At 45.3% G+C, this 71,440-nt stretch overlaps 2 protein-coding genes across 2 annotated transcripts; both read left to right on the forward strand.

The window, feature by feature from the left end:
* Window positions 1-14,257: 14,257 nt before the first annotated feature.
* On the forward strand, window positions 14,258-60,685 carry SMARCAL1 (SWI/SNF related, matrix associated, actin dependent regulator of chromatin, subfamily a like 1). Its single transcript, XM_006082497.3, is given in 19 exon segments — window positions 14,258-14,445; window positions 15,550-15,584; window positions 15,972-16,843; window positions 17,591-17,641; window positions 20,748-20,793; window positions 20,795-20,955; window positions 21,877-21,927; window positions 26,428-26,614; window positions 29,947-30,097; window positions 31,635-31,793; window positions 34,740-34,805; window positions 41,141-41,281; window positions 44,465-44,683; window positions 51,266-51,336; window positions 55,356-55,458; window positions 56,461-56,643; window positions 57,746-57,846; window positions 58,904-59,000; window positions 60,361-60,685. Coding segments are annotated over 17 exon segments (2,862 nt in total). The 5' UTR covers window positions 14,258-14,445; window positions 15,550-15,584; window positions 15,972-16,029; the 3' UTR covers window positions 60,622-60,685.
* A 5,054-nt stretch (window positions 60,686-65,739) lies between these two features.
* On the forward strand, window positions 65,740-68,342 carry RPL37A (ribosomal protein L37a). The gene is made up of 4 exons (XM_006082498.3): window positions 65,740-65,838; window positions 66,213-66,341; window positions 66,872-66,954; window positions 68,219-68,342. Exons 1-4 carry the CDS (start codon window positions 65,836-65,838, stop codon window positions 68,280-68,282), a joined length of 279 nt encoding a protein of 92 aa, XP_006082560.1. The 5' UTR covers window positions 65,740-65,835; the 3' UTR covers window positions 68,283-68,342.
* Window positions 68,343-71,440: the final 3,098 nt, after the last annotated feature.

Genomic DNA, 71,440 nt, shown 5'->3' on the forward strand with positions numbered 1-71,440 from the left:
CACGGAGCCAGAAAGAGCAGTTTTGGTGTCTGGTGGAGTTTAGTTCTCTTGAGGCCCAAGGATACTCTGTAGGTTTCTCTGGAGTCCACTGTGGCTATTGATAACAGCCCTGTGTTTAGGTCAGCCAGAGTAGATTTCCATTCCTTACAACTCAAAGGGCATTGATGAAAGCAGTCAAGAAAGATACATAGCAAATACCTGATATTTCCAGATGGTCATTCTTACTTCATCCTTAAGACTTATCATAGTTTCTAATTTTTCTACAAGAAACCCATATAATGGGTTTCATGTTTTTAAGCTAACTAGATTAAATCATTTATTCATTCACTTAACAAACAGTTGTTGAGAGCATCCTGTGTGCATGTGCCAGGCACTGTTTTAGATGTCAAGGATGTAATAAACCCACAAAAATCCTTGCCCTCGTAGATATAAAAATAAAGACGATAGATAAAATATATCGTATGCTAAATACTGATAAGGGTTATAGAAAAAATAAAGCAGAAGGAGATGAAATTGTCAAGCAAGGTGAAGAATTTTAATTTTAAATACAGTTATCAGGAAAGGTTTCAATGAGAAGGTAAGTTTGAACCAAGACTTGAAGGAGGTGAGGGAGCAAGTGATTTGAATGTCTGGGGAAAGGGTGATTCAGGCAGAGAAACCCACAAATGCAAAGTACCTGAGGCAGGAGTGTGCCGGGCATGTTCCAGAAAAATCAGGGTGGCCAGTGTATCTGCAACAGAATGAAAGAGAGGGCGAAGAGTAGGAAATGGGGTCAAAGATGTAATTGGGAGAGGAAGGCAGACCATCTGGGCCTTGTAGGTCATTGTGAGGAGTCTGAATTTTTTAGATTATTAATCTATCAGGGTGTAACAAATTATCTCAAGACATAGCGGCTTAAAACAACAGCAAACATTATTACCTCACAGTTTCACTGGTTTAGGCTTGAGATTGCAATCAAGATGTCAGCCAGGGTTGTACCATCTAAGGGCCTGAGTGGAGCTGGAGGATTCACTTCCAAGATGGGCCACTCAGCTGACAGGAAGGTGGGGCTGGCTGGTGGCAGGAAGCCCCAGCTGCTCACCAGATGGGCCTCTCCAAAAGGCTGCTTTAATGTCCTCATGACATAGGGACTAGTCCCCTTGGCTAGGACTAGCCCTCCTTTCTGACCCAAGACAAAAGAAGGTGAAAACTTCAATGTCTTCTATGACTGGGCCTTAGAAGTCAGATTTCACACACAATATTTTGCAATATTTTATTGCTTACACAGCCCTATTCAATATGGGAGGGGACTAAACAAGAATCTGAATGTTGCCTGCCGGTGTGGCTCAGTGGTTGATCATTGACCTGTGAACCAGGAGGTCAGGGTTCAATTTCCGGTCAGGGTACACACCCTGGTTGTAGACCCAATCAGGGGCATGCAGGAGGCAGCTGATCAATGATTCTCATCATTGATGTTTCTATCTCTCTCCCTCTCCCTTCCTCTCTGAAATTAATAAAAATATACTTTTTAAAAAAGAATATAAATGTCAATAAGCAAGCATCATTGGGGGCCCTTTTGGAAGCTGGCTAATACAGTTATTGTATCTATAATAATAACCGGTTAGGGCTCAGTGGATAGAGCGTCGGCCTGTGGACTCAAGGGTCCCAGGTTCGATTCCAGTCAAGGGCATGTACCTTGGTTGCAGGCACATCCCCAGTGGGGAGTGTGCAGGAGGCAGCTAATCGATGTTTATCTCTCATCGATGTTTCTGACTCTCTATCCCTCTCCCTTCCTCTCTGTAAAAAATCAATATATATATATTTTTTTTTTTTTTAAAGCATAATATGCTAATTAGACCAGACAGCCAAATGAACTTCTGGACGTCCTTCCAGACGACCTTCTGGACAAAGCCAGGGCTGTGAGGGCCCAGGCAAGCCACTGCAGCTGCAAGGGCCGAGCCCCTTGCACGAATTTCATGCATCAGGCCTCTAGTTTAAATATAATTTCCAGTGTATGCAAAGATAGACAATTTACCAAGTTCAGCTGCATTCCCCTTGGTATGATTTATCTAAATATAACCACATTGAGGAACCAAATAATTCTCCAATTCTCACTTCCAAGGGACCTCCTCTGTGATAGCCAATCTTTAATCTTAAATCCTCTCCTGACATGTTATTTGTCTCCAGAATGAAAACATCTTACTAAGATTCTTTAGTTTAAATAACCCAACTTTAGCTGGTTTGAACACAAAGAAATGGAAATTTGGGGACGGATGCTGCAGTGTCTTACAGAAACCATCAAAGAACTGAATGGCCAAACCCCACGCAGGGCAGGAACAGGGTGCTTCTGGAGACCCCGGCACCCACAGTGCATGGCTCTTCCTGGGAGCGCTTTCATGTGACTCAGCTCACAGCCCAGGCTCCCATGCCAAGCTCAAGTGCCAAGCCCCTGTGAAAGATCATCTGATGGGCTTGAATGTGTCAGGTGTGCCCCCCCTACACACACACACACACCGAGAACAATCCACTGGGACAGAGGGTATGTGATGCACACTCCACAGCTGACGGCTCACCTTAAGTATTGTATGGAGGAAGTGTCCAAAGAATAGTGAGTCTTTGTGAGCTGAGCAGCCACCCCGGGAAGTGTTTCCTGTAAAGCTCATAGACATATTGTACTCAGATGGTCACTGTTGAGGTTTACTTTCTTGCACTATTGTATGCATGTTTGTCTGTATTTTTACATAAAATGATTTTTGTTATATACCAAGCAAAATGCACAAAAATTCTTTCATATCATCCCACGTCCAGTTCAAAAGTTCTTGATTTGTATCAGGGCTGGATTTTTTGTTTTATTTTGGTTTGGTTTGGTTTTACATTTAAATTTCTTGGTTGTCATTTAATTTTTTATACATTTAATTTAATTTGGTTCACATTTTTCACTTAATTTAGTTTGATTCACATTTTAAATTTTAGTCTAGCCCAGGATCACCCCCTATGGGACATTTTGGAAAGGTGGGGAGTGTTTTGGGTTGTCCCAATGATGGGTAGAAATCCCATACCTGACCAGCAGAGGCAGGGACCTGGGCAATTTTGTCCTTTGCAATCTGGGTGACAATTCTGTGCATGCCTTCCCCTGTGCTCCACAACTTTAAAATGTCCCACTAGACATTAGGGGCCTGGAAGCATACTTATAAGTTGAGCTTTAGAATATAATTTGGTTTTATATGTAAACAGGAGGACTTTTTTAAATGGTTCTTAATATACACGAAGTATACACTAAGAATGGCATGGCTATGTAAATTACGGAAGACTATACTTTATTTTACTCAATGCTTTACCAGGAGTTGCTCACTATTGCGGAAAATCATATCACTAACAGAAATGGTGCTAATGGTAACCGAGTCTCCAATATCCCTGCATTAGTCTTCATTCATAGCTGTCACATGGGTGGTGATTATACTTTTGGGAACTAGCATCTATTTCATTATGTTTTCCAGGGTAGGCCTCGCTGAGCTGTTTCCGGTTGAAACACACCCCTCAGTTCCACTTTGAACTCTAAGTGCCTCTCAGCCCCTCTTCTTACCATGCCCAAGGCAGACACGGAAATCTCCAGCTGCTTTTTTCCTTAGGATGACAACTGACATCCAGGTTTGGAGTGGGGACGGGCAAGCGTTGGACCTGGATTTCTTGAGCTCCCTGATATTTGTGAGGGAGAGGATGAGGGATGCCCCTGTGGGTCACAACAGAAAGATAACCAGTGGCAGTTTATGGGGAGGAAGCATTCTATTGTCTCACTCCTGCCACTGCTGCCACCGTCATCACCATCCACCTTATAACAAAGCTGCTAATTTCCTGGCTTTGGATTTAACTTACATTTCCCTAGTGCCTCCCCTATGCCAGCCACTGTGCCAGACGTCTCACTGTGAGGTAGGCAGTATTGTCCCTGTTTCATAGGCAAGAAAACAGAGACTCCGTTTCTACAGCATGGAAACAATCCCGAGAAGTCCTCCCAGAACCTTCACCCTGCTTCCAGGCAGGGGCGGAGGGTCCGTTCCAAGTTCAGACAAACCCAGGTCTCCTCTCTTCCCGTTCTCTTTGTCCCTTTTCTGTGCCTGTGCGGGCTCGGAGGAGGGGGCTGGGAGGAGTTCTGGCCAGATGGCAGGGTAATAAATAAATCTGATTTAATAATGTGTTGCTCTCCTCTTAATTAAAAGGCTTTTCCCTAAACGACTTGCTGATCACACAAGCAGCACACACTGGCTGGGCATGGATTGGGGGACGGGGGAAAGCTGGACTGAGATGAGGAGTTAGATGAAGAGGCCCCAAATGGGCAGAAGCAGCCCACCCTACACACGCAGGCAGCTCCAGGGGCTCTGACTTCAGGTCTGAAGTGTGTTCAATCTGATGACAGAACCTTGGGGTGCCGGTTCTTCTCAGGGTCCTGTGTTCATCTAGAACAGTGGTTCTCAACCTTCCTAATGCCGCGACCCTTTAATACAGTTCCTCATGTTGTGGTGACCCCCAACCATCAAATTATTTTCGTTGCTACTTCATAATTGTAATTTTGCTACTGTTATGAATCATAATGTAAATATCTGATATGCAGGATGTATTTTCATTGTTACAAATTGAACATAATTAAAGCACAGTGATTAATTACAAAAACAATCTGTAATTATATATGTGTTTTCCGATGGTCTTAGCGACCCCTGTGAAAGGGTCGTTCGACCCCCAAAGGGGTCGCCACCCACAGGTTGAGAACCGCTGGTCTAGAAGCTGACTTAACCATAGGCTTTTGAATTTCTGGGATCAAGATATAAGCTCCATTTTATCTAATATGTGGCTTGGAACTCAGTTCCCACCCCCACCCAGCCCCATCTGGCCTTGGGAGTGGTTAGATGGCCTCTGGACCATTTTGCACATGTAAATGTTACTTATACACTTGATGTATAGGGGTGGTAGCAGGAGGGGGTTGGGACGCCCATTGTTCAAGCATTGTCAAGATCTGCAATTGCAATCAAATGATGCTCTTCAATAAACTCTCTATTTCTTCTGTGCAATTCAGTCCCTGTGACTAAAATCTGCTTTACAGCAATTATCATACAGAGGCATCTTTTCAAAGCCTCAGATGTAATTAGAACGTGTTATTGATAAAGTGTTATCTTAAGATTTAGACTTGGAGTTTGTTCATGAGGGACTGTTGTTGTTTTTTTAATGTTGATACCTCCCCCCCCTTTAATTACAGTTGAGAGTTAGATTGAGATGCCAAATTCAATCAAAATCCACATAACACCCCCACCTAGGGACTCCCGGCCCTCCCTTTCTCACTCAGACTTGTCAAAAGGACCCCAAAGATCATGTTATTTGGGAAAACAACCTGTCAATCTATAACTCTCTCTCTTAAACATTATTTCATTTAATTAACCACATTTTCTTCAGCATTTGTGATTCTGTCAGATCGAATCATCCTTGCAACCACCATCTCCCCTATTATTTCTGGATGTCAAATTCCCACCGATCCTTCAAAGGCCAGTTCAGATGCCTTAGCCTTCAGGTCACTTAGCCTTCTGTGTTCTGTGCTCCCCGTGTACCCACTGTCACACCAGCCAGCAAGCAGCTCACCAATGCCCACAGCAATTTCTGCTTTTTGTGTTACATTTCTGACTCATGTCTGCTTTCCTCCCCTAGATGTGAAGCTCCTTAAGACAAACATTTTCTTTTTAGTGTTTGTATTCCACCCATGGACAACACCACCTTGCACAGAAATAGTAAAGACTTGAGTTGCAGATGCTTCTTATTTTGTTTCATTCATCCGCTATTATTTATCAGGACCACCATGTTCATTATATTTTAAACTAAAGGCCCAGTGCATGACATTCGTGCACTCGGGGGAGAGGGGGTTCTTCAGCCCAGCCTGCACCCTCTTGCAGTCTGGGAGCCCTTGGAGAATGTCTGACTGCTGGCTTAGGCCCTCTGCAGGGAGTGGGCCTAAGCCAGCAGTCGGACATCCTTAGCACTGCTGTGGAGGCAGGAGAGGCTCCTGCCACCGCTGCTGCACTCACCAGCCATGAGCCCAGCTTCTGGCTGAGTGGCGCTCCCTCTGTGGGAGCGCACTGACCACCATGGGGCAGCTCCTGTGTTGAGCATATGCCCCCTGGTGGTCAGTGCACATCATAGCGACCGGTTGTTCCACCGTTCAGTTGATTTGCATATTAGCCTTTTATTATATAGGATATTAACAATGGAGTAATAACATATCTATCGATAATTTACTATGTTCCATGTGATGGGCTCAGTGCTCTACTTTATCTCATTTAATCCTAATGGAAGTCTCTGGGCTAGGTACAATTATTTCCATCTTAAAGATGAGGAAACCAAATTATGAAGAAATTAACTTACTTCAAGGCAAATTCAAACAGCAGAATGCAGAACTGCAGGTACAGCATGTTACCATTTATTTTAAAAGGACGAAGGGGTAGATATGCTTTTACTTAAATGTGTATCCAGGAAAATACTCAAAAAACGCATTGGTATTGTTTGCCTGTTGGAAAGGGAATGTGGTGGCTAAGTGACAGGGATGGTGGCAGGGGCATATTCAAGTGTTTGGAAACACCAAAGTTCATACAATTTGGGCGGGGGGGGGGGGAGGAGCGTTTAAAGAAAAAAATAATACAGAATTAGGCACAGAACCTTAGAAGAGGCCTATGCAAATAAGGGTCCCTGAAATCGAAGCGTATTTCACTTCATGTTAAGTCTGCTTTCGGCTGGAAGAAAACATTTCACTGTTGTGCTCTCGCATGTATATGGAGTTTGAATCATGGGGATGAATTGCCTATTCAAAAAATACACAGTTTTAAAAATTATTATATGTAAGTGCTACCTCTCCAACTGACGGCATAAGACAGAACATTAAACTTTTTCAAAAAGCAAATAACTTTTTGTTTCAACAGAGAAGGATATGCCTGCAGCAAGGGGTGGGGGAGTGGGGGGAGGCTCTGAGAAGGAATTCCGGAATCATCTGCTCACTAGAAGCTGGGCAGCGGAAGGTCAGATGTACTTCCAGCATGTGGAAGTCTCCAAGGCTTGAGTATGCAATACTTGACTACGCATCACTTGCTGTACACGCAGGGATAAGAAGAGAGTCCCTGCTCTTTCAGAAGCTTAACAAGAGAAAAATAAAATAAAAACTCAAAAGACTATTGAGCTGATTGCTAAGAGGGAGCTGACTTCCAGGAAACAAGTGCTGGAGGACCAAAGCGGCGAGTGGACTGGATGCTAATGCTCTTTCCCAAATGGATCTGATGGCCCGTGGTTTTCTGTTATTGCGTCCAGGAGCGGGAGGCCCCTTACTGTAAACTACCTAGAAAGCATCCATTCTCTTAACCACTCAATTAGGATAATTTACCCTCGTGATGAATGGGACTGTTCCTCCTCTCCGAGTTCCTCAGAGCGTGCCTCCCTCTAATGCAGATGTAAATAGGTCTGTTGGAAGCAGGCGGTCAGCCCTGGCCCTCGGCACACTCACGCCTGAACTGTCAGCCTGCAGCACGGGAATTGATCACAGGCCCCTCAGGTCAACAGAAACATAAAACACCTCGCAGCTCCCTCCATAGCTCTTTCTCCTGTGGACAGAACCAATCTGAACTTGCAGAGAATTTGGAGTGGACACTAAGGAGAATTGTCTGACAGTAAGAAATGTGAAATACTGGCCTCGGGGAAGGAAGGAGTGGCCTTCCCCTCTCCCCCAGGTCCACAGGAACCCCACACTTTGGATGGTTGTTTAGATACTGTCTCAGTTACTGTGGAGACAGGATACAGCCCTCAAGGCCTCTTAAAACTTCCGCTGCTCTTGAAATTCCTTAACAATTGAAGGACCTTTTGTTTGTTTCTATTGAAGGGGAGGCCACATAAGTAAAAAAACGAACAAATGAGTGGGGAAAGGCTAGGGAAGGGAACTATAAAGTGTTTCACTTGTACTCTTTTTTAAAAAATAGATTTTTATTGATTTTTTACAGAGAGGAAGGGAGAGGGATAGAGAGTTAGAAACACGACGAGAGAAATACCTATCTGTTGCCTCCTGCATGCCCCTATAGGGGATCACTGCCGCAACCAAGGTACATGCCCTTGATCAAACCTGGGACCCCTTAGTCCACGGGCTGATGCTCTATCCACTGAGCCAGGCCGGTTAGGGACACTTATACTCTTTCAGAGCTGCAAACCAGGAGCAATTCAACACATACAACACACTACTAAAAATAGTTTTAGTTCCATGATGTGGGCAGACTCCATATGGGTAACGTCTCTGGGTTCTTATTTACTGTTGCAACCCCTGTGCCTTTGCACAGTATGTGGCCCATAGTACATCCTTGAATTGTTGTTAAATGAATATATGCATGATTGGATGAATAAAGTGGAATTTGACATATTGGAGGAGCAGAGAGAAAAGAAGGAATAATAAAAAGGTAATAAAATTTAAAAGAAAGGCATAAAAAGAGACAAAGCATAAATATAGAGAACCAAGAGGTAAAGAGGGTTCCAGACAGAGGGACCGGTAGTGGTGACACCGGCTGGCTTTCGTGGACTATTATTTGCCCCCTAGTGGCCTTCAGGGATACTGCACCAGGCCAATGACAAGCCAAAGTTAAATTATACTGTATCTCATCTGTAGACACAAAAATGGGGTGTCACACTGGGCAATTTCCCATGGGCTGGATAAAACTATGTCAAGAGTAGAATACTGAGCAAAGTCTGGTGGCTGTCCCCTTGCTATGGGACCTACGGAGCAGCACAGGAATGAGGAGTAGGAAGTAGGGCATCTGAGATGGAGTTTGGGCTCATGTTACCTAGTATATCCTTAAACAAGCTACTTAGCTCCTCTTTGACTCCATTTTTCATAAATAATCATGAAAGAACATAATTGTTCCAATTCATACTCCTGTAAAGAAGCTGCCTAGTATACAGGGGGAAAAATAGCAGTTCATAAGAAAGATCAGTTTATTATCCCAACTTTCTAAGCCAGCGGTTCTCAACCTGTGGGTCGCGACCCCTTTGGGAGTTGAACAACCCTTTCACAGGGGTCGCCTAAGACCATCAGAAAACACATATATAATTATATTGTTTTTGTGATGAATCACTATGCTTTAATTATGTTCAATTTGTAACAATGAAAATACATCCTGCATATCAGATATTTACATTACGATTCATAACAGTAGCAAAATTACAGTTATGAAGTAGCAACAAAAATAATTTGATGGTTGGGGGTCACCACAACATGAGGAACTGTATTAAAGGGTCGCGGCATTAGGAAGGTTGAGAACCACTGTTCTAAGCGAACTTCATGTCCACTGCAGTGGGGCTCTGTGTGTGTGTGTGTGTGTGTGTGTGTGTGTGTGTGTGTGTGTGCTGGACTCAGACATTCAGGCTCCCTGAGAAGGAGGCACAGTGCTGGCATCTCCCCTCCAAGCAGCTTTCCAAAGCAGCCATCTAGCCAGGCCACCATCCATCTCTTCATCAGGCTCCTGCCATGGCTTCCCAGAGGCCTTGCTGTCGGGCCGCTTGCCTTCGTGCAGAGCAGGCTCCGCTCAGCAGCAAGAGCAATCTTCCTAAGACACACATGGGACCACAGCATTCCAGCGTGAATCCACTCAGGGATTCTCCACTGCTCTCAGAATGAAATCCAAACTTCTTTTGCCGCCCTGAAATTATCGGTCCTGCTTGCCTCTCCGCTCTCATCTAGTGTCGCCCTCCTCCTCTCACACCATCCTGCAGCCACACTGGCCTTCTATCAGTTTCTGAAGCACATCCAGCTCTTCCTTGCCCGGGTCCAGGGTGCTATCCCTGCCTCTGGTTCAGAACCCTCCTCCCTCTGACATTTGCATGGCTGCCTCTTCTCCACGTTCAGGTCTCAGCTTCAATGCTTGCCTTTAAGGAGGCCATTCCTGACCACTCTGAAACAGTTCCCACTTGAGTCTCTCCTTGGGACCCTCTTTTAGGTCTTTTAAGCATTTATCATTTAGTTAGTTTGTTTGTTTGGTCTGCCTCCCCAACTAGACTGTAAGCTTTATGGAGAAAGGGTAACATCTCTGGATTCTTATTTACTGTTGCAACCCCAATGCCTTTGCACAGTATGTGGCCCATAGTACATCCTTGAATTGTTGTTAAGTGAATATATGCAAGAATGGATGAATAAAGTGGAATTTGACATATTGGAGGAGCATAAAAAGTGAAAATTTAGAAGTCTAAGAAAACAGGAGCAAGGTGTCAAGGACGATGCTTTTGGCAAAGAATGTACAAGCCTTCTTAGCAGAAAATGTGCCAGATTTGAGAGGCTTGTGAAATAATCACAGCCACCAAGACCAAACAGTTTGAGAAATTAAGATGCTTGGAGAAACCTTACACCAAATTATGGGATGCACCGTAGATATAATATTGGAGTTTCTGTCTTTAAAATACATTAGAGTTTGGGGGTGGGGAGGAGGGCTGGGGGAGGCAGATGAGAGGAGGGAGAAAAACTGAACTATCAGACGCAAAGCTATTAAGGCCATCAGAACAGAACAACCACCCAGGAAGGTGAATTTCTTGGCTTATAAACCTCCTCATTGCTCCTCTGTGCTTTGGATATGCAAATGCCTCTGCCGACTGATCTTGCAGAGGAGGGAACAGCCTCCGTATCCACCCAAAGTCTTGCATCTGCTCCAGGATCTTATCACAGAGCTCAAGGTGTAATTAACCTGAGTGATGACATGCCCTTGAGGAGGCTGTCAAACCTTCCTCCCCAAAGGCTGTCAAGCCCTCTCCCCGGGGGATCAGAAATGGGAAGAGGGAAGCCTCGAGTCTACATCACTGGCATGTGAGCTCCTGGGAGAAGGACTTAAATCTGTTGTCAGTGCCCAGATAAACCATCAGGCAAGGGCAAGCCCGCAACAACTATTTGTATGTTTAATTAGTGTCTAGAAAGAGCCGACATTGAGACTAAGGTTCCCTGTTTCAGCCTGGCCTCTGCCTGGTCTGTGACATGGGGCACTGGGTTTTTATAACACAAAATTTTTTTTATTTGGTAAATGAAGGCATTTATAACCATTATCACTTTCCTAAAGAAAAGCCAGTTAAACATTAAAAACAATGAGATGAATTCTCCAAGTCATTTTATATAATTACGTATAATGATATAATTATAATTTATGTAAATTTCATCGATCATTTTATATACGGACTAGCAGCTAATCTGTCCTCTATTGCCTCACCTAGGAAACCAGATAGGCTCTAAAGCGTCTTTTAGCTTTAAAATTCAAAGTAGCAGTATGTCTGTGATTCATGTATCTTTCAATGTATATTTGCTGCTCAATTAAGTCCTGTGCCACTGGTACTAGGAGTGAACCATTTTTATGATTGTCAGATAAAATATAGAACATCCAGTTAAATTTGAATTTCAGAGACACAACAAATACTTTTTTAGGATAAGCATGTGCCATGCAGTATTTGGGAAATTTGCTGAATCTGACAATTTTTGCTATTTGTCTTCTGCTCTCCAAATACTGTAACCTTTTGGAGGGACAGGAACTGGATCTCTGTCATCTCTGGAATGCCTTACAATTGTGTCTGCCAGATTTTTGGATTCACAAACATTATTGGATTTTTTGGAGGGAAAACCAACTTTTTGTTTGGGTAAATGAGGCATTTATAAACAGCACTTTACTAAAGTAAAGCCAGTGAAATGTTAAAAACGATGAGATGAATTTTCAAGTCATTTTACATAATTAAATATAACAATGTAGTTATAAATTTTATAAACCATTAAAAAAAATTTAACTTTACAAAATACTCAACACATTGTCCTTTTGCTTGTGTGTTGCCAAGGCAAGCAGGTGACCTTCACCTTTGAACAAGCCTGGCACCGCCCAGCTGACTGTATTTGGGGGCTTCAGGTATGTGGTGTTTATTTGACGGCCTTGCCCAAGTTTTTTACTTTTTTGCTTTAGCTGCCAGGAAGCTCCGAGTTAAATTGGAGCTCAACTGCTCCAACTATTCTCCCCTCTCCCTGCATTCCTTAGCTCCTATACTTTCCTCCAGGCCTTTAAATCATTTAATGAATGAATTTTCACTGTGACTTGCCTCAAGAACTTTGGAAGTATAGGCATTTTTTAAGAAGACTTGAATATGTTAAAACCTCAGTAAAGGATGCTATTGACAAAGCAGAGATGAATATTGAGTGGTATCTGATTAGTTTACTCTCTGTAGATGATTCTTTTTACTGAATTCTTATTTTAATTTCCCATTCTTCGAATGTTAGAACTAGAAAGGTATGTACATCTTCTGAGAAGTCCAATTTCAGACTTGGGGTCCAATTGGGATTTGGGAGATAAGATCCATGAATCTATAGGACCCAACGTTCGCTCATCCATATGCCGTCTTAGCATATATCAAAGGGCAGTATATCATTTTATTTTTTTTATTTTTTTAAATATATATTTTATTGATTTTTTTACAGAGAGGAAGGGAGAGGTATAGACAGTTAGAAACATCGATGAGAGAGAAACATTGATCAGCTGCCTCCTGCACACCCCCTACTGGGGATGTGCCCGCAACCAAGGTACATGCCCTTGACCAGAATCAAACCTGGGACCCTTCAGTCCTCAGGCTGACGCTCTATCTATTGAGCCAAACCAGTTAGGGCGAAAGGGCAGTATATCATTTTATAGATGCGATGAGGGAGTACAACCGAGTGAAGTGACTGTCGCATGAATCGGTGGCAGGCATGGGTGAAGTGCACAGCCCCAGCTTTCTTAGCAAATTAACTGACTCTGTGGGAGACAGGAAGGGCAGGAAAAGGTGTTCATCCATTTCTACTCACATTATATAGTAGGAAGTGAGTGCCTGCCAGGTGTAGGGAAATGAAAAGACCTAAGATTTACCTCAGATAATAGCGACATCCCTCTCCCATCTGTTCTGAGATTTCACAGTTCACTAAGCACTTCTCCCACATTATCTTGCTTTGATCCTCACCAGAAGGAGATTTAGCAAGATGGTAATGTTTTCTATTTTACTTTACCGATGAGAAAATGGAATAACAGTCACTGTGTTTATGTGGCCAATAAAAGGGGCAGAACTGAGATTTGAACGTTTCTAACAGTAAATGTCACTCAAGTCTGGCAAGACAGGCCAATGGCTTTGTCATTTAAAAACCTGATTTACTGTTTCAAAATTCACACAAGGTGTATATGATCATTACAAGACAATTCAAAGACTTCAGAAAAATGTAAATTAAAACGTAAAAGAGTGTATTTCATCCTACTTCAGGTCCTGAAGAGTTTGGTGAGTTTTTAAATTTCCTTTTTCTATGAGTTTACATGTATTTATAGACACAAAAAAATTTTTTTATGGCTCAAACTACATACATTGCTGTGCTTTGCTTTGTCTTAAAAAATATGTCTTGGCTGTTTTCCAAAATTCTGAAGTAGAGATCTACTTCTTTAAGATGAGCCATATTTGAAAACAGAATAGCACCATTAATGTGTATACTGATGATAGAATACTGTATTTACTACCAATGTGTAAAGGGGAGTTGATTGTGTAAGGGGAAGGGTGCTGGTGCTGAGAAATGGAGTAAACTGACGCTGATAGCGTCAGCTGATTAATTTTCCCTCAAAAGCGGGGGCTTCAGAATCAGAATCACAAAAAGCCTAACAAGACCCTGAAAAAGTTATCGAATAACTGCCGCAGTTTTCCCATCTGTAAAATGGGAATACACATAATATAATGTTACATAAGGGTAGGATGAGGATTAAATAATTCACATTAAATGTTCAGCACAATGCTTCATGATGACGACAGTGATGACGATGATGATAATGATGGTGATGCTAATTCTCCAGCGGAGATGGAATAGTGATTGGGGCTTAAGTTATAAGGTTATCAGTGCCAGGAAGAATGCCCCAGGGGATACTTTTTATTAGGAGCTTCCGAACAGTTCCGACTGGGATGCCCTCTGGAGACCACTCTGACAACCCTCAGGAGACCGTTCTCACAGCGAGACTCCAGATTTGTAAACCTCGACGTCCCAGGTTTTCATGATCTGGTGCTTGACTTAACCTTTGGGGGAAACCGAGGACTACAGTTCCCAGGGTGCACCACTTCAGCCCCGCCTCGTCCACGAGCTGGCGTCTCGCCAAATCCCCGGCCCAAACTACAAATCCCAGAAGACCCTGCAGCACGGCTCCGGTCTCCGGGTTCGCCACGCCCACTTTTGAAGCGTAAGTGTGCCCGTGTTGCCCGCTGGGAAATGTGCCAAACACCCTTCCCTTTTCAGGCCCAGGCGCGGCGATCTGGCGCGCGAACGGGCAGCGCTCGGATGCCGGCTCCTAACCGCCCGCTCGGAAGCGCAGTCTGGCTCGGGAGGACTCGAGGCGCGCCCCGGCTCGGTCCGCCGGGAAGGTGGCCGTGCTCCAGGCCTTGCCGGACTAGGAGGTAGACGGGGAGGCGGACGAGACCAAGTGCCAGCCTGGAGCGGGGAGGGGGCTGCGGGGAAGGGTGAGTCCAAGCGGAGATGGAAGGGGTGGAATAGGGCGTGGCTCTTCACTAACGGGCCGGCGTGAAGCGCGCCCCTAAAATTAGTATTTTAGCTGTCCCATCAGGGAGCGGAGGAGGGGCGTCCATATAGTGCGATGGCTTATGATTTGGGGCTGATGAGTGGAGCTTCACCCCATGGCCTGGCCGTCCCCGGGCCGCGGAGGCAGTGGGCACCCCGGGCCGCGGGCGCCGAGAGCGCAGGTGCAGGCGGGCCCGGTTGAAAGTTAGGCAGGAGTGTGGTTGGGACGTTACCCAGGGCACCTGAGGCTTCGGCTCTGTCCCCGGAAGAAAGCCCTTCCCAGCCCCTTCCTGACTCTTGGCGATTGAGGTGGAAGGTCTCTGGGGATGTTTGGGGATCTGAGCAAAGGGAATCCCAGCGGGAAGGAAACCTTTGAGCCTCGGAGGCCTGAGCAGTGCTGCCGGGGTGCCCCCTGTGTCATTAAACGCATTGCATCCCATTACATGGGGTAGGGGCTGTTTAGTCTGAACCGATCCGGAGAGATCGGTGTCCAGCTCCCCGGTTGTAGAATATTGTAAAAGTGGCTCTGCTCATAGAAAAATGACTTGGGTAAATTAATTTTTAAAAATGATCAAGGCACAAAACAATGTATATATTGTCCCTCTAAGTATATTTCCCAAATATGGGACATGTGTCTATGGCTATGGATAGAAAAAGAATCAGAACTATGCTGTACTTTAAACTCTGAAGAGTGGTTATCGATGGGTGGTGAAATTACAGACTAATTTTACCCTCTGCATCTTTATGTAGCATCTGGATCTGTACAATGAGCACGCCTTACTTTTTATTCCCCCTTATTTTTCCAAAAGAGTCACTGGGCTGCTCTGAGGGGGTGCATGTTGGAAGGCAGGCACTGCTCTGGGGCTTGCATCTGTCGGGCCCCCTGCAGGCTGATTTGCCAGGAATGCTAAGAGGATTGAATTGGAGCGGTGAATTTAGTGTGCGGTCTATGTGAGGCTAACGCTTTTTTTTTCTTCTTCTAGGTTGGAAAGAGTCTGTTAGCAAGTCTCACACCATGGTATGTGGTTGTTTTGATCTATGTCTGTCTAATCCATTATCCTTTCTAGTTTGAAATGTTCTTCTCATTATCTGGTGGATTTGGTTTGCATTGCATAACTTCCGTGGGATCTGATAACTCAGTTGGCTAGGGGATGAGAGGGAGAAAAACATTGTAGCTGGAATGCCTCTTCAGCTTTGGATTTGATCCTTCTTTTTCCTCTTTTGTCAGGGTGTCGTTCTAGCATGCTACCTAGTATTCCTATGGGGAAGGGGAGTGTTAATTATAAAAGAAACTTTAATATATCCACTGTTGTGCATTTCCTGGGACAAAAGTTTGTTAAAGTCAAGGTAGGCACATGATAAATACATACATCTCATGTTTATTTCAAACGTTTTTCTTTCCCAGCTTTTACCACGTTTCTGATTAAAGATCGACATTCCTGCATAAGCATTTTCCTGTTACAATGTCCTTGCCCCTTACAGAGGAGCAGAGGAAAAAGATTGAAGAGAATCGACAAAAGGCTCTGGCCCGTAGAGCCGAGAAACTAGCAGAACAGCATCAGAGTGCAGGATCGGGCTCCTCCATTGCTGCCCTTTCTTCCCAGTCCAAGCAGGGTCCTTCTCACAGTCTTCCCAAGGATTCTTCTAAGCCAGTGAGCCATGGTGTCGTTTTCAAGCAACAGAAAACCAGTGGTTCATCTCATGGTGACCAAAGACCTCACAACCCCCACAGTTTTCATCCCAGCACTCTGGAGCAGGCAACGGGGACCTGGAAGAGGCCAGAAGAGATGCCCACAGCCTGCCCACACCACAGCCCACCAAGTCAAGTGACTCTCGCTGGGATCTCCCCTCCCTTGGCACAAAGTCCTCCAGAGGTTTCCAACCAGCAGCTTGTGGGTCAAGGTCATTCTCAGGTTTCCCACGGGGCCAAATCGACAACCTTTGATAACTCAACTCATGAGCCTTTGGCCAAAGCAAAGAGTTCCCAGGATACACCAGCTTCCTCCTCTGGACAGCTCCCCAGGGAAGCTCAGTTAGAGGCCAAGGCAGCCAGACCCTCCACCTCGGGGCAGAACATTTCTGACGTCCATTGTGGCTCTGGGAGTATGATGCCCAGGACCGAAGGCAGACTCCCACAGAAATTGGGGGCCTCACCTCGCAAAGCAGTAAGCTCCCAGGAGGGAATATGTGTAAGGGATGGAGACCGTTTCCAGGTGAAGATTGGGTACAACGCAGAGCTCATTGCCGTGTTCAAGAGTCTGCCCAGCAGAAATTTTGGTAATGCGTCTTCATTCAGTCTAGTTTTTCAGATTTTTTTTTCCTATTTCTAGAATCCCTTTTAATCTAGCAGTTTCTCATAAATATGAAGAGGGTGCATTGGCACATTCTGTCCAACCAGTTGTTAAAATTTTTCTATTTTAGTCCATGTTTTCTTTTATCATAGACGTTCCTTCAAACAGCTGCCAAAATTAGGGGCTGCCACACGGCCATATGGAGAATGGATGAGTGTTTACTGAGAGGCCAGCTCCTCTGCCAGGTGCTTCATATGCCCTGTAGCACTTAAGCCTAACAATTTTTTGAGATAACAAGATGTTATTTTAAAGGCGATGGGACTGGCTCAACCAGGTAAAGTTACATGCTCAGGTTGGTTTGTCTGAAGGGCAGAGCTGGAATGTGGCTAGCTCTGCCTTGCCTCAGTGCACGTTCCTTCTCATACCTGAGCTTTGCCGGACTACACAGGGTCCCACCTCTGCCCTCAGCCCTCTGCCATGAGGCCCATAACATGTCAGAGCCTGACTTAAATTTCTTGATATGGAATAAAAAGCATTATTCTTATTTATATTTCCTATTTGTCCTGTACGAGGATTTTGTAAATCAGTGGGGGCTTGTTCAGCCAACTTTTTTGAATTTAGCATTCATTCATTCATTCATTCATTAAACAAGCTTTTATTGAGTGTCCAGGTACAAATTACAACAGTCATCAACCTCATTGTGGACAGACCAAGTATTTGTGTTTCATTTTAGATCCTGACACCAAGATGTGGAACTTCAGCATGTCCGACTACAGTGCCCTGAGTAAGTAGGCGTGTCGTCACCCCTCATGCAGGAAACACTGGAATTGAGAAGTTTCCCTGGAGTAGCACATGTGGTCTGGCTGGTGGTTCGGATGGCTTTCAGGCCACCGTCCCAGTGCTCTTCTTCCTTCTCACTATGGCCAATCTAGTGAGGCAGCTCATTGGGTGATAGTCACTGGTAATATTAACAAAAGCTGGCATTAAATGGAGCCTGGTATGTTCCAGGCTGTTCTAAGCCCCGTACATGTGCTATAACTCCTTTATTCCTTATGACAACCATTTTACAGATGGGAAAACTGAGGCCCAGAGAGGGTGTGTTACTAACATAGGGTCACACAGCCAATAAGTTGCGCAAATAGGATTCAAATCCAAACAGTCTGACTTCAGGGTGCATGTTCCCACTGGGTTGCTGGCTCCAGCCATGGCAGGCAGCTATGCCAGCCACTGATCTCAGGAAGGTTTACAGTTCATCAAACCACCCAAATCCTCACAGCACTCTTTATACAGCTAGTTAACTAGGGCTTGCAGGGAGGGGCATTGCCCAGGCAGGCTCCAGCCAACGCCAGGTCTGGGGAGTCCAGGTCAGGTTGTTGTCAGGGCCCGTGGGTGCACGCACCACTTCTGAGATTTTGTTGACTGTCCCTACTCCAAGGTTTTTGTCACCTTCTCCTGGTGCCGAAGTCTGCTCCTCTGCCCTGGGTGTTCTCACATCTCCCAGCAGCCATTTCTGTCCCCTCTCTTCCCTCCCAGTTCAAAGAGGGAAAAGATGAGGATACATGGTGAGGTCACTCCCCTGATTTGGGGCACCAGTACAGTTTCTGGAGGGTGATGGTCAGCTCCCAGCAGAAGTTCCTGTTTCTCTCCTTCACCTCCCCATCTTGAAATGTGACACTTGGTGATGTCCTTTTCTTTAGTAGCTGCCAGTGAACTTTTCTTTTGCAGGGGGGGCGGGGGGGGGGGATCATTTTTACTATTAATCCATTTGTTAGGTGTTGGGAAGGGGAGACCAGTGCCCTAAGTTAAGAATGCAGGTTTTGACACACTGTGTTCTCATGGTTCCTCAGATTAAACCATTGTTTTCCACTGTCATGATTTTGTTTGTTTTATTATCTTTTTACTCCTGTTCTCTGACCACACTGCATGGTGACCTAAATGACTTCTGTGTTTGCAGATTCATTTATGTTTTCTGTGTGATATGCTTGCCTTCAGTAATGCTTCACATATTTTTTTTTAAACTATTTAACAGGCACAAAAGTCTGTTCATAGCTTTTAGAAGAATTTTACTGATTATTTGTTTAGCTCCTCTGTGTCCTTACCAGTGTTTTGCACACTTAATCTGCTGTCTCCCAAGATATATTAACATTCTCTCAATGATCATGGATTTGTGCATTTATTCTTCTTTTTAAATTTTCAGATAGGTTCATGATTGTTGTGTCTTCTTAGTAGATTATAGTTTTTCATCGATATAATATGTAATGGCTGGGTCTACCAGTCTTTCTGTCATTTTGCTTCGGGTGTACCTCTGGATTTTGCCTTTTCAATCCTATCACACACTCATCTTATGGAAAGTATATCAAAGTGCAAAGAAGAAACACTATCCCCCAAAACTCCCCACTCAGTTAACCACTATTCACATTTTAGTTTTGTACCTTCCAGCCTTTTATCTGTGCATTAAAACATACAAATTTTTACATAAGTAATGTAATTGTTATCTTGCATAAGTCACTTAGTGTTCCAGCATAGCATTTTTATTTTCATGCTGAATGTTAACAGTTAATGCTGAGTGATAAAAATGCCCATTATCAGACCACTTTGACTTCCAAAAAAATGATTTCATACTATTGAACTCAATTTTTTTGTGTATTTGTCTTTTCCAAAATTTCTTCCAAAAAATCATTATTGATTATATGATATTTCATTGTATAAATATGTCATAGACTGCTTAAATCATTTTCTCTTTATCTGTTTTAATTTGCTCCCAGTTTATTTTTCAGTGTTAAATCTGTAAGGAACATCTTTATCCATAAATTTTTGTATTTTCAGTTGTTAGTTGGGGGAGATTCCTAGAAGTTGGATCATTTGATCACTTTTTAGGGTTCTTGCTGTATATTACCCCATTATTTTTCAAAAGAATTTATTTCCAACTGGCAATGCAGATATCTATTTTTTATAAGTTAAAAAAGGGCTTTTTTTCTCTGATTATTTGTGCAGTTGAACATTTTTTTCAAATGCTTATTGGTCATTTCCCCCCTCTTTTCAATTGGTTACATCTCTGTGTTTTGTGGTCTTGGGTTTTTTTGTGTGTGTGTGTTTTTTTTAATATATATTTATTGGTTTCAGAGAGGAAGGGAGAGGGAGAGAGAGATAGAAACATCAATGATGAGGGAGAATCATTGATTGGCTGCCTCCTGCACACCCCCACTGGGGCTCAAGCCCACAACCCAGGTATGAGCCCTTGACTGGAATCGAACTTGGGACCTTTCAGTCCACAGGCTGACACTCTGTCCACTGAGCCAAACCAGCTAGGGCATGGTCTTGATTTTTTAAAAGTATGGGCTCTGCTTGCTTTTCTTACAAGTATCTTTACTCGGTAGTTTTGCCTTTTGATTTAGTTTGTGTCTTTTGACAATTTAGTTTTATGTAGTCAAATCTATTAACCTATAAAGTACATCAGTAATAGATGAAATAAGGTTCAAAACTGTGCTTCTGTGGCCTGGTGGGCCTTTGTCTCTCTCCCTTGTTCTCTAAGCAGAGTTAGGGGCCTGGAAGTAGGGTTAAGTGGGCGATTCTGGTGTGTTGACTTCAGCAACAGAAATGATCTAATAAACTTGCTCATTCTGGTGAAATCCCTCTTCCCCTTGTTATTTTTTGACTTCTAAGTGTTTTAATTTGAAAACTTAAGGAGCAGAAGAGTAATGTTCAATAAATCGTGAATTTTCCAAAGCCTCAATGAAAGCATGCTTGCAAAGCTCCCAGTCCAACAGTACCTGCCATGTGTAATTCCCTATGATCCTGTCCCTGCCCTCCTCCTTTGCCTGCCTGAGCATCCAAGGGCCATGTGAAAGTCATCCACCTTGTCACAGCTGTCCTCCTCTTCTCCTTCGCAGTGAAAGCAGCCCAGCGCCTCCGCACGGTCACCCTGCAGCCTTTGGAAGGGGGCCAGCAGTGTGGCACAGACCGGCCTGCCTTCGGCTCCCTCTCTTACCTTTGTCAAAGGGCAGTGCATGCTCATCTCCCGGGCCCGCTTTGAGGCAGACATCGGCTATTCACAAGAGTTGATTGCACTGTTTAAACAGATGGATTCTAGAAATTACGGCAAGTAATTGGCCCCCGCCTGCTTCCCAGGGTGGGTAGTGGTCTGTGGTCTCAGAGTAGGTGTTTTTCTCTCAATTTGAACACTCAAAAATGGCTTTCTTGATAGAGCCTTCCTGATCTGCTCCTCTTGGAGAGAGGTGATGCCTAAATTGTTTAGATAGTGAACAATTGGCCTGTTTTGTCCTCAGAGGCCTCCCAAAGAGAAGGACCCCCCCACACACACAATTTTCCCCAGTCACCTGGTCAGTGTTTTCTTGGTAGAAGCAGATAAATTCCTGCTTTGGCCATTTAAACCTACCTGTTTAGATTTTGTAGCAGAGCTAGAAAAACAGATGGTTGTCATAAAAAATAAATGCCTTTCTGTAGACTAAGACCATAGTTCTCAAACTTGAGCGTCATCAGAACCACCTGGAGGGCCTGGTAAACCCAGATTGCTGGGCCCGGTCAGTGTTGATGCCTACTTCCCACCCAGAGATACTGAATTCATTGGTTTGAGGTGGAGCACTGGTAGTTTTAAAAATCTTCAGGGGAGTCTAATAATCAGCCAGGATTGACAACCACTGGCCAAAACCAACAATTTTGCTTTATTTTTTGTGAGGTTCTTCAAAAGCTGCCCCATCCAAATAAACGGCAGAAATCAGCTTCAGAATTCTGAACTCCTGGAGTTCATTCTTAGCATGGGCCATGTTGTTTTACAAAATGCTGTGGCTTTTATGGGTTAATATTCACATTCTTGAAATGGTTTTAGCCTTTCCCTGGGCAGGTAGAAAGCAAGGTCTTAAAACCTCTTGCCTTTGAGACATCACAGTCACCACACCATGCGAGCTCCCTGGAGGTTTAGGAAACCAGGGACTGAGTAAGTGTGAGGACACAGCAGAGGCAGGCTGGCACGTTTGCTTATTTTGTTTCTTCTCATTGCAGATGTCAAGACCAGGAAGTGGAGCTTTCTCTTGGAAGAGCACAATAAACTAAGTGAGATGCTCACCTTGCTTGTTTTATATCATGCTGTTGTTAAGCTTTAATGATCTGCCTTAAATTGAGTGTTTTAAGTAGTTCTCCTCCTCCTTCCCCCGCAATGACTGTGCATGCTGTGTACAGGACAAGGAAAGGCAGAGATGTTCTCAGGCAGCCCCGGCCCCATCCGCTGAGACGGTGGCTTTACAACAGCCCAACGAACCAGGGCCCTCTGCTTCCCTCAGCATGAGGCAGTACTGGTCAGATTCCAAGGCCGGGAAACCTCCCTCCCGCCCATTGTAGAAGTGTGGGGGTCAGAGGTGAGCGAGGATTGCCTCGCTTAGATGGAAGCTGCTTTGTTCTTAGTTTCAGCTGCTTACTCCATTTGCTCATTGCCTCGCTTAGATGGAAGCTGCTTTGGACGCCCTCTGAAGACAGGCTCTCAGATTACTTCTGGAACCAGATGATCGGTGAAGGTGGGAGGGTCTCAGCCATACTGAGCTCCAGGTGGGCTGAGGTCTGCCAGAGGCGCGGCCTAGGCCAGGGCGCACAGCTTTAATGAGCACTTTGCAGATGGACCAAACGAAGGGATATGTGTACAGATGTAACTACAAGAAGGAGAAATCAGTTTGAATTAACATTTTTCTTCTCTGCCTGCTTGGGTGGGGTAATGCAATATGCCTGAGAAAGGGGACATGGTCTTACCTCAGCCTGTCCTGAATGTCAGTCTAACACCCATCTTCCAAGCTGTCACAGCTCTACAGAGAGTTTGCTGCTGGCATTAGCATTCCTCCTGTTTGATCCCAATGACTTGTTGGCCTCCCAGCCAGTGTTCGCACTGGTCAGGCCAGGGGTGGCCCTCTTGCCCACCTGGCTGGGGCTTTAACGAAGAGGAAAGCTGGGTTTCTTCCCTCTGTCTCCTTATGTGACTTACTATAGGACCTCAGATGGATAATTCGACATTCTGGGTCCCAGTTGTCCTTTTAGTAAAAAAAAAAAAAAAAAAAAAAAAAAAAAACAAAAAAAGTGGGGGGGTCTTTAATCTGTACCTGCTCTTCTGCCAGAAATTAAATATAAGGGAAGGGCTTTGATCCTTGACTTGTGGCAAACTCAAGGCTAAGTTTGAATATGAGGAGATACTTAGTACCAGGGAACACTAGCTGAAGCAGAAAGGATCCCATGGCTGCTGCTGTTTGGAACTTGTGACTCAGAGCGAACTCTGGCCAAAGCCAAATTTTTGGTGAGCAATATGAATGAGTTTTTCCCACAGAAAGACATAAATATGTTAGCTATAAAGGCTTGACTTTCATGGAAGGATAAAAAGCAGGATACTTACAGCATTAGTAGGTGAATGTAACATTGAAAACCATGAGTCTCGACTCACATAGTATTATATAGTGGTTCCACATCTTTAGTGGGCCACATACTCTTTGTAATATCTGATGAAACAACAATTCTTCATCCAGAAAAAAACACACAATGGCCAGACATACAGTTTGTGTTTGTCATCAATAATCCTTTGGATCTGGAGTTTAGAATTCTAGATTCAGAGTTCAGATTACTTTTTTCCATGCTGTCTGGTCATTCCAATGTCTTGTGGAAGCTAAGACTGATTCTCCCCATTTCACAGATTGGAAAAAGCTTAGGCCCAGAGACAGGAAGCATTGTTTTCCTTATTGGGAGCATTGCGGGTCATGATACACTCAGACTCGGACTAAACATTGAGATCTTGAGTTTGTATCATGACCGGTATGGAAATTTAGGAGCCAGACCCGTGCGCTACGAGGCTGAGGAGACGGCCTGCAGAGTCGCAGGTCCCGGTGAGCTCTGGTTCCATCAGCATCGGACAGGGCCCTGGGGAATTTGCACCTCTCCTCACCCCTGGGGCTGGTTCCTCCGTGGAAATTAGATGACTGACCCTGAGCTCGTGAACATGTGCATGGAAAACTAATTAAAAATGACAGTAAGACCTTCTGAGTAGATGAATGCTCGTTGATGACCTGGTGATAATTATTTTCTCCAGATTAGGTGACTAAGCTTTCCTCTCTCTTTTCTAAGTGACTTGAGGCTTTTGCCCACAGTGAGATTGGCTTAAGGCCCTTTGTTTTCCCAACTGTCACAGTCCAGAAGGACTCTGCATCCCCCTCAGCAATTCTGTCTTTTCAGCTGCTATTTGAAAACATTCCCATCTCTGCTGGGTGGCTTAGTGGTGGCTTTCACAGAAGCGGCTTCTAGATGGCTCATGAGGCCAAGAGCACGCTCCTGCCACCTCCCAGCACAGGGACAGGACACGGCCACCGTCGACAGTGCTTGGGGCTTTCTCAGAAACACACCCCTTCGGCCGAAGTAGCAGCACAAGGATTTGGAGACAGTAGTTGGTAGGAAGCAGAGTGGCAGTTTTTTCCTCTTGAGAGGCTGAAAGAACGTAACGCTTACAAAACACCGTATTTCACAGTGGCCGGATCATCAGCCGTGTCTCAGTTTTCGTCAGGTATTTGAGTTCTGAAAGTCACTAGGATTATAATGAAAATGGTTTCTGAAAGCACATGGAGTGCTCAGTCTCCTGATGTGTGGAGAAATCAGCATGCTCAGATTTAATTTGGAGGCATAAAATGTACTTCTGCATCAGTATGGACAGTCTCTTTATGATGAAGCCGCCAACCTTACCTAATTTCCTATCCTGGTGATTCTGTTCTTGCCAACTGTTCCCAGAAATAACTGGTACATATATTTAGTGAAGGACGAAATGGATTTAAATGTATTGAAAATACAAAGCTATTTAAGGTAGTGGGTGGCTCAGTCCTCCAAATTCACATCAACATTTGCAATTGTAGCCAATTGGTTGTGTGGCAAAACACTTTGTAATATCTTGTGAAGATATTAAGGAAAATCATGATCATATGGAATAGAGAACTACAACCTTAGAATTTCAAATAACACTGGGTAGAAATGAAACATGCCCAGTTTCTCTTTACTGGATTCCTGAGGACAGTAAGCCCCTTGGTTTTACTATGACTCCCAGGGTGCCCCTGAAAAGGTAAAGGATAAAGAGCAGTTGAGGATCTGTGAACAGTGGTCACTCTTCTAACTTGATTTTTCAAAGGAAAATGCTAAAAGGGAAGAACCTTAGAAAGCTACAGCCCCTAGGACAGCAGGCTGTGGTTGGTAGGTTAATGATTCTGCTACCACCAGCGATCTCGAGGTCTATCGTCTGTTCTCTAACTTTGTGATTTTTTAACATCTTCCCCTGCCCGTTCCCCCCAAATCGTATGTTTTATTTGTATCCTGGTTTATTCTTTTTCCTTTTCTCTGTTGAAGAAGTTTTTCCCTCTTAAATTTAAAATCAGGTGAGGCTTAAATTCTTTCAAAGAGTAAGATCAGTGAAGTTAACTTGCTTTCATTTCCATGTAGATCTCAGGTAATTTATTTTTCCCACTTGGGTTAATGGCTTCTGACTAGAAGAAGAGATTTCCCCATCCCCTGTATGGAGGTCTGGTACCGCACACTTGAAAGGAGAGTAGAGACCCCTAAAGATGAGCTGTAATGGAAAGTCAGACTGAACTTATCAGGGTTGGTAAACGTTTTTTGTAAAGAGCCAGAGAGTAAATACTTTAGGCTTTGTGGGCTGTGCGGTATTTGTCCCAACTACACAACTCTGTCAGTGTAGCATGAGAGCAGCCATGATAATCCATAAACAAGCTGGCACAACTGTGTCCAGTAAACCTTTATTTACAAAAACAGGCCGATTTGGCCCCCAGGCCTTTGCTTGCCAGCGCCTGCTTTGGAGGCTGGGTAGGGAGCTAGCAGGCCACCTCAGGACTAATGGGTTTTCTGGCTGCCTCACCACTGAGATCACTACTGTAAAACTTACTCTCAAGGGGAGCTCATCATTCTCTTGCTGAAAGGGTCGAGAGTGTGCAGGACCACATGCATTGTTATCAGTTGTGGCCTTTGCGTGGACTTTGCCCTTTGTTGTTGTTTGGGAGAAAGTACCATCTTACTGATCTTTCTCAGAAATGCCTAGCATCTTCTCTGCATGGCGCTCCGTGCTTCCTTGCCCGTTGACAGCAGGTGACGTAGAGTTCTCTGACTTCTCAACATTGAAACCAAAATAAAACATGAGGAGAATGGAAAGGAGACAAGATTTTTCCATTTTAATTCTAGCTTTTTCTGGGCTGATTTTTTTCTTATTTGAATGGGAATACTAAGATAATTTTTTTACATTACTTTAGGTTAAAAAAAACGATCAGTCACAAAATCACTTTGTATTTCTTTCCAGTGTTTGTGTAGTATAGAAAATCAATTTTGCATGACCGATTGCCCTCATATTTGCAGAAATTAAGGAATAGAGAGGGAAGACTTGTTCTCTAGCATGCATCTATCAGCCCTGATTTTCTCACCAGTTAGTTTCTTAAGATGGCATGCAGCAGCATTTCAGCCATTGAAGTATGTATTTCGTAACCCCTGGATCTCTTGGACATAACACCCCAATTCATATGCCTCTCTTCTTCCTTCTAGTTGAAAGGGTGCGCTGCCTCCCACAAGTGCAGCTGAGTCCTCTGCCCAAGACACTCACCCTGGCCTTTGCTTCTCAGCTGGAGAAGACGTCTCTTTGTCTCACAGCAGACGTCCCTGAGGCCGACCTCTCCAGAGTGGACCCCAAGCTCGTGTCCAGTCTGCTGCCCTTCCAGAGAGCTGGAGTCAAGTAGGTGCCTGATCTTCCTCTTGCTCCCTTTCCCTCGCATTTCATCCCTCCCCAGCAGCTGTGTTCAGATGCCCCTTTTGTGAATGCTCATCTTTCACAGACGTCTGGAAGCAGTTAGGCATTGAACAGCCACGTGTACTGTTACCAGAGCCTGAGTAACCATTGATTTCAAATTCTGTGCGTTAGCAGGGCTCTGTGTTGCAGGTGTTCAGAAACCTACTCAAACTAGTTGAAGAAAGAGATTTCTCAGTGCATGTAATAGAAAACCCAGGATCTAAAAGGATCTCATCAGACTCTGTCCCTCTCTCAGCTCTGCCTTCCTCTAGTTTGCTTTATTCTCAGCCTGATGCTACTCAGGCCCAGCAGCCCAGCGGAAGCACCTCTTTCCTCGGAATCCCACACTGAAATGCATGGATCTGGAACCAGTCAGTCATTGTGGCCCACACTGAAATGCATGGATCTGGAACCAGTCAGTCATTGTGGCCCAGAGCTTGAAGTCTTGTTGGTGAGGCTGGTAGTTTTCCAAAAGAAAGCTAGGGTGCACTTACTGTAGAAAGAAAAAAGATAAACTCGTGGCCTGGCCTGGGTGCACTTACTGTAGAAAGAAAAAAGATAAACTCGTGGCCTGGCCTGGCCTTTTTTCCAGCCTTTTTGGGAGAAGCAAAACGAGGAGGTCTTGATAGTCCACCCAAAAATATGAGAGCTAGATGTGTTGGTAGGTGGTGTGGTTGGAGAAGAGCCCTGTGCAAGGGAAGGAACTGAACTGTCAATGGCACTGACAAGCAGAGTCAGCCTGCCTGTGTGCAACCCACTGTGGTGTTTTGGTTAAAGCTCGGCTGCTATCTCAGACAGGATTCTGTCCTGGGTGTGGTTTCGGCACAGCCGTACCTTACTGCATTCCCAAGTCCCCAGCTCCGCCCACCCTCTCCTCTTCCTATCCATCAGCCTCTGTCCCTCTGAGGTAACACACTTTGCCATTTCGGTCCTGCATCTACTGTGATCTGTGATGTCCTTTGGGCCGCGTTTTACCCAAGCTCAAGGCAGTTTTTTTCCTTTGCTCTTTTCCTCCTCTGGCTGCTTCATGACAATGTTGCCCACTCTGACTTCAGCATCAAGTTCTTCATGGCTCCAGTAGAGAGAGATCCATGGGCCCATGTGGTACCTGCTGGCCTTGCCAGATAACCTCCTCACCACTGGGGGCGCTGTGCGAGGCACCAGGCCAGTGTGCATGGAAACGAAGTGGGGCCAGCAGCTCCCATCTTTTTCTCTAGGGCTCTGAACGTGCTATGGTACTTACAGCCTTTCTTCAACACTTTCTAATTAAATCCAGATTTTAACTTTCATTCTCTGGTGTTGAGGGAAGAGGGCTATGAATTTCACATGTTTTTTTTTGTTTTGTTTTGTTTTTATATGTAAAAACTCAGTTGAAAACTCCCTTAAACTTATGGAGTAAAATCTCTTCGATACATATCAGCTTCCTTTAATGACTAAATGGTCTCAAGAAACCAGTGAATCGAGGCTTTGGCAGACAGCCACCTGCCTAAGGTCTCTCAGCTCCCACAAGTGAAACTGGGGTTTAAATCACATTTTCTGATGAGGACAGAGCTTCTGTTATGCAGCCTGCCCTGTAGAGGAGGCATCAGCTATGTGATTGTTTCTCTGTTTACTCAGGTGTTTGCTTTGTTCTCATTTTTGGCCACTTGGTTCCTGAGCTGGGCTACCTCAAGGCAGGGAAAAAGGAAAGACTGAAATTCAGCGTCCATTCTGCTTTGAAAATGACCAGATAGACTAAAGTGCTTTGGTGCTCCCTGTCTGCCCTGGCTGCCAGTTTTGTAAACCAGAAAGTAAGAGAATAAATCTTTCCACACTTGCCCTCCCTCTGTCTGAGTTGTGGGTTCATCCTGAAAATGGTCCAGAGCTTTAACCCAGGTCTGAGGTAGGTGTGCCAAGAAGAGGCCTGTTCAGGGAGGTGAGGTCGCAGGCCGCTGGGCTCCCTGCCTTCCCACTGAAGGAACGTGGTGGCCTCGGCCTGGGTGCTCCCTCTCATTGGGTGGGCTATTGTGACTGCTGGGAGGACAAGGAAGTGCAATGATGTGACGCCCGTTGTCTCCGTGTGCTGCTGAGCCCAGGCGTGCTGGCCTCATGCCACCCACAGGTCTGCATGTCCGTTCTCCACCTTTGTCAGACACTGGCCTTTCCAGGCAATTCAGAAAGGCCACGTGCAGCCTAGAATTCTTGTCGGCCAAACCAGCTGCTAATTTAAAGAGATTACGGTCTCTGTCTTTACTGTGTGAGAGGGAAAGAAAAAGAGCTAGTCGTCTGGCCTATTACCAGGTTTCTGAGCAGATGATGAGTTTTCAGGAATCATCTGAACTGGGACGGGTGTGTGGAGCAGGAGACCAGGCAGCTGGCACTCGGGATCCCCTCCGCGTTTCACTGAGTCATCAGATGACTCGAGCAAGTCATTCTTACTGTTGTGCCTTTTGTCGAATAGTAGCTATAAGAGAACATTCCTCTGACCCTGTTTTAAGTGCGTTACTTATTAACTTCATTAAACCTCGAAACAGTCTCTGGGGTAGATCCTGTTGTTATTCCCATCTATGGCTGAGGCACCTGGAGGTTAGATAACTTACCTCTGAGTGGTGGGATGGGGATTCCAGCCCGGCCAATTGGGCTCCAAAAGAGTCGACTACACCCTTATTCACAAACGATTAGCAAGGGTTGTTGCACTGGAAGGCTCAGGGCCCTGCAGACTCTGACTAGTGAGCACCTTAGCTGAGGTTCTTCTCCCTCTTAGATAAACACCCTGTTCCACCCTGTCCTCTGGCTGCCCCCTCCTCTGCAGCATGTTCTGTCTTTGCTGGTTCCTTCCCTCTGGCCTTTACACACAGCGTCCTCTCTACTCTTCATCTCTAATTTCTCTCATCTCCTCTAGGCAGATCGCTTGTGTGAACAAGGGTGCCCCCGCAGCCCCTTATTAGAGACCGTTTTCCACTGTCCTTGCACACCCCCAGGCCTCGCCTACATTGGGCTGAGGGTGACTCGTGTTGCAGACTTTTATGACCTGATTATCTTACAGAGCTTCTCCCTACCTTTGACCACCATTTCACATCTTCCCGATTCTAACTCCTTTTTAAATTATAATTCTGCTCCCTGATTAGCTCCTGCTTTTCCCTCTTTGGAGAGCAGATCTCTTCTCATGAGCAGGGCCCATGCTGGCTGCCACACAGCCTACACCGAGCCATGCGCATGTATCACTTTACGTGGTGGCAGGTAAACTCGTGCCCCTGGGAAATATGTTGTGTTACTGTCCTTACCTTGTCTGCTTCCAGTTTTGCCATCGCAAAAGGAGGCCGCCTGCTGCTTGCTGATGACATGGGCCTGGGGAAGACCATCCAGGCCATCTGCATCGCCGCCTTCTACCGGAAGGAGTGGCCGCTCCTGGTGGTGGTGCCCTCGTCTGTGCGCTTCACCTGGGAGCAGGTCCGTGCTCTTTGTGTTCGGATTTTAACAAAGACACTTTTCCTCAGGGTTAGAGGAATCAAGTAACAGTTTGGGGACAGGGCCTGGGATCTTTAAAGTCCTGCTTCAGCTGAAGGCAGAATGGAGAGGAGATGCCCCCTGAGCCTGGGCTCATGGGCTGTGCCGAAGTAGAGTCCCGTACTACCTTCAGGGAAGGAAGCCACGGAGCCACAGAGCTCAGACTCGCCTCGTTCTGTTGGCAGACACTTCCTGTTAGTAGCACCTTTCATCTGTACCGCACTTCATTTTCAAAATATGATTCCTCCTTTAGTTCCCATAATCCCAGAATAGCCATGTGCAGCAGGCACAAGAGATATTAGCCCATTTACAGATGAGAACATTGATCTCAGAGAGGGTAAGCTCCACACTTCCTGCTAACGCGTAGCAGCGCAGGGCCTAGAGGTCGCGTGTCAGACTTCCTGGCTCAGGGCTTTTGCTCTCTGTGGAAAGGGGTGAGGGCAGGATGTTCCCTGTCTACCAGGTACCTTTATGGCTAAAAAATCTGACCTGAACTCAGCTTTATTATCAGTCAGCCTTGAGCTTTGTCTGCCATACGTCCAGGGATCAGAGTGGTTCTGTGACATGAACAAAAATCCAGATAAGCCATCTTGATGAAGAAGGAAGCCCCATGCCTTATGCTGCCTATGGCGGCTGTCGGCTTCATCACAACTTGGCTGCTTCCTAAGCCCCCAGGAGCTGCCATGGGGAAGAGGCAGCTCCGCCTGCAGCTGCTCAGCCTGGTGCCAAGAGGTGCCCGTCCAAACTTTAAAATGGTGCATTGAAACAGTACCACATTCTTTTCCTGTCCTGTGATCTGAATTCTGCCAGTACCTCCAGAAACTTATGATTCAACACATGTATGTTGTGTGTTAGATTCCCACAGCACCCTCAGAAATTCTAGGGAAGGGTCAGATGGTCAGATGAGGCTGGAGAAAGAACCGGCACTCCCTATATCAGAATCGTGTCACCCCAGCATGCCAGAGAGCACCCGACACCGCCACGGAGGCACTGGTGGCCCTCTGCTGACCCTAGGTACTGGCTTTGGCTAGAGATGGCAACATTTCTGGAAAGAGCAGGCACTTTGTAGAAAATATCACCATTAGTGCCTTCAGTGTACCACACTTTACTAAAAATTCCTCTTAAAAGAGTCACGTTCTTTCTCTGCAGAAACTTGCCGTCGAGTTAGGGGTCACAGAAGTGAAGTCCACAGGCACCACAGAGTAGCTGCTTGACTACACTTGCTATGCAGGAAGGAAGTGTTCTGCTAGGGAAAGTGAGGGGAGTGAGTGGGTGAGAGGAAGATGGAGATGGTAGCTGTTTTGGGGACAGGGTTACAGCCACTGTGGGAGGACATGGAGGGGCAGAGGCCATGTTGGCTTTTCAGGGAGCCGTGACATTGGCCCACAGTGAGAGTGCAGTGGTGGGTCGGCTGTGGTCACAGCCGGTAGCTGCCGGGCCGGGTCATCATTTTGGGTTTGTTCTCTGCTGTCATCCCCAGGCCTTCCTTCAGTGGCTGCCGTCTCTGAACCCAGAGCACATCAATGTCGTGGTGACTGGCAAGGACCGCCTGACAACTGGTTTGGTCAACATTGTCAGTTTTGACCTCCTGAGCAAGATGGAAAAGCAGCTAAAAACTCCTTTTAAAGTTGTCATCATTGTAAGTGACTTGGCAACGTCTTTAAGGAGTTGGTCTCGGTGGAAACTTTCTTCTGTACCCTCATGAGTCCCACTCAGTCTCTAGGAGAACAGAAATCATGGTCTCATTTTGTGGTGAACCAACATTTCATTTCTCTCAATTAGCAGTTCTCAGCCCTGACTACGTATTAGAATTTCAGGGGATCTTTTTGAAAAATGCGATTTACTAGGTCTTCACTGGGGTTTCAAGCCTTTCTCTCCCTGATGTGAGGTCGGCTGTGGAGGTCTGTGTGTGGACTCTGGATCTCCGGGGCTCTAGGAACTCCAGCCGTGTGCCTTCATCTGGTGCCCTCTTATCAGAACAGCTCAGGCGTACTGTTCCAACAGCTCATAAGTTTTCTTCCAGCCAATAGAAGGACACTCCCTCCCCTCCCAGAAAAGCACTCTTTACTCTAGTCCTTTTTTAAAAGATGACTTTACTTGAGTCCAGATGTGACGGCACACCTCTCAGGGACTGGCTTTCCTTCTTTTGGTCTCTAGAGAGACTTGGTCTGTGCCCCCTGTCAGCACTCACTGGATGCCATGGCTCGGAAAAAAAAGTTCTGGAGGGTGTGCAGCTTCTTGTGTCCCCGCCCCATCTGTCCAGTTCCCACTCCCAGTTCAGGAACCACTAACCGGCATTCAGAGGCAGAGCCTATGATGGATGATTTCCAATGGACGTTTACCCTCGGTGTTCCTTCTGGTGAAACAGCGAAACCCAATGCCTCCAGATGATATGCACGTTTCTTTTTTACTCAACTGTGTGAATTTTAAAAGCCAGTGATGTTTTCCTTCTCTTATAAAAAGAATTCTCTCCTGATTGTGGCTTCTCAAATCTTGCACTCAAGATTAGAGTGCATGTGTCATGTAGAAGGAGAGAACGGAGAGAGCTTTCGGAGGCCCAGGGAAGTGGAGTCTGAGTCGCACAGGTCAACAAGGGACCCGTGCTTTGAGCAGTAGGGACTCCATGCTTTGAGCACAGGGCTGGCTGTTGGGGGTTGGGAAGTACATTCATCCATGTGTTCATCTAACTAGCAGTTGTGCACCAGCTTCGAGCCCCACACAGCGCTGTGCACTAGGACAATCCAGTAGGACAGACGGACACATGCACAGGTCATTAGAATACATCTCAGTGCTTTCATAGACTTGTGAACCAAGTACTGTGGCAATCAGAGAAGGATCTGTGATTATGATTTGGACATGAGAATCATACTGTGTTCAGAGCATAAGCAAACTTAAATGTGTGAATTTTTTCTAAGCTAAAAAGATACCAAATCTTTGGGGGAGTCATTTCTGGTTTGGCACAAATTCAAGTGTGGCTTTGAATTAAAAACATTGAAAGAAGTACCCCAGGATGATGGTGACTCTTCTACAATGTGTAGGAAGACTAAAGCCTTCATTTCTCACGTGTGTTCCTCTATCAGGTACTTGATGTATAATCGCTGATCTTACAATGGCCCCTGGGCAGAGACTGTCCCATTTCTCAGCTGATGAAAACTGACAGTGAGAGAGGTTACATAATTTGCCCGTAGGCACGAAGCTGGCAAAGTGGAGTCACTGATCACAGCTGGATTGTGTCTGGCTGCAGAATTCCTGTGTTTCTGTTTCTGACTTAACACTTAATCAGCCATGTGATTTCTAGCAAATGACTTACCACCATGGATGGTTTGTTATTCAGTTAATTAAGGTCCCTGACCTCCCCCTACTCCAGAGGAATGTTGAAGGAGGGAATAAAGTGACTGTCCCGAGATGTCACTTTTATATATGAAGGAGAAGCTAATAATAGTGGTCCTTTGTTACCCATTGGTAAAAGGGTCCATTCCCTTCCATATCTCTGGACTTTGTGCTACTTTCTCTATAAACCCCTTTTTCTTGGCTGTCAGTATGGGCTTATCCTCAGATAGGAGTACAAATGTTATACCCCAGGTTTGTGGGAATACATGCAGTGACATTTGGAGATTCATCTCACTTCCTGTATATTGTGCTTTTTAGCTCATTTTTTTGGTTCATCTTAGCTGAAATGGAACTGAGGGATGGGTCTTATAGGTCATCTTTAGCGTCGTTTGATCTTTAGAGCCAGGATCTTCCTGGTATCCGCTGAGGGCTTATTAAGTGGCAGGGCTGTTCTAAGGGCTCTATGTGCCTTATCCTGTTTAAGACAACCCAACACTAGTACACTGGGTGCTGGTATTGTACCCATTTTACAGATGGAGAAACTGGCACTGTAGAGAGGTCAAGTAGTTGCTCAGAGTCACACAGCAAGTAATTCGACTGTGACCAAAATAGAAAAAATTTCCCCAGATACTAAGAATGTATTAGTTCTTCATTGAGCTTTAGAAAACATGACATTTTCTAGTTTGCTTATGCACAGAATGCAGAGCTATAAATAACCAGGCTCCATGTTCTAAGCATGGCAGGAATCATGTCTTCCTCCCTACTCTAAGTTCCCACAGTACTTTGTCACGCCTGACTCCGTGACAGCACTCAAAATATCATCTGATCAGTTGTTGGTGTAGCTGACATCCTGCCAGTCCCTAGGGGGCGAGGCCTGGGCCCCAATGTAGGGCACATAGTGGGTCTGCAGGACACACAGTGGGTCTTCAGCACATTTTACTTTAGTGCCGGGCAGATGTTAGGTCTGTCTTACAAAGAAGAAGACACCTTTCAGCAGTTTGTTCAATGCAGCCTGTGAGGTGGACAGGACAGAGGAGTCACTAACCCCGCTGTATAGGTGGAAAACACTCAAAGAGAGAAAGCAATTTGCCCAGCATGTGGTGGAGAAACTTTCCCAGGCCCACAGCTGTCTGAATGAGAAAGGGCTGAGGAAAGAGTCCTCAACATGATGCTTGCTAGGGTCAAGTTAACGTGGGCTCTGTTTCTTTCTACACAGGATGTGACCTTGTTCACCTATGTGACTGTTTCTTTTCAGGATGAGTCTCACTTCCTCAAAAACATTAAGACAGCCCGCTGTCGCGCAGCTATGCCCCTCCTCAAGGTGAGTCCTGCCGAGAGTGGACTGGGAGTCTGAGTCCTCTCGGCCTGGAGATCCCGCTGTGGTTTGCTCTGGCTGGCAAGGGGTCCAAGGAGAGCAGGGGCTGCAGGGTGGGGACGGTGGGCCATGGATGTGACTTAGGGCATCTCTGCTCAAGGCTGTGGTGCTCGATTCCATTTCCTTCCTACCATCTTGCTAAGGAACTTGTGGTCGATGCAATGATCCCTGCCTCTTAGAGATGAAGACCTGTTGATGGTCACATCAGCAGGCCAGGACTGCACTCCAGAGCCTCCTGGGCAAGGCGGAGGGAGCACCCCCAGCAGCATGTCCTGAGCAGCTCAGCGGAAACTGCCTGTCTTCTAAGTGGCTGTGGGGCAGAGCTCTCAGTGCTTTGAACCGAGGGAGATGAGTTATGCAGACAGGCCAGTGGGTACCAGCAAGAAGCGCTGGCAAAGCTGAGACATGCCCTGTAAGCCAGTGCCCTTTTCTCAGGCTGCCCTAAGCCGTTTTGTTAACAAAGGAGGGTCAGCCATCCACATCCCTTTCTGGGGCGGTCTGAGCTTGCGCCTGAGCACTTTGGCTGGTTGAGTCCTGGCTGCGAGCAGGCGTGTATGTATGTGTGTGCGTTTGTGTGCTTCAGCGTAGCTTCAGATCTTCATGTGAAACTATTCTGACGAGCAATGTAAGCTCCCTGTCTCATCTCACACACTTCCGTGCCCAGGTTTTGTGTCCTGACAGAGGAAAGGCCCCCAAAATTTCCTTCCATCTTTTTGCAGTGAGCTTTTTCCTAATATTGGGGGCAAGTAGTGCAGGTGGAAAAGTAGCTTTCTTTCTCATAACAAGGCAGAGATCTCAGAGGTGATGTTGGGGAAATCTACTTCTGTTTGTACAGACTGAGAAAACAGGAGTGCATGTTTAACAGTCTGTGTTTCACCAGCTTTCATTGCTTAAAAGAAGCTTTGAGTTATACTGAAACTAGGGAAAGCTAGTTTGTTACATGTTGGGGGAACTTAGTAGCATTTGAAAAATAACTTAATTTTTCCACCTCCCCACAAAACACACGCAAGTGTCTACTCATTTCAAGTTTTGTTTTGTTTTAGGAGTAGCAAGTTATATGATTGTGGAGAGCGGCTACAGTGTTTGGACAGGTTCAAGCCTCGGACTAATGAGAGGGCACAGTCCTCTCATGGCCACGTGCAAGTCCCAGCTTGGAGGGCAGAGCCCTCCCAGCACAATTATAGCCAAAAGCTATAGTTGTAAGCTTGAACCTATGTTCCGAACACATGGCCCCACGTGTCTGAGTGATGTGGGCTTGATAGAGTTCAGGTGCATGTAATTGAGTAGGATCGAAATCCACAAGAATGTTTTAAACATCTTGACCACGCCCTTCCTTTGTCTTGTGGAATCTGGCTATAAAATAAAGACATGGCTTGTAGTCTATTGCGCTGTTGCTAGCTCTCCGTCAGAGAGGCTCTCTATCAGAGAGGACAGCGTCCACCCAGACCCAGCTTTTATTCTCTTGTCTCTCTGTTCTCAATCCTTCACCGCCCCTTCTCAGGCTCACCGAACGTGGCTGAGCTGGCACGGCGTATAAGGCGCCCTGGGGCTGAGTATACCATGGCTGTGCCGGTTCGCCACATACGATAATAACAAGTAATATGCTACATTTTCCAAAGGAGGATTATGTCATTTGCTCCAACTTTAAAAATAAAAGTCCTTTACTTAAAAACCTTGATCTTATGCTCATATTACCCATAAATATGAGAGCCATTTGTGGACACACTTATATGAAATGTTTTTCCCATACTGCTGACCCTTGTTTCCTTTTGAAAAATGTTAATAGACCTCAGTACTGTGGTTCCAATATTACAGCCATAACTAAAATTAAATCCATACCCCGGATTGTTTAGACAAAGAAACTGCACATGGATAGATTATATCATTAAAGGTATAATGGAAAAGCTTCTTAGCGACTGTCTTGTTAATATTTCATTGCCTGGTCAGGCACTCTTGGCCACACACTGGGCCCCATACTGGGTCTGAAATATGTGTTTCTGAGCCAGACCTCTTAAAGCAGCATTTACATCTTTAAAGTGACATATTCAAAACAAATCTTTTAACTGTTAACTAGTATATATTACTCTGCATTTGCTGTAGAACTTGGATGAATTAACGATAAAATAGGAGCCATGGGTCCAGTCTGCTGCTTATGAAGGTGTGTGAAAGCCACTCCCTTCCGTAACGTTGACTTCACACAATGCTGGCCTGCTGTCAGGATTGGGCGGAGGGGGGAGAGGCAGTTTGTGTTATTCTATTAACCAAACCTTTCACTCTCTGCTGTATTTTCATCTAGGTTGGAATTTCTCAATCTTGGCACTACTTACTCTTTGGGCTGGAAAATTCTTTGTTGTGCGGAGCTGTCCTGTGCATTGTGGGATGTGTAGCAGCATGCCTGGCCTTTACCACTGAAGGCCACTTGTGCCCCCGTGTTGTGACAACCAGAATTGTCTCCAGATGTTGCCAAACATCCCCTGGGTGGCAAATCACTTCTTCCCACTCTGTTGAGAACCTCTGATCTAGATACTCTAAGGAAGTGACTGAATATTTTTGGAACAGAAGAAAGTTAGGAAGAAGTAAAATGTGCCTTGGAAAAGCCATATAGAAAGGGGTGAAGGCAGTCAGTTGTGTGGTGGAGGAGCAACTAGACTTTTGGGGATAATCTCTTTATAGTGTATACAGATGTCAAATTATCAAGTTGTACACCTGAAACTTTATAAGGACCTAGTTTATGAGGACCTAACTTAATACCACTTGACTGTCCCTCTAACTCATGCATATCTTAGCACTATATTCTGGTAACGTATTTCAAGACTTAATATTTCAAGATTTTTCAGCAAATGTGCATGAAGGGGTGATGAGTTTATATCATACAGTCTGTGAGGTAGCTGGGCCAGATGGTATCCAGAAAATAAATGTGGGGTTTGTAAATGACGACAGCAGGCTCAGGTTGTAAAAAACTGTGTCATTGTCCCCTAGGAAGTGTGACAGCTCTCTTTCTCCACGGCACTATTTGCCTGGGCTACTAAGAAAGGTTCTATTTATATATAAACTAGAGGCCCGGATCCCTTGACCTGGCCTGTGGGGATCGGGCCAAAACCAGCTCTCCGATATCACCTGAGGAGTCCTGGATTACGAGAGGGCGGTTCTTGGGTGATGCACCCTGGAATCGGGCTCCCTCCTCTCTGGTTCTGGGTGTGTCACCCGAGAACTGCAGCTGCCAAGTCACCACAGCTCCTGCGTTGGGTGTCTGCCCCCTGGTGGTCAGTGCGCATCATAGCTACCAGTCAAACGGTCGGCCAGTCGCTTAGGCATTATATATAGATGTGGTAGGCAAGACAAAGCTATACAGAACATTTTAATAATCATCTTTAGACCCTCCAACAGTGAAAACCACTGTGAACAGTTTATTTTTCTAACTTGTAGGTCATAGGGCAAAATCATCATTTTTAGTGTCTCGTGAGCATTCAGTTCCATGGACACTCTTCATAATTTAACCGTTAGTGTTGGACATTGTGATGCTATTAAAATAGTTCTGCAAATGAACATCATCCATATATTCGTAGCTTTATTACTTTAAGACAAATTCCCCTACACAGAATTGCTGGGTCATAATTTTACCTTTTGGTAGATGCCCCTGAGGTCCAGGCTGACCAGGCATAACCGTCTCCACTCCCACTCAGCCCAAATCACGGGGTCTTTTTCTCCACTGACTCCAGCACTGAAGGTGTCTTAGCAGTATCTTCTATTTTGAGCAGTGAGGTGTGTTTGGGTTTTCTTTAGCTGAGTGTTATGTACAGTGCTTCTTATTGTTACAACAGTATTATAACATGATTAACAGTACCCGATTGTTTTTTAGAGGGAAAAAGACCCTCAGAATCCCACCATCTTTCCTAATAAATAATTGTTTCTCTTTTTGTGTGAGTACAGTCTGCTTCTTGCATGAACTTAAAACAACTTCAGCTCTTTTCTCTACAATAGAACATTCTCTTTGCTCATTTAAAAAAAATCTGTGTGTAGGTTATCTACTTAAAATTACTTAATTGGATTCTCCTTGGTAAATTATATATTCCAGTTTGTCCTGCTGTTCACCTGCAGGGCTGCACAGGGAAACTAAACCTGATCTTTAGGTCATCTGACCCAACAGTGTCTACTCATGTGAATCACATAATTTCTATTAGGCCAAATATAAATTATTTTTTATATTGTTCCTGTGTAGGTTTCTTGGGTGTTGCTTTCTTTCGTTAGAGGAGTTAATTATAAAGTGTTCAATTTAGTGTTGATTTATGTAGTTTTGTGCATTTATATTTTCCTAGAATGGAAGTTCTCAGAGGTAGAGGGTGACATATGAATCATGGCAGCTGGGCACAATTGAAGGCACTATGGGTGACAGTGGTGACAATGCGGACATGTTGGGGCTGAGCAGGGAGCAGGCTAAGCCATTTCATAACAGATGCGACTCCGTTGTGGTTTCTATTCAAAGCGGGTTTCTATTTCCAAAATACTGCCTCTGCTTCCTAACACCCATAAACGTCCTATAGCAATGATTCCATTGCCCCCTGGTCTGGGCAGTGGATGGGGGAACCAAGTCAGTGTTGGTCTGTTCTGTAAATATCAGGTGAGGACCCTGAAGGCGATTTCCACCCCCTAAGCTGAGAGCTGCTGCCCAGGCTCCATCCCCGGCAGCAGTAGCAACGACCTGGGGAATAGGTTCGGGCTGATGGGCTGATTTTCTGTTATTGATAAGACTTTTCATTTTCCTGGTTTCATTAAAATGGTCTTGAGCTAAGGCAAGCAGTGGTACAGACGCCATTCAAGAAGCTCATTGTTATTTTAATGAGTCTGCATTAAATGCGCAGGAAATTAGAGGTCCTGGGTAATTGAACTGTGGAAAATTATAGCTGGAGAGGCTCACAGCTCTCCTGTCATAATGGAATTCAGTAGAGGTGGCTGCTAAGAGGGCAAAAGTGCATCTTGAGAATTGTATATACTGTATATTTATAAGGAGCCATTTCTCTTCTCTCTGTTGCACCTTTATTTATTTATTTTTATGAGGCAAGTGTATTCATTTGAAAACCTAATTTCCGCCCTAGGTGATTTACTGCACGCAGTTGCCTTATACTCTTTACACTACTGTCATTAACTCAAGGTTACAGCGGTTAACAAGCTGTTTCTAGACAACTGAGTTCCACAGTAGGGTCCCTTCCCAGAGCTGAAATGAATTTTACCTCCCGTAATCTTTGGTGATTACTTGTTCTAATACAATGAGACGTGTCTTTTTTTTTTCTTCTCACCCTCTTTTCCATCTTAATAATAAGAGGTGGGATATTTGGGTCTAATCCCCTTGGACCAGGTTGGTGTCAGGGTAATGAGAAACATGAAGTTCATCAACCAACTGTGTATTTCCACTCTGCCCACTGATGAGCTGTTGCAGACCCGGACTGAGGAAGGTAAATGGATCCGGGTCCCATCTTTAAAGTCCTTAGTACCTGCAGCTTCAGTCAGGGATCTCCAGCTCAAAGTATTGTGCTGCTGAGTTAGTGAGGGCCCTTTTTTCCCTCTAAAGAAAATCAAATCATGGCTTACACACTTCGTCCTGGGAGTGAGGTCGGGCTGGTCCTAGGTGTCATTATCTGCTCTTAGGTTCAACGTGGATGTCAGAACCCATGCTGCAGTGCAGGGCTGCGGCTGTGCCCCTGCTTCTGCTTCCTCTCCCCGTGCGGGGTTCTTTGGGTTTACTCCATGGTCCCCAGGGCACTAAATAGCTTCCTTCTGAATGGTTTTCAACATATGGTGAACATTTGTTAGTTACTTACTCTGTGCCAGGCACTGTGCTACAGAAATGGAGGAGCACCGCCTAGCCCTTGCTGTCAGAAAGCTTGAAGCCTAGTGAGGGAGACAGAAGATACAGAATTCGCTGTCACATGCTAAGTGGCAACGTAGAGATGGCAGAGGGTGCTACGAAGGCTGCTTAGGAGATGACATCCAACTGCTTACACGGGCCAGGCCATGAGGCTCTCGGCACACATGTGCTGTTTCTCTCATCACAGTACCTTCACTTAGAGATCCCAGGTTGTGTGCCACACTGAGCTCCAGAGCAAGGCTGGTCTTTACAGTCTTTGGAATCGGACCCACCTTGGTTCTGCGATGATCAAACTTGAGAACTCCAGCGGTCAGGGTGCCCAGGAAGTGGAAGGCGTTTGTGTTGCTTTCTGGGCATTGTGCTGTCCCTGACATTTGGGAAATTATGTTCTCAGCACCTTTGTCTGTTTGTTTCCTAGATGGCCAAGCGCGTGATCTTACTGTCGGGCACGCCAGCCATGTCGAGACCTGCAGAGCTGTACACGCAGATCATTGCCGTCAAGCCAACGTTCTTCCCTCAGTTTCATGCCTTCGGACTTCGCTACTGTGATGCCAAGCGGGTACTTATTCTCCCCTTCCTCACCAGCCCCCCATTTGTAACCTGATTTTGACCCCTACATTTCTGTTTCTTCTCTTTGGCCATTGTATGATCAGAAGAGCCCTGACAGGGAGCTGAATTAAGATTTTATCTCTGCCCTCCCCTAATTCTGACCTGGAAGTGTCCTTGGAGTAGGATGAGAACACTCCCTCCTAGTTTTAATGCTTATGGTGGTTCTAGCTTAGTGTTTTCCAACAGGGACCATGGCTAACGCGTAGGGCATGGAGCTCAGAATCAGCAGCTCTTGCCAGAGAGAATAGCTCAGAAGCGAGCTGGGGGTGGACCGAGGCAGAGACAGAGGGAAGAGAGTAGATGAAGCTGGTGAAGGTCACTTGGCATGGGGAGGAGTATGAAAAATCCTCTGAAAAGGTGAAAATATATGCAGTGAAGGCGAAAGAGCCCTTTGAGCAGGTGGCATGGGAGCAAGATCCTGAGCCTCAGGTGGGCTCTCAGTGGACCCTGAGTCTCCATGGGGAGCGCTGCCTCTGGCCTGCACCCTCAGGAGCTTGTCTGTGCAGCTCCGTCCTCCAGAAGTAGCAGAGGGAGCCTGTGACCACAAAGATCTTTGCAATGAAAATCTCGGTTTCTAGAACCTCAGTTTTTTGGTGTGGGTTTTTTTGGGGGGTTTTGTTGTTATTGTTGTTGTTTTTTAGTGATAAAAGAAATTATATTTAATAACATGGGTAAATACAAGAGTGAAAAAAAATAGGATACAAAATGTCTCCTCCCTTCCATTCTACCTTCCTCCCTCCCTTCCTTCCTCTCTCTCCTTTATTCTCTCATATCTGACTGGAAGGTAATGTGCACCAACATGATTACTTTTATAAGCAGAGAAAATCAACATTTTAAAAATGTTTAAATTACATTATTCACAAATCCCAGTTTCCTCCTGCTGGGCCATTGCATCCTTTCGTGATCATTAATCTGATCAAGCAGCTGAGGCTGGGGCACTGCCCTCCTCACAGGTTCCTCTGCATCTCTCCCGAAGCCCCCAATTCAAAACGTTGACTCCTTGTTCCCAGCCAGTCTGCTGTGACTTTGTAAACTTTGAGCCACACCCTGAGCTTCTGCCTCTTTCTTGTGGGCACTGGCCCTGCTGTAGAGGACTGGCTGGACTCCAAAACCTCATTGATTCAGACCTTAAAGATTCCCACTTTGTGATCAAATCACAAATATACCCAGCTACCGTTTGCATCAGAGACACTGACTTTGGAGAACTGGCTGGGACTCACTCGTTGCCGTTGCCCATGCCATTCATGAGGGAAGAGCCTTGCTCTGCAAGTTCATGATGTAAATCAGACTGTCGGCCTTATTGTTAAATACTTTTTTAAAGAAAATAAAACTTTTCAAGTACTTTAAAAATATCCACTTACATTCAAACTAAGTATTTATAATGTAAATTGTAGTGCTTTGTAAAGTTAGTTGCAAACTATTTTTAGCCTGCTACTGAAACAGGAAGTTTCTCAGTTATTAAACATACTTCTTTAGCATTTTAATACATTTGTGATGCACTCTCCCCTGGGATCAATCCAGATTGTATACCTTCTCATGTTTCCTCAAAGCCCTTCATGTGTGATTGGTACCTTTGTCCTCTTTGCAAATAATCCACTTTCGGAAAAGGATCTTCTCTTCCTTGATGTCTGGGCCCAGGGGATACTATTCAGCCAGTGATTGCAGGGGTTGCAGATGGAATTCATTGCCGTTACTCCCCAAACTGTGCCCCCTTGTGTTCCTAGTGTCCTCCATCCTCTCCATCCTCAAATTCACCCTTTCCCTCCTCCTTGCTGCTGCTTCCTGACACCACCCACTCAAACAGTCAGGGGCAGTGCCTTCCTCATCTTTGTGTTCTTCCTCCCACTTAGCCTGGTGCCTGGTAAGTTTTCAGTGACAGCTTGCTGGATTGTGATTATTCTGAAGTCCAATTTAAAATCTTTGGTATGGGTTTTTAAGCTGCAAGATGAAGAGCTGATAATGTTAGAACTTAGGAGCATGATATCCAGATTAAGTATATCCTCTTGTTCCCAGCATGATTTTTATTCTTTTATTCTGTGCAGCTGGTAGCCCAGGGCTCCCATTTTGTGTGTGTGGTCAACTTAATAGAAGCCACTGAAGAGAGTGCCCCATGCCGAGCTCATTTTCAACCCCAGAGCATGAAGGCATTGACTGAACTTCCAGTTGATTTCAGATTTTTTTTTTAAAGAAACAATTTTTAATTCTTTTATTTCTCTATCTTTGACTTTCTCTTTGTATCCTCAATTCAGCAAAGGTTTCTTGGACACCTACCATGTCTCCACAATTATACTAGGTCCTTTGGCCCTGGAAAATGAACTAGGTGCACCCTTACCCAGGTGGTACACAGTCCAGGGGAGGGGGGCCCAGAGGGGAGATGAGTGGCTAAAAATTAAGGAAGCAGACACCCTGGCTGCCTGACTGTAGAAGTCAGTCCTGTTTCCAGGAAGATTGTTAGTGAAAGATGGGGTTATTTTAACTGGTAACATCTCTAGCAGTGTGGCAGGGAGTAGCCATTCTTGCTCACCCCCCCCCCCCCCCCCGCCCCCGGATCAAATGAGGGAGCCAGGTTTATGCAGGACCTCCTCTGGTTTCAGCCAGACGGGCAAAAACCTGTGTTCCGGCTCCTCCCCTCAACCCACCACCACTAACACTGCCGTTGTGTTTATGATGTTGCTCTTGGATGTGTTGGTGTGACCATACTGAGAACAACAGGTGTTTACATCCCTGTAAACGTCATCAAATAAAGATCACTGACATTAGGTGTTACATTGTACAATGGACCCTGTAGGATGAGCCCTAGGAATGTTATTTCTGTACTTAGTATACAGGAAAGTCTGACAAGGTCTTGTTTGTTTTTCAATGTAATGGACACCAAACCGCTGACATCTTGCATTTGCTGCTAGAAAGCAAATTAGTGCCAAATTGTAGCACGCCAAGATAGGTGATTTTTGTCCGCCTCATTCCTGACTCTCTTTTCTCTTTTCCTTCCTGTTTCTCATATGGTGTTGTATTCATCCTTTAAAGCCGCTTGATGTTCTCTGCACAAAGCTGGGGAAGAGGAGATTGTGAGGGTCGGTGACAGCCCTGTTCCTGGGCCCTGGGGTCTCACGTTTGTCTTGGTTCTCCTCCACAGCACACCTGGGGATGGGATTATTCCGGCTCCTCCAACCTGGGGGAGCTGAAGCTGCTGCTGGAGGAGGCGGTCATGCTGCGGCGCCTCAAGTCCGACGTCCTCTCGCAGCTCCCGGCCAAGCAGCGCAAGATGGTGGTGGTGGCCCCTGGCCGGATCAGTGCCAAGGCCAGAGCGTCCCTGGATGCCGCGGCCAAGGAGATGACCACCAAGGACAACTCTGTGAGTCTGGGCTGGATACCAGGATTTGGAAGTTGTGTTCACAGGTGTTTCTTCCCAGGAGGGGTTCGGTGGAGATTACCCACAGTTCTCTGAACCTGCCTCTCCATCACCTCTTCCCACCTCCCTGGGCAAGGACAGTGAGCCTGCTTCATGTCTTAGGCTGCCTCGTCTACTTCAAAAATCTTTTAATTTGCAGTTTTATGCTTGTGGAGATCACTGTTGATGGGTGGTCATCAGGACTATCTGCAGGATGATGCTATATATTCTGAATATCTCAGAGAAAGTTGGAATTTATGCTAAGTGTATTTCGAGAATGCCTCAGTATAGGAACAACTGCTAGAAATTAATTCTATGTGTATTTGATATATATATTAACCCTCTAACCATCCCATGTCATTTGCTTTAGTTGTGTAATTTTCTTTAACAAATTAACCATTATTTAACAAAATCGAGTTTTCAACCCTTCTTAATCCTTTGTCTCCTTATTACAGTCATTTATGGTTGGCAGGAAGTTGGCAGGATCCCCATTTTACAAACAGGGAAACTGAAGTTCATAAAGGCTATGATTTGCCTAAGATCTCATGACTACTGTGAGGCAGAGCTGAGGCTATATCCAAGCCTGTTACCCCTATATTTTAGGGCTATTTCCAATATGGTGGTTTTATCATTTCAAATTTTCATTTCATATCTGTTGTTAGTGTCTTACTATGCTAAGTACCACAGGATAATCTACACCAGCTCCATTTCTGTCCTTGTGGGACGAAACCTAGCAATCTTCATTGCCAAGAAAATTACATTGACATTTTTGACATTATCTGGGCCTGGTATTACCCTGCATGAAGAGACTTAGATCTAAATGAGCTCTCAGCCTTCTGGAAGATTACAGAACAGATAAGAATGACAAGAGACAGAATGTGTGGTGTGTGTTTTTTTAATGTTATTTTACCTTGTGATTGAGCAGACTAACTGGTAACTTTTAAGAAACAGAGGGGGCCTGGTAGGTGTGGCTCAGTTGGCTGAGCTTCGTCCCGTACACAGAGAGGTCACTGGTTTGATTCCTGGTCAGTGCACATGCCCCGGTTTTGGGCTCAATCTCCAGTAGGAGGCATGCAGGAGGCAGCCAATCTATGTTTCTCTCCCTTTCCCTTCCTCTCTCCCTAAAATCAATAAAAACATATATTTTTTAAAAACAGGTAATATTAAAAAAAAGAAACATAAGATAGGCTAGAGGATACAGGGATCAATTATCAAGCTCTACTAATTTTTGCCATCTTACATATAATTATTTAGATGGCCTGCAGTTTTCAGAGTTCACAAGTTGATGTGGACGTACAGATTGATGGTTCTGAAATTGTATTTCAGTGGAACCACGAGAGGAACCAGAGCACTCTGTTGCTAAACTCAGTCTTGGTGATCTTTTCTGGTTTCTACAGATGAAAATTCAATGAATAGAAATTTTTTCTCAATTTTAAGTTTTTTCTTATAACTCTCTTAAACCATTAAGGTCTAACTTCTGTCTACTGTGAACTCTGCCAGATAAGAAAGTCAATGAATAAGTACAGCAAATAGCACATGAATGGAAAAAAATTCAGAAGTGTGATATTTTTAGATGCGAATTTGTCAAATGCTATGTTTTAGTTCCTTGTGTGTGTGATGGGAATAAGTCTATCGGCATTTCGTGGGCTTCCCTGGAGAACACCCTTGCCTGCCCTTGGTCCACCTTCTGAACCAGGTTGAGAGCCAATGTAAACAACTGAAAAGGCAGTCAGTGGGCATTAGAATTGAGGATGAAAGGCCCATTAATTGGCCAAGAGGCAACTGTAAATTGTGCCGTGTGGCCAACAAGAAAGAGGTGTATGGAAATTCTGTACTTAGTGCAGCAAGGTTTGAAAGCATTTTTTTAAACTTTCCACCAACTTGCATCATTCCTCAGGTTAGGTGAGTGCTCTTCCAGTGGTTTCAGATGTAACCTGAGAGTTTGATTTCCTGAGTTTACAGCTGTGCTGTGAAATTGATTAGGCTGAGTGATGGGATTCAAGAATGTTGGGTGATTTAAAACTCTGGTAGCTATGCAAGTCCTTTAAATTATTTGGCATATTTTGATGTTTTCTTACCTAAAAGAGGAAGCCATGGCCTGCCTCATGGGCTTGGTGCTGGAAAAATATATCAGGAGAATGCCGACTGCTTAGAATCCCACCTGTAGGGTGATTATCATCCTGCTTCTTCAGCATCCCAGAGTCTTAATGGTATTTTGCAGATTATGAAAATGAAGGCTAATTTGCAGTGTAATTCTTAAAGAATCCAGCAGAGAAAGAGCCTGGAGCTCTCCCCAGGCCCATGCTTGAGAGTTTCTGTGCTTCCATGGGGTCCTAGGAAAATGAAGAGTTTGTCCCTGAAAGAGAAATTGAGTTGATGCAGATTATCTTCATTGTGATGCTGAAGCCAGACACTACATTCTTTCTGATAATAAGTCCTTGAAAATGTGGTTCTTTTTTGTGTTCTTGAATGTAAATTCATTTTTATAGTGGAAAATCCAAGTAGAAAACAAGTTTATGAGCGTTGCGGTTTGGACCATCAGAACCTTTCCTACTCTAAGGCCACCCATTTGGCACCACCCTAACTTCACTCAGAAGCAGAGCCAATGTCAGCTGGGAGTTAGATTAGATGGCCGTTGACACCCTTCCATCCTTGACCAGCCATGAAATCCTGAGCCAAAAGAGTAAATGGGGAATCAAGGTTTCTTGGTTTTGATCAAATAAGAGGCCCTGTGGGTCTATAGGAAGTCGCCCTTCCCCACCCCCCATTTTTATAGTTACTCTTTAGGCCCAGGTTTCCCTGCAGTTTTGTACAATTTCATGGCTCCAGCAAAGCACTGCTGACTGTCAAGAAGTGGGTTTTCCTTTGTTCCCTCACACCTTTCCATCTGGAGGAAGACATTTTTTAAAAAGCTTTAAGTCACGGAAGCCAAGGTGAAACAGACAATTTATAAAATGTAATGTGTGGCTAAAGCCTTTTTTCATTTTCAGCTGAAATAATAGATACTCTTCACTGGCTAAGAAAAGCTGGCTCTAATCATCTTTTGACTAAAGCCATTTTTGATCAGCAAGACCAAGAACAGAAAAGTGGAGCAAGTCCGTGCAGACTTCCTGGTGACAGTATCAGTTCACCCTTCCGCCGCTTGACAGTCCGTTCAGATTTCCAACATAGAAAAAGAAATTGGAAACCCCAGTGGGTCTAATTTAATAAAAGTCCAGGGGACAGGGACAAAAAATGCAGGTAATTTAAAATTTCCTGGCCCATGGCTAGCAAAAGAAATGAGATCATTAATGGACTAGTATTCTGTCTACCCAGTTTGGGAGAGTTCTTTTTTAAAGATGAAACTATTGATTTCTCCCACAATAAAAATTTAATAGGTGCCTATTGTATAAAATCTGAAAAATAAAGTACTTACAATAAGTAATATTTATTAAACATGCTTTATAATCCTATCTCATAAAGGGAATATGCTAATTGACCCTCACACCATTGCAAAGATAGCAGCGCCTACAGCCAATAAGGAGGGAATGTGCTAATTGACTGCCCCGTCCTCAAAGATGGCAGCATCCACAGCCAATAAGGAGGGAATATGCTAATTGACTGCCACGCCCTCAAAGATAGCAGCACCCAGTCCCCTCAGCCCCCCAGCCACTCAGGGCCAGCCCAAGGTGCAGACAAACCTCGGATGGCAGCTGCCCAGTCACCCAGGACTGCCCAAGGCTCAGGTAACCAGGGCCGGCCGAGGCTTGCACTGCCAGCAGTGGCAGCAGCAGAGGTGTGATGGGGTGTCACCTTCCCCTGATCACTGGGTCGCCTCCTGCCCCTGAGGGCTCCTGGACTGTGAGCTGAGGGACCCACCCTCCAGTGCATGAGTTTTCATGCACTGGGCCTCTAGTTACACTATAAAATTGATTCACTCATCTCTTTTATCACCTAATTTGAGCATTAATTATTATTTGGATTTTTAAATGTATGTAGATTTTGCTTCAAAATACATATTATTTATATATGCATCTATACTAATAAAAGGGTAATATGCTAATTAGACCAGATTGACCGGACGTCTTCTGGATGTCCGACGTCCTTCCAGACAAAGCCATGGTGGCGGGGGCTGAGGTAGAGGTGGTTAGGGGCGATCAGGCCAGCAGGGGAGAGCAGTTAGGGGCAAGATCAGGCCGGTCTGGGGGAGCAAGCAGTTAGGGGCGAGATCAGGCCAGCAGGGGAGCAGTTAGGGTTGATCAGGTTGGCAGGGGAGCAGTTAGGGGCATCAGGCAGGCAGGCAGAGTGGTTATGGGCGATCAGGCAGGCAGGCAAGTGGTTAGGGGCCAGTGGTCCCAGATTGCGAGAGGGTGCAGGCCAGGCTGAGGGACCTGCCCGAATTTCGTGCACTGGACCTCTAGTTTATATATATTTAAAGCAGAATTGGAATCATGTAAACATACATTATGGTTACAAAACTGTATTCATGATTACAAAACTGTATTCATGATTACAAAACTGTATTCATTCTTTTCCATATTGTTAAATGTCCTTTTAAAACAGGGGTGGGGAACATCTATCCCGAGGGCCGAATAAGGCCCGAGAAATCATTTGGTCTGGCCCTGCCAAAGCATTAGGAGTGAGTTAATTAAATGTTTGACCAAATATAGTAGGCTACTTTTAAGTTGATAATTTTGTGTGGTCCACGGATGATGTTATAAATATCCAAATAGCCCTTGGCAGAAAAAAAGGTTCCCCACCACTGTTTTAAAACATAATATTTAAACATAGCTTAGTATTTTCTCACATGGTTATATTACAATTTTGCCAACCATTTTTAGTTGTATATTTAAGTTAATTTAACTGTTCACTATACTAAGTATACTACACTGGAAAAGTAGCTTACATGTAAACTTATGCACATCTGATAATATCATGAGAATAAATTTTAAGGAGTAAGTTGCTGGGTCACCAGGTTGGCATGTTTTTTTAAAATTGATTTTAGAGAGAGGAAGAGAGAGAAACATTGGTGTGAGAGAGAAACATTGATTGGTTGCCTCCTGCATGCGTACCGACCAGGGATCGAACCCGCCACCTTTTGGTGTAAGGGACAACGCTCCAACTGAGCCTCACTGGCCAGGGCGGGTTGGTCATTTTTGGAGGCTTTGGTCCACATCGACACATCATTCCCAAAAGGTCAGCCAGGGTGCCATCCCACCAATTGGGCATTGTATCTTGGATGTGCACCCACCTCGTGATAAATCTTAGGGCACAGTTTCTGAAAGTGCCCTTCGCCATTTGTTTTGCCCTCTCCCTTTTATATTAGCAGGTGCAGAGTGGGTGTGTGTGGGAGGAGTTTTGACAGTCTCCAAAGGACACAGGAGAACTACAGACTGAGGATGCCTGGGGTACGGTCTGCAGACAATGGGAGCCTGGCTCTGTCCCCCTACCAGGGACCACAGGAGGTTAGAGGGCCTGACTTGCTGCAAGGGACCCTTTGAGGGTATATGAATGGACTTCATGAGCTCATTGGCCACAAGCAAAGGTTGCACATGTGTCCAGAGCATCATCAGAGGTAAACTGGGCCTATAGCTGAAAAACAAGTTCAGATACACTGCCGTGGAGTCGCATCTTCAACACGAGTTCCCGGGACATTTCAGCTGTTTGATTGGACTATGGCCACCAATAGGAGGGACAGTGCCTCCACATATAAGTTAGATGGGTGCACTCTGCCAGTGTCCCCCCGAAATTCCTGTGTTTCCTGGGTATCTTTCTCCTTGTCAAGACCTAGAGGAAAGTTACTGTTTAAAGCAAGAAGCCCTTTTGACCTGGCAGCATTTTTGCTAGTGGAAGGAGACAGCTATCCTGCGTCTCTGGGAGCCCAGAGTGATAGTAGATGTTACCTTATATTCCGATGAAACTATTTGAGCTTCTCCTGTATTCACATTCTTTACTAGGATTTATTTAGGTGCAAACTGTAGAGAAAACACGTTTGTTTGTTTTTCTCCTGGAAAGTCATTTACCTTGTGTGGGAAACATACCAGATACACTTGACTAATGGTTTGAGATGATACAAGAATAAACTAGTCGCAGTCCATTGGAATTGATTTAGCAAGTCTTGGATGGAGGTGAGCTTATCAGTTGGGTATGGACACAGCTTGGCAGAAGAAAGGGAGCAAAGAACGTGGGCAGTGCCATGTCGTGTGTAAGCTGTCCCCAGGCCGTAGTGAATAGGTGTGCTAGTAAGGCTACACGTCTGCCTGTCACGTGAGCATTCGTGCATGGTGCAGCTCCCCCTGAAATGCCTTTCCAAAGAGCTTCCTCCTGCCTTGCCCCTTGGAGTCTCACACCAGTTCCCGGAGGGTGACAGAGTGGCTACCATGTTTCCAATGACAGAACGGAGCTCAGGTAGTTCTGTGGCTGAATTGAGTGTAAGTGAGGGTCTCGGCTCTGGTAACTGGTGCTAGAGCGTTAGGATTTGTAAAGCTCATAGTAGCGATAAGCATGTCAGCTTAGCTCAGAGTCCTCAGAGTGGGAGACTTAAACCCTCGACTTCTCTTCCCACAGAAAGGACAGCAGAGAGAAGCCCTCATTCTCTTCTTCCACAGAACAGCTGAAGCCAAAATCCCATGTGTCATGTAAGTGGTCACCGAGTGCGGACTTCTCTCTCATCTTTAAAAAGAAACACCTGTTGCCTTAGCTGGTTTGCTCAGTGGCTAGAGCAGGGATGGGCAAACTTTTTGACTCGAGGGCCACAATGGGTTCTTAAACTGGACCGGAGGGCCGGAACAAAAGCATGGATGGAGTGTTTGTGTGAACTAATATAAATTCAAAGTAAACATCATTACATAAAAGGGTACGGTCTTTTTTTTTTTTTTTAGTTTTATTCATTTCAAACGGGCCGGATTCGGCCCGCGGGCCCTAGTTTGCCCATGGCTGGGCTAGAGCGTTGGCCTGTGGACTAAAGGGTCCCAGGTTCGATTCTGGCCAAGGGCACATGCCCGGGTTGTGGGCTCGATCCCCCCCAAGGGGGGGGCATGCAGGAGGCAGCCAATCAATGATTCTCTCTCATCATTGATGTTTCTATCTCTCTATCTCTCTCCCTTCTTCTCTGAAATATATATATATTTTTTATTTCATTTTATTTTTTTTTTAAGAAAAGAAACACCTGTTGTCTCAGTCTGCCAGAATGATGGTGCTGCTCTGCGAGAAAGGGTCAGAGACTCCAATCACTGCCACCTTGAGTGTGAGGGTTCGGGCCCCACAGCCTCCTCACCCACAGGCATGGGCAGGTTTGCCTCGAGCGCTGCCCACTGTGTGTGGGTCCCTATAAGATCTTGTCTTAACCCAAGTGAGCTGGAGCTGCTGTCACTTATGAGGAGCGTGGGGGTGATCCAGACACTAAGGGAAGTTTCTCTCTTGCTAGGAGTACTGCTCACTAGCCCGTAGGAAAATATGCGGGGTTTTGGGAAAGACAGAGAAGCTGCCTTATGTGATTCTCTGTTCTTCTCCAAAGACATGACATTTCAGTCATTCTTACCTACGTGAAAGGAGAATCTCAGAGTTTGTTCAAAAGATACAGGCAAGTGGCCTTTGCCACACTGAGTTCTCCTTCCACCTTATAACTAAGTCTGAAGTAATTTCTATTCTTAAAATTATCCACTGACTTAAAAAATCTCAATTGTCTCCCCTTCTTAAGAAACACCCACTCATATTCGATATCACCAGGGTGGAAACTTGAGGCAGTTCTAATGATGTGCAGTTTGCCTCATTTTTCATTGTTTAACATTCATGTGAGACTCTGGCAGGATAATGGTCCAAGTGATTAAATTTCAATGAAAATGAATTTGGTGTGGGTTGAGCAGAGCCAGGTTGGCCGCGGGGACCGAGATCTGTGGGTGAATTGAGACCCACAGCCTCCCCTCTTCACTCAGCCACCAGCCCTCTGGCCTCACCAGCCTCTCCCTCCGCACCCCCGTAAGTGCAGCGAGAGTGAGTTCACTGTGGTGTTCAGATCTAAGATTCTCCACAAAGCTGCGGAATGCTGGCCAGCTCTCTATCACCCTCTGGGCATGGCCTTTTCATTTACAACACTGTGGCAAACTCCAGATGTGTTTTTACAGCCTGCAAACATCTCACAGAAACAATCTGCATTGCCCCCACCCACCAGTCCATTTCTCACATGCTGCCAAATAGCAGATGGCAAGAGTGTCAGTCCCCTCCCTCAGCTCGTGAACTGCAAAATCCAGGGTTGGTGGAGTGCTAGGCCTAGAAGCAACCATATTCCTTAGAAATTATAAATCTAATCATTTGCCACCTTATAAATAAACTTGGTAATACCTTGTCTTAGTCCATTCAGACTGCCATAAAAAAAATACTATAGACTAATAAACTATGGTGGCTTAAACAACAAATATTTCTCATAGCTCTAGAGGCTAGGAAATCCAAGTTCAAGGAGCCGGCAGATTCAGAGTCTGGCTTGCAGACAGCCATATCCTCATGTGTCCTCACATGGTGGAAGGGACCAGAGTGCCCTCTGGGTCTCTTTTATAAGAGCCCTAACTCCACCACCTCCCAGAGGCCCTGCCTTTCACACCATCACACTTACGAGTTTTGGGAGGGAACACAAACATTCAGTCCATAACATACCTTGTACATACTTTTTCAAAATTCCATTATAAATTATGTAGTGCTTTATCGTTTCCAACAATTTTGATATCTGTTAACTCATTTCACATTTACAGCCTCTTTGTGATACCAGTAGGATAAGTCATATTGACCCCACTTCTTAAATGCAGAAACTGAGTACATCTCATGGAAATCTCTGCACCTGAGAGTCACGTAGCTAGTAAGTAGAAATTAGATTATAAATCTTAAAACTCAGCCCTGGCCAGGTAGCTCAGTTAGTTAGAGCATTGTCCTGATACGTCCAGGTTGTAGGTTTGATCCCTGGTCAGGGCACATACAAGAAGCAACCAATGAATGGTTGGAGCAGCAGGTTGATATTTCTCTCTCTCAAATCAATAGAGAGTTAAACAAGGAGAAATGGGTAAGATGGTAAATTTTTTAAAAAATCTCAAAGCTTTAATTTTCTCTGTTGGTTGTTTGGGTTTTTAAATTGTTTGTTTGTTTTTGCTGTTGTCTGTGTTCATTTTAATGGGCATCTTTCAATATAGAAGCCAAGGTTATTGTGGTAGGTGAGCATTCCAGCCTGGTGACTTAGGGGTGTGGGGTGGGCAGAGCAGAAGCCGTGTCTGCGATGTAGAGGGGAGAGAGGCACTAAGCATATTGGGGCCTGTGGTGATTATGAGCCAAGTTAATTTTATGGCCTTGTGACTTTTTAATACTGTAGCAATAAACATTTTTGCTTATATCATGGCAAATTTTATGTCTCTCAAACTAATTAGATTCTATTTAGTACCAACGATCCACAAATTGAACTCAAATCCATACCCTGGCTGGCCATAGTGATGTTAGAAAATAAATCTTAGATGTTTAAAGAACAGTCCACTTACCTTTCTACCACCTGCTTATAACAGGAAACCTTAGCTCTGTCCTGCTCTAGGGTGGACAGTCTCTGTTCTCTGTGCACACACACCTGCGGGTGAGCATGGCCTCAGGCAGAGGAGAGCCCCTTCTGTCCCGAAGCTCACCTCTCTGCTGCCCTGCAGGAGCCACTGTGAGCTGGACTGGAATGTGAGTCCTCTACAGGGTGTGCTGCCCGGCGACTCTCCCCTTCCTTTAAGGCCCCTGCTAAAGATAAGGGTGGGAAGTCAAGAAAAAACACCGTGCACCCTGGCCCTTGTGGCTCAGGTGGTTGGAGTGTTGTCCCGTACACCAAACGGTGACGGGTTCTATTCCTGGTCAGGACACATACCCAGGTTTCTCTCTCTCGCCCTCCCTCTCTCCCTTCCTTTCTTCTTCCCTCCTTCCCTCTACAACAAAAATTTAAGAAAATTACATGAAATGAGAGAGAAAAAAATACAGTGCACAGAGGAGAGAAGTAAATTAAAGGGAGAATAAAACCAAGCAAATCAGGTCCTTCATCCTATATTGCTTTGCCTCAGGAAAGAATTCCCTTACTACTGACTGACCTGCTGGCCCTGCAGTGGGTGATCTAATGCAGGAGGGAGCTGAGAGCTCTCCCTGACCGTCTCTTCAGGATTATTGCTTAGATCTCAATAGTACATTTCCAGAAATTTGATTACTGACAATAATCCCCTAATCCCTTTTCAGATCTATAGACAACACTTTAATTTGTATTGAAAACACGTTATAATGATGTTAGCAGCCAAGTGCAAACTGTTAATTATCTTCATGATCCCAGGTAATAAGAATGTTTCAGTAACATATCAGAGATACATAAAACATAAGGCTTCAGTTTCTTTGTATATGGGAGATGACCAAAAAGTATGGAAGAACTCACGTTGCACATGGCAGAAGATGGCTTGCTTCCCACAGCTCCTAATCTCTCTTCTATTCAAGTGACCTGACATGAGGGAAAGGGGGAGGAGTGAGCTCTCGGGGAAGGGAGAGAATGGGCCAGGCAGGGCAGGTACCCCAAAGGTGTCTGATACAGGAACGAACAGTCATTTGTCAGTAATTAACCTCAGCGGGATGAGCAGATGTTTAATTTGTGTTGTCATTTCAAATGCAGTGAATATATCCTGGACCTGCTGGAAAGTGGAAGAGAGAAGTTTCTAGTGTTTGCACACCACAAGGTGGTTCTGGATGCAATTACTAAAGAGCTGGAGAGAAAGGTAAGCTTCCTTTGAAAGCCCACACCAGATGCTTTTATTGTTTGTGGCGGCTGCTAAGTTGTTCTGAGCAGGTGGAGGTCAGGTCAGCAAAGAAGTGAGAGGATGGCCCTGACCGGTTTGGCTCAGCGGATAGAGCATCAGCCTGTAAAACCACGGGGCGGGTCAGAATATTCCAGCAGTGCATTGAACTTCCTCCATACTCTGTACAGATAGCCCAAGAATCTTGCTTTGGGAACATCTCCCAGTGGGTCTTCCATCATTCTGTGTAAATAATTAGAAAATTGACAAGAGATGAGGTATATTTTTTTTTAAAAAGTGAGAGTATGGTTTCTGGAAGCATTGCTAAATGTTTCTGAAGAATCATTCTTGCTTGTAAAACCACAGGGCGGGTCAGAATATTCCAGCAGTGCATTTAACTTCCTCCATACTCTGTACAGATAGCCCAAGAATCTTGCTTTGGGAACATCTCCCAGTGGGTCTTCCATCATTCTGTGTAAATAATTAGAAAATTGACAAGAGATGAGGTAGCAGAAATCGTCTTTCTATGTGGAGACAAGTATCTCTATCAGTGTCCACTTTCTTCCTTTTTTCCTCCTTATCACTGTGGCTTTGTTAACTGCACACGGCCCTGCATAGACTTCAGTACAGTTTTGTGGCCCTCAGTAAATCGGGTAAAAATCTTCCTAGAAGATTTCCTAGGAAAACTTAACACATATTTTCACCCCTTTTTCATTTTTTGTTAAATTTGAGATGATAGATTACCTTTTGTCTTCCTTCATCTTTTACATTTACGTACTATTTTAAATATGCGAAAGAGTATAGAGAAATATACAACAAACTCCTGTTTCCCCATCCAGATTGAATAAATGGAAAGTTTTGCTGTATGTATTTCAAAGTTTATAGTTCAAGTAATAAAATACCTCAGTAGCCCTCTGTTCCATTCCCCTTCTCCCTCCCCTCCTATAACCTCTGTCCTGACGCCTTCCCACGCTGCTCCCGCAGAAGGTGCAGCACATCCGCATCGATGGCACCACCTCCTCTGCAGACCGGGAGCAGCTGTGCCAGCAGTTCCAGCTGTCCGAGAGGCACGCCGTGGCCGTGCTGTCCATCACCGCCGCCAACATGGGCCTCACCTTCTCCTCGGCCGACCTGGTGGTGTTCGCCGAGTTGTTTTGGAACCCAGGGGTAAGGGGCGCAGAAGACGTGAAGCCCCCTGGCATGCTCATAGCTGCAGGAGGGAGGAGCTAGTGTTGGTGGGTAAGGCAAGGTGTCTGCAAGCTGTCCCTGGGGCCAATGCATCTTCCATTCGTCTCCATTAGCCCTCAAGAGCGTTTACTTTCCACATGTCAGTCTTCACTTAAAGACTTATTTGGCTAGCTCTTAGATCTTCACAACCCCCTGTGTAGTAGTATTGACACTATCTTATCAATGGGGAAACAAGTTTTAGAAGGCTGGAAGGATGCGTAGCTGTCACCAAAGAGGGTAGCTCATAACGGCACCAGGCCGCAGCCCGGGCCTCTGTGTCCCTTTTATTAGCCATTGCTGTAAGCTGCTCTCGCCAGTGTGGCCACAACAGGGCAACGGCTGTGGGTGTTCCCTGAACATGGTCACTGGCCCTGTCTGCTCAGCCAACGGCTGTGTCAGCAGATAGAAGCCATTTTTTTTGGACTCACAAAATTTTCTCCTGAGCTCCAGAAAGAGTTTGTTTCTCCTCGCACGTTCTCACGTACTGTGGCTCTCACTGGCCACACATGGCGACCGCTCTAATGATGGGTGGGCTTCAGGTGGAATGCACTTTGTAATGGAAACAGGCTCCTGGTTTTCATTATTCCTTCAGGGCCACCCCCATGTAAGTGCCCCCCTGCCCCCCTCACAGCTGGCCTCCCTTTGGTGCAGTGTTGATTTAGCGAGGAGATGACTGTTCTTATTTCACGGAGAGAAGAATGGAATGTGCCAGTTTCCTTCGTTTGCCCCTCATCCCAGCCTGATGGCAGAACCGAGGCTCGCTCCCCCTTCACAGCACTGAGCACCGGGCCCAACACGAGGCCATCACAGCTCTCCAGCTGCGGTTTAGTTCACCAACTGGTGTTCTGTTTGGTTCTGTCTTTTGTCAGATGACAGGTCATTTGTAGGTAGAGGCCGGCAGGTCCTCCGCCGCGAGGCACGGCAGTGAAATCCTTAGAGGAAGAAGGGTTGTGCTGGGACTTGGGGGCCAGGGGCTGCCTGCTGTGGTGGGCTGAGCTGCTTCAGGCCTTGCCCTACATACCCTGACCCCCGGGCCTTGCAGGTGCTGATGCAGGCAGAGGACCGGGTGCACCGCATTGGACAGTCGAACTCCGTGGGCATCCACTACCTGGTGGCGAGAGGCACGGCTGACGACTACCTCTGGTACAGCTGGCCACTGGCCCAGCGGTTGGGCTTGAGCAAGGGTGGACACCGAGGATGTATTTCCTTTTCTCCCTAAGGGCTTCTGCTTTTGCTAAGGGCTTCCTCCCACTTTCATCATGAGCACATCCAGCTTCCCACCAGCATTCACTGGGGACCTGCAGGGTGCATGAGGAAATCATGCAGGAATAAGGGGGTGTGGCTCCTTCCCTGCTGACCTGAGACAGGGGAGGAGACTGATGGTGATGCGGCATTTGCTGAGACAGGGTGCAGACTCCTTCCCCCTTTATGACGAGGCTGGGACAGCTGCTGGGCCATCGGGAGAAAGTGGCTCACCCTGGGCCAGCTGGTGCTATTTCTCCCTTCCTGATAGTAAGTTTCCTGATTCTCTCAGTTTCCACCGCTCATCTGTTTCCAACCTCGTGACTGATAGTAAGTTTCCTGATTCTCTCAGTTTCCACCGCTCATCTGTTTCCAGCCTCGTGACTGAGGGGTCTTAACTCTACAGCACGTGTAGCTCATCCCTACTTCCTTCTCTTGGTTTAGTGCAGCGGTTCTCAACCTGTGGGTCGCGACCCCTTTGGCGGTTGAATGACCCTTTCACAGGGGCCGCCTAAGACCATCCTGCATATCAGATCTTTACATTACGATTCATAACAGTAGCAACATTACAGTTTTGAAGTAGCAACGAAAATAATTTTATGGTTGGCTCACAACATGAACTGTATTTAAAGGGCCAGAAGGTTGAGAACCACTGGTTTAGTGGATTGGTTAACTGGGCAGCTCATAACAGCACCAGGTTCAAAATGTTGCAGGGAGGCAGCATCTATTTCCTACACATCTTCTAGCAGAAAGAATTTTGAGCCTGATGATACGAGTACGACATTGGTTGGTTCACAGTTGAGAGGAGGCAGATACTTCAGGTGGACGTTTGTGCCTTGAGAGATGCGACGATGTGAAGCAGCAAGCATGTCACTGCCCCTAAGAACAAGGAGGGTGGTCCGCTTTCATCTGCGTTCTGTGCCGGTTGGATTCACTGCGGCTTGTTTCTTCCCAACAGGCCCTTGATCCAAGAGAAGATTAAAGTTCTGGGTGAAGCCGGGGTTTCCGAGGCCAATTTTTCAGAAATGACAGAAGCCACTGATTACATCTACAAGGTAACAGCAGCACATGGCTCCTCACCACTGGGGCCGAAGGAGGCCTTAAGCGGCCTGCCAGCCCTTGGGGCCTGAGCAGGAAGGCATGAATCACTCCTGGGACCGCCCCGCCCAGGAGCTGGAAATGATGGTCTGCAGTCATTCTCAGGCCAGTCCACATGTGCTTCCTTATGGACAAGTGATGGCACTGACTCCTGCGTTGGACCTTCCCTCGGAGGTTCTCATAACACCAGGGCTTCCACACACTGCCCCTTCCATGAGACCATCTCAAACTGGCAGAAGACTCCCTGTGCAGCTGTTGAGTTATTGTGAAAAGTACATAGCAACACCTAGCAGGGCTGCCCCCAGAACATGTCCTCAGCGCAGAATGAGGCATGTCCAAAACCAGGTACTGCTTTAATACCACCTATTTCTGCTCGGACATTGCATTTTGTTCTCAGTGTCTCCCATTTTATAGAGGGGTAAACTGAGGCATACAGGACAATGAGATTTGCCCACAGTCACAGGCCTTGTTTTGCCAACGCCTCTTATGACCTAGGAGAGAAAGAGGCCAGTGCCTCCTTCCATGGCCAGGGGGCCTTGTCAGAGGTGCTGCGAGGAGGCTTGTTGGCCTCTGGAGAGGACAGCTGGGGCCCAGCAAGCCTGCCCTGGCCTAGTGTCCAGCCCAAAGGCTGCCACGGTCTCTCCCTCCTCTGTTTCAGCGAAACTCGATGGAGAGGAGCAAGAAGCCCTTCCAAAGGCTTGCGTTTCCACTCGGGTGGTTGACATGGAAGTGAGGACCCAGGCAGTACTGCCTGCTGGAGGGCGACTCCCGAGAGAATTGTTTGTAACTAGAGCTTAGTGGTCGAGCCTAACGCAGGGAGGTAGCTTCGCAGTTTCTGGTCAGGAACGGAAGTGCTGTCTTTTTCTTGTGGAAATACCAACCCTGACCTTGGAATTTGCCTGCTCCAAGTTAGCAAATAGTGTTACCATCACCATAGTCGAATGCATGTTAACAGTTATTTCTCCCTGGAACAGGTTGCCTGCTGGAACAGGTTTCCTTGGCCTTGCTGTTCAGATGGAGGGTGATGAGAGCCCAGCACAGCGAGGGGCTGGCCTTCGTGGCCTTTGATTTCACTCCCCATCTGAAAGGACAACCATTTCTCTTTTTTTTCTTTATCTAATGAGCAGGAGAGAAGATGTCTGTCAGACACTAGGCAGCAAGGCTGTGTTAGTGATGTGCGGCCTGCGCTCACCCTCACAGTGCCCGCCCGACACCAGGAGATGTAGGGCCCCTCCCTGTGTTCTCCCACCAGCCGCATGGCAGGGAGTCAGGGTGGAGCTGGATCCTTTCATCTTCCCTTTTCTTTCTCTGATGAAGGACCCAAAGCAGCTGAAGATCTACGACCTATTCCAGAAGTCCTTTGAGGAGGAAGGAAGCGATAAGGACCTCCTGGAGGCGGTGGAGGCCTTTGACCCAGGAAGTACTTCAGGAACATCCGGAAGTGCTTCAGGAACGTCGGGAAGTGGCTCCCAGGACCTGGGAGACTGGCTGGATGGAGACACAGCGACGGGCAGTCCAGAGAAGAAAAGGAGATTTGAATTTTTTGATAACTGGGACAGCTTTACCTTTCCCCTATAAGAAGGGCAAAAAAAGCATTTAAAAATCATGGAATTCATTAATAAAATATAACTTTTGTTTTTAACACCTGTGCTCCTTTTATCATCATCTGGGTGCTGGTGCTGCTCTCTAGTCACAGCGAGTTTCCAGGTCAAGGGTCAGCGTTTCCTTTCCAACCTCACAATGTGTGGGTTTATTTGGGTCTTAATTAACCTCAGCTTTCCTGGTTGAGAAATAGAGACCGTAGGTTGTAGTAGTGGTTATTTGTGTTGTTTAAATAATGAGGTGCTTCCTCCACATCCCCCAAAATGTGAAATTTTAAAATTGATTGACCCAAAAGATATAAAGCACCTACTATGTGCCAGGCACTGTTCTGGGTGCTGGCAGTAATTCACCAAACACGTGAGAAAGTGTACACCTTTGCAGAGGCTATCATATCAAGGGAGAGGCAATAGTTATATATCCCAGGAAGAGAAAGAAGGAACTAGGCGTAGAGCAGGAATTGATAAGTTTTTTCTGTACATAACCAGATAGTATTTTTGGCTTAATGGGCCAGGACATTTATGTGGGCCAGGACATTTCTGCTGTAAGAGTGCGAAAATAACCACACATAATCTGAAACAAATGATTACGGCTCTTTTCCAATAAAACTCTGGTATGGACACTGAAATTTGAATTTCATATAATTTTCATGGGTCACAAATGATTACTCTTGATTTATTTTCAATCACTTAAAAATGTAAAAACCACACATAGGGCATGCAAAAGCAGGCAGTGGACAGGGTTTGGCTTGCAGACCATAGTTTGCTAACCCCTGGTTTAGAGCAGCACTGTCCAGTATAATGTAAGCCATGTGTGATTTTAATATTCTAAGCGTGTTTCAGAAAATAAAGAGGGACCAAATCATTATTTGATTTAACCCAATATTGACATTTCAACATATAATCACTGAAATTACCTCTCTCTCCCTCTTCCGCCCCCCTGTCTCATCCCCAAGGTCCTCCAAAGCAAATTTTATTTATACCATGTAGCCTATATATTTTCAGGTAAACCATCTGAAATGTACTTCTGAAGTTTATTGAGAGCCATTGGCCATTTTGGTGTGATTTAGTAAAGGACACTTGGATTTAGTTATATGGAGACTGAATACCTTTGGGTTTAAGGAAGGATTTCCACACTAACTCCTTTCCCTTTTTTTTTTTTTTTTTTTTATTGCTTAAAGTATTACAAAGGGTATTACATATGTGTCCTTTTTTTCCCCCGCCCTTGACAATCCCCTGGGTTCCCCCACCCCCCAGTGTCTTATGTCCATTGGTTATGCTCATATGCATGCATACAAGTCCTTCGGTTGATCTCATACCCCCCTCCCTCCTGCCCCCCTACCCTCCCCGGCCTTCCCGCTGCATTTTGACAATCTGTGTGAGGCAGCTCTGTCTCTGTATCTATTATTGTTCAAAAGTTTATAATGGTCTCTATTATCCATGAATGAGTGAGATCATGTGGTATTTTTCCTTCATTGACTTATTTCACTTAGCATAATGCTCTCCAGCTCCATCCATGCCGTTGCAAATGGTAAGAATACCTTCTTTTTTACAGCAGCATAGTATTCCATTGTGTAGATATACCACAGTTTTCCAATCCATTCATCCACTGATGGGCGCTTAGGCTGTTTCCAGATCTTAGCTATGGTGAATTGTGCTGCTATGAACATATGGGTGCATATATCCTTTCTGATTGGTGTTTCTGGTTTCTTGGGATATATTCCTAGAAGTGGGATCACAGGGTCAAATGGCATTTCCATTTTTAGTTTTTTGAGGAAACTCCATACTGTCTTCCATAGTGGCTACACCAGTCTGCATTCCCACCAGCAGTGCACAAGTGTTCCTTTTTCTCCACATCCTCTCCAGCACTTTGTCGTTTTGTTGATTTGTTGATGATAGCCAGCCTGACAGGTGTAAGATGGTACCTCATTGTTGTTTTGATTTGCATCTCTCGGATGATTAGTGACAGTATGCCATATACGCCAGGTCCCTTGAAACATATGCTGTGCAGATGTTTCTTCCCTGCAGCGACTGTGTCAAGCAGCAAGGATGGACTGGCTTCTGGCACCAATGCATACGATTATATAGAAATATACAACAGCGCCTTGAATTACATCGATTTGTTCAATGTCCTTTCATTATAATTCTTGTTTATGTCCATTAGCCTATGGTAAAATTGGTTTTCTTATACGTTGTTTCACTTAAGGTCACATAACCTATTGCCATTAAGTGAGGATGTACTGTATGTAGAATTTGTTCTTACAAAAACTGTATCAAACTCTTTTTATTGAAAATGGCTCATTTCACATAATGTATTTGGCCATCTATATATATATAAAAGCCTAAGTGACCGGATGACCGGCTGGTAGCTATGACGCACACTGACCACCAGGGGGTAGACGCTCAACACAGGAGCTGCCCCCTGGTGGTGCACTCCTACAGCAGGAGCGCACTTCCCCTGCACCCCCAGCAGTGGTGGTGGCAGGCGCAGCGGCCGGATAAGCAGGAGTGGCACAGTGCCCAGCCTGGACTCGGGCTCCTTCCCAGCCGTCTGCCACTTTGTGCTGTGCAGGATTGACATGGACAGCAGGCTGGAGCCTGACGAGCTGGCGGGTAAGGCTGGGCTGTGGCGGCATGGAGATCCATTGATCCCCACAGGCCAGGCCGAGGGACCCCACCAGTGCATGCATCTGTGCACCCGGCCTCTAGTTTCATATTGATCTATCTGACCTCTTTTAAGGGTTGCAGAGTAACTCCATTCCTGATGGATGTGTTGCCTATGTCTGTGCTCTGTGAAACCTCCATTAAAACAACAAGAACTAGAATACATTTATAGTGAATCTGTGGAGAGAAGAAAGGAAAGAACCGATGCACTGAATGCATTTCAGACACTGGATCCTTTCTCAGTGTCTCGGCCTTGGCAAACTCTGGCCCCTTCTTACTGAGTCGGCCCTTCCCTGCAGAGCTTGGACCACAGGTTCTTAACGATTATGTGCAGACTCTGCTCATGTCGGTGGCCACCAGACTCTTCAGTGAAGGGCAAGCAAGAGTTCTTCAGGCAGGAAGGGAAGGAATAACACGGAGCCTGGGTCTCCAGATAAACCATTTCTGAATCCAGCATGAGATGAGTTTGGGATGATACTTGATCCTCAGATTTCTCTGAAGGATAAAATGTTCCATATGTCCCCAAGAGAACTGGTTGACTCGACAGCTTAAAGAATTGTTCTCTGGAAGTGTCTTTTATTTATTTTTCTAAAGGTGAAAGTGAATTTTGAGTGCTTCTGGGGAGCAAGGTGATTCACCAGAGATTTTTACTGAGACTTTTATGGATATGCATTACATTTAACAATCTGTACACCTGATGGTCCCCTGATGGGGACGGAGATTTATTAGCCAACAGATAAGACAAATTGAGATTTTATGAGAGGCACAATTCTCTGAAGCCACTGAGAGCTGATTTCATGAGAGTGCTATTTGTACATCCTCAGGCTTGCTATTTAAAAAAAATTGTTCAGTTTTGACAAAATTGCTCTGAACATGAACAATTTCCTCCTATTATAGAGTGTCTCGTTTTCAGCCATTCTATTGCATTCTTACTCATGCAAGGGACAGCGGTGAGGCGATGGTAAATGTTCTACATGATGATCGAGCCAGCCCAGGAGAGCGTGTGAGGCTGGCCTTGCTCACCCCCTCACCCAGGGCAGGTGAGCTCACTGCTTGGCCTGGAGGCACAGACTGAACATTAGAGTGCTCATGTTTTAATACTCCTGCTATGAGTCCGGTTTTGCACTGATGTGAATACATTTTTTTAAATTTATAGTTTTCTGAGAGCAGGGCATCGTTTTGGTGGAGAGGTTTCCAAAAATCATCACCCAATTGCAGTGTGTTCTCTACTGGGAAAGGAGGGACTTGCTCCTGGGCCCCTTGCTATTCTTCATCCTAAAGAGGAAAAGGGGATGTGAGGCCTGTGATGGCACTGAGAGAACTTGGCACATCCTGATCCCTTGGGGGACATCAGGTAGCTGTGACTAGTAGGTTTATTTTGTTAAAGGTAAAGAAATTAAGGAGAAAAGTAATGGGCATATTTTTAAGGGAAAGTAGAAAGCAGATCTGTTGTAATCTCCTGAATATGGCAGAAGAGGAAATAGCATTGAATAAGCATCAGGAGATATTGAAATCAAGTTTTATCACCTTAACAATAATAACCATCATTTAGAAATGCCCACTAGGCACTTCATAAAAGTTATTTCATCCTCCAAAGAACCTTACGAGGGGTATGGAATACTCACTTTGCAGCTGAGGAAAAGCTTGAATCATGTGACCTAGCAGAAGAGGACTGGTCTGTAAGTCGTTTATTAGCTGTGTGACCTTGGGCAAGTCATTTTGACCCCCATGGGCCTCAATTTCCAGTATGGGTTAATTATCTCTAAAGCCTTTTTTAGTTCTGACATAAGTGGGTTGACCCGGACAAATTAAACCCTTATAAACCTCACCATCATACCATGCAAGACACCATTTCCCCATTCAACAGGTATCCGTTACAGAGACATGCCAGGCTCCCTGCTCAGTCCCGGGATGCAGAGGTGGACACATAGGCCCTGCCGCCGTGGAACTGACTTGCAGCAACCTGGGGTGGTTGTGTTTTTGTTTTGTTTTGTTTTATAAATAGATTTTATGCTTCAGAAGAGTTTTTGATTTATAGAAAATTTGAAGAGATACTCCAGCCAGTTCTCGTGTTATTAACATCTTACATTAGTATGGTGCATTGGAGTGGAGCCTTGGTTTATAGTCATCACTGTGCCAGCTTCCTGCAGGGCCTGCTGCTTTTAGGCGATAGGATGTAGAAAAAAATGCGATTTGGAGTCATAACATTTAAGCACTTCTCTAATCCACGAGCCAGTAAGCAAATCGCTTAAAACTTTCCTTGTCCATAAAATGGAGGAAATGGCTCTGCATTGCGGGATTGGCGAGGCGTAAGATAATGTGGATATGCGCCACAGTTTGCGAATCACCGAAAACGGGCTGGAAGACTTCTTGCCACACTTCCCAGGAGGCCGCGCGTTCGAGGAGTCCTCCGAACCATAGAGCTCAGGTCCTAGCTGGGCCTCACACGCACCACTTCCGTTCGTCTGCCTAAAACCGCGCCTGCGCACTGCGCTCCTTCCTCTCGGCGTCCGACCTAGTTCGCGGCGACATGGTGAGTGTCGGTCCCGGTGAGGCCTAGGTGTCTATCCACCCGCATCTGTTCTTCTGTCGGTTTCTTCGCCGTAACCCACCTCTGCTCGCCTGCCCTGCTCTGTGTCCTCGGCCGCTGTGCCCTCGCCGCTCCTCTGGGACGCCGGCTGCGGCGGAGGGGCGGGGCGGCTGGGCCGGGCCGGGTTCGGGGGGAGCCCTCGCAGTGCCGCGCTCACCCTGGGCCCCGGCTGCCCCGGGGTGGAGCAGGGGGAGCCAGGTCACAGGCAGGGGCTGGCTGGGTGGAGGAACGGTTTCGGAGGGGCAGGGACCTGGGGGAGGAAGGGTAGGCTTTCCGTTCCTGGGTCTTAATATCGCAGGTTTCTTAACTCTCAACAGGCTAAACGCACCAAGAAGGTCGGAATCGTCGGTAAATACGGGACGCGTTATGGCGCCTCCCTCAGGAAAATGGTGAAGAAAATTGAAATCAGCCAGCACGCCAAGTACACCTGCTCCTTCTGTGGCAAAGTACGATGTTCCCCGGCGGGGGGAGGGAGCGAAGGCGGCCTTCCCAGTGGGGCCCGAGGTTGATACACCCAGGTTCCCGGTTGCTGAACAGGGAGAGCTGTGCACACTGGGTGACCAGTCATAAGATGGTCGAGTATTGTTGCTAATACACAGTTTGTAACACGTTTTTCACTTAGAGTAAACCACTTGGGGACTAAAGGGTAAAAAATTGTGACAGTCCCAGCCTAAGCGAAACCTGCTTTGTGGAAGTGGTTCCGTTGGTCTCGTCAACGGCAGTTGTAGAGGTTTTCATTTAATATTTTCATGTCTGCACAAGTACTTGGTGACAGCAGCCCTTGTTGTTGGGGGTGGTCGCATCTGGCAGTGTCACCGCGATGGATGCACATTTTGCATGAGAGAACTTACAGGTATTGGAAACACATATCCCCCTAAACACACAACTTCCGTTTTCCAGTGTAAGTTAGGCCCCTGGGTGTTGGTAAGAGAAACGTTTTATTTGGCTCACAGGGAAAATTGGTTGTCTGTTACAGACCAAGATGAAGAGGCGAGCCGTGGGGATCTGGCACTGTGGTTCCTGCATGAAAACCGTCGCTGGTGGTGCCTGGACTTACAAGTGAGTCCGTTTCCTTGTGGTCTTTGCAAGTGTGGGCCAGTGGTAGTCCCAGCTGAACGCTGTGGGCTGGTTTTGACTCTTGGCAAGACAGAGTGAGAAAGTAAGGATGCTTTTGTGTGTTTTCCCAGGACTCTTTTGAGTTGTGGTTTGCTTTGAGTTATTTAAAGAATAGAAAGAAAACTGGAGAAAAGAATCCAGTCTGGCTCATTTGATTTTAAAGCCCTAAGGGTGGTTGTTATGAGCACTATCATATTGTACCAGGTCCATTAGTGGGACTCCTAAGGGGTCACTTACCTCATTACTGTGTATGGGAACTTGAGGGCGTCCGGACCGCCACCCCTTTGTGTCGGTTGGCCTTGTGATCCTGACGAGGGCCAGGTGATACTGCTGAGATGAACTGTTTGATTGCGTGGGCTCTTAAGTTGATTCATTTCTTGTCTGACTCTGAAGGGGTCTAAACTTGGAATTTTTTGATGACCCTGAAGGCTGAGGTGTTCTTTAGCCACTGTCTTCACTTGTGTTGTCCAATATACTAGCCGCCTCTATATAAAATGATTTGGCTAGTGTGGTTGAAAATTGAATTTTTAAGTTTAAAACCGAAGCGCTGTAAAATTGGAAAATGTTGAGATAATTATAATGGATATACCCATAAGCGCCTTGTGGGGTTTTATGAGGGCTGAAGGGGGAGGGGTGTGCTTTTGGTTGTGTTAGTGAAATGAATTAGCATTCATGCACCTGTGATACGGGGTGGGGTATGTGTTTTTAAGAGCTGTCTTTCCAAAATGTAAATTTAGCTTGCTCTAAATTTAGTTTGTTTTCTTTCTTGTTTGTTTTGTTTGTAATCCTCACCTGAAGATATTTCTCCACTAATTTTCAGAGAGAGAAACATTTCATGAGAGAGACACAGCAATTGGTTGCCTCCTGCACGGGCCTTGACCAAAATTGAACCTGCCACCCTTCAGTCCACTGGCTGAAGCTCTAACCACTGGGAAAACCAGTTAGGGCAAACATTTTCTTGATACCTCTTATTTATTGTGCCATTTTTAATAAGTTTAGGTCAGTCTCTTGCAATCATTCTTCTGTGTTAATCTTTTTATGCTCCGTTGCCTGTCTCATTCTACAAGAGCCTGGAGACATGACTCTTAAAGGATGCCATCAAGATTGTACTGTAAAAATGAGGCAGTTTTCATGAACATGTCTCATTCGCCATTTCACATGTTAACATAGTTCATTATGGTGGTACCAAATTTGTTTTTCTTTCCAGCACCACTTCTGCCGTCACAGTAAAGTCAGCCATCAGAAGACTGAAGGAATTGAAAGACCAGTAGAAGCTCCACAGTTTGAAACATTGCGAGCCTATAATAAATGGGTTAATTTATATAACAAAATTACTTTGGTTGTTCATTTTATTAATTCGACATTCTGGTTTACATTGTATTAATTTTGCTTTCTCAAAAAAAAAAGACTTGGAAATTAAAACCCATCTAATTTTTCAGCAGTCAGTGATATATAACATAATTTTAAATCTTTAAAGGTATGATGGACACATACTTCCTCTTTTGGTGTTTTGTCTGACCATTGTATCAGCATCTTCAGAAAACAGGGAAACAATTTGAATTTCACAACAAATTTTGCAAATCACACATATTCTCCATTTTTCAGTTTGCACACAAGGATTCCCAGGAATGAGTTATTCAATTTGCTGTAGATGGTCACACTAGTAAAGAAAAATTTGCTTGTAGGTTTTTCAAAGTTGTGAATAGTTAGGATTATGATTAACCTTTCTTCATCACCTTTATTCCACCTCTTAAATGCTCTGTAAGGCCTATGCACAGATTTATCCCTTCATTCAGCACTGACTGGGCATAGACTATCAAAGTAACACCCTGTGCTGTGCCAAGCTTATTAGACCATGAAGAGAGAGAAGGCTTGATGGATTGATTGATTTGATCATTTGTGGGCAATGGTTAATGGGTTAGCCAACTAGTGGAAAGAACAATAAACATTTTGACAAGGATGTTGCAGAAATAGGTGGGTCGAATTCTTTGAGTACAGAATTGATGTCCCCCAGAAAGCATATGTTGGATATTGCTGTCCCTAACCAGATAAGATAACCCATTCGGTGGGTGTCAGCTATCTTACCCAGCCACTATAATAGGCCCATGAATAAAACTATTCACAACTGCAGAGATTGAGCCTGTGCATGAGATTAAAGGTGGACCTCCTCGTATTCAGGATGACCTGGCTCTTGCCTCTGCAGAGTGGCAAACTGCAAAGAGGCCAGTGGTAAGCTCTGATATGACACCATTTCCTATAGGTACCATTTAGCCAAGAGATTACATCAGATTCCTTCCATCATGCAAAGGAAAGCAGTTTATCTTAATGATAGCCGTGTCTTGTGGGTGTGGACTGGCTTGCCTAGAGGATGTCTGCCAATATTGTCACTCAGGGACTTAAAACATATCTTGCCCAATCCTGTGATAATCACAGTATAGACTGACAGAAGTGAAGGAATTGCAGCAATTGGCTCACACTCAGAAATTTTTTTACCATGTGTGCTCCCATCTAGCCATAGCTTGCTTACTAGACTTAATATTTGCTAAAAGTTGGATCAGCTGGGAGCTGTTAACTCACTATGAGGTTATGCACTATCCTACAAGATACATTATATGCCTTAATCCTATCAGTACTTGGTGCTTTCTTCATCGTAGCCAGGATTCATGGGTTAACCAATTGAGATGGAAGTGGACTCACCACAGAATTATCCCAATTGACTCATTGAAGGCATTCTTGCTTCCCTTGCATGTGACCTTGAGTCAGGTGAGTTTGGAGAAGGATGCAGTGTTTCTTCAGGGAACACAACCTTGGTTATATTTAAATTGAAACCTTGAGATCATGTTAGGCTCTTTTTTAAAATTTAATTTTATTGATTTGAGAGAGATACATTGACCTGCTGCTCCACCCACCCATGCATTTATTGATTAACCCCTGCATGTGTCCTGACTAGGGACCAAACTCAAAACCTGGGGGCACTGGGATGACCCTCCAGACAACTGAGCTACCTGGACAGGGCCATTTGGGTTCTTTTATGCCACTGAACCAATACGCAGAAAAGGGAGTCTCCAGACACATCACCTTTAGCATCCAGCTCTGTGCTCCAGGAGATTCCCTGCCCTATATGGGCTGTAGCAATGGTTCTCTTGTTCTCTGGCTTCCAGTTAGGTTCTGTAATTGGAAGGCACCAGTAGAAGACTTGGCAGATGGGAAGAAAGTGGAATTGTGATGTTTATTTCCCCTGCTTATCCTTGCAGCCTTGCTGCAGGTAGACTATTCTACGAAAGAATAGAACTGTGAGGCAGCTCTTTCCTGTATCTATAGCTACTCTGAGATTTAGTAACTACTCCCTCCCATTACTCCTGTAGGCCTAGGATGGTAATGGCTTCCCGCTGTTACTAATCCTGTCAGACTTCATCTGATATTGATTACCCTTAACTTGATGACACTTGACCTTAGTCCCTTAATTCAGCGTCCTTAATTACCCCATTTGAGTGTCCTGTTTTCTGCCAGGACCCTGAACAAACCAGATGTTTCATAGTAACCTGTTTTGACATTGCTAAAGCAGAAATCATATTCTGCATATTTTTTCCTATTCTATCTCATCTATTATTCCTTCCTTGTGTCCTGTAGTAAAACATTTTTGTCTCTCCAGTTCTCTGCGCAACTTCTCTCCATTCTATTTGGTTATAGTGGGGTTACCAATAACAGGATCCCTTCCTTTCGCTTGGCCACAAAAGGATGGTCACGTGATTCAACTACTGTAACTGGTCAAGCAAATTATTCTAGGAATTTATAAATTGGGCTGAGTCAAACACAGAGGTGGCTAGTTGAGTCTTAGGGGAAGTACCCTGAGAGTCCATGAATGTTTGCCTCTAGATGCAGTTACCCTGGTTCCTGCTTAGATGCAGATTAAGAGAGTATCAGTGACTAGAAAAATAAAAAAAAAATTCAGAAGCACAATAAATAATGGGAAGGAATGAATTAAGTATAAGAGGGTAGATGCAATGAAGAGCTCTAATGTGGAAGTGGAGTTCCAGAGGAAAGAGGAGGGATGATAATGGCTCAGAATTTTCCAAAGCCAATAAAAAATACCAAGCCACAGAATCAAGAATCCCTGTAAGCCTAAGAATATCATAGTATGAAGACCAAACACAAAAGGAGTATCTGAAAAGCAACTGGTAGAAAAAAAAAAAAGAGCAGCACTAAGACAGTCGACTTGTTAAGAATAGATTCTACAAAACAATAGGTTTATATCTTCAAAGTCAAAGTTCTTAAAATTCTGTACATGGACATTCCACCAATATGAAGGTGAAATAACGAATTAAAACAAGATTTATCACCATAGACCCACCCATTGGACAGAAAGTAAATAACCTGAGGAGGAGATGCAGAGATGCAGGGAAGGGAGGAAAGTCAACAACAAGGGGAA

Source organism: Myotis lucifugus, unplaced genomic scaffold (genome assembly GCF_000147115.1).
Source record: "Myotis lucifugus unplaced genomic scaffold, Myoluc2.0 scaffold_3, whole genome shotgun sequence".
Classification (NCBI taxonomy): Eukaryota; Metazoa; Chordata; class Mammalia; order Chiroptera; family Vespertilionidae; genus Myotis; species Myotis lucifugus.

Excerpts from the sequence above, each read along its gene's own strand:
- RPL37A (XM_006082498.3), top strand. Across the intron at positions 66,342-66,871 it reads CCTGCTCCTTCTGTGGCAAA|ACCAAGATGAAGAGGCGAGC; the intron begins GTACGATGTTCC and ends TGTCTGTTACAG. Across the intron at positions 66,955-68,218 it reads GGTGGTGCCTGGACTTACAA|CACCACTTCTGCCGTCACAG; the intron begins GTGAGTCCGTTT and ends TTTTCTTTCCAG.